At 38.2% G+C, this 53,376-nt stretch overlaps 1 protein-coding gene across 2 annotated transcripts; it reads right to left on the bottom strand.

Annotated features, from left to right (window-relative positions):
• Positions 1–5,673: 5,673 nt before the first annotated feature.
• Dsc3 (desmocollin 3) lies at positions 5,674–44,436 on the bottom strand (the record flags this gene model as incomplete). Of its 2 annotated transcripts, XM_013506510.1 has the most annotated exon segments (16): positions 8,479–8,571; positions 8,655–8,697; positions 10,766–11,023; positions 14,967–15,088; positions 17,167–17,391; positions 19,611–19,835; positions 20,899–21,041; positions 21,141–21,397; positions 28,260–28,445; positions 29,310–29,444; positions 31,965–32,131; positions 33,806–33,950; positions 34,745–34,900; positions 40,232–40,351; positions 41,674–41,873; positions 44,352–44,436. In XM_013506510.1, coding segments are annotated over 15 exon segments (2,451 nt in total), but the record flags the coding sequence as incomplete, so codon positions are not given.
• Positions 44,437–53,376: the final 8,940 nt, after the last annotated feature.

Consider the following 53,376-nt stretch of genomic DNA (forward strand, 5'->3'; position numbering starts at 1 on the left):
AATTCCCTACCACTTTGTTTGTAACTCTGTATTGTCTGTACTGTGCTTGTGATATGTTGTAAAATGTTGTATGTCTGTCAATGTTTCCCCCCTTTTATCTTTAAAATAAAAAAAAAATCTTTCCTCTTTAAAATTAAAGGTTTCTGACAATTTGTCTCAGCAGCAAAAAAGTAACTAAGACATTAAGCATTTATTGATTCACATTTGGTATAAGCAGAAATAGAAGGAATGTGTATATAAGTAGCTATTGACCACCTGTGAGTTACACTGAGGTTGTAGCGTGTGTGAAATATAGCATTTTACTTTAAATAGAGAAAGGAAAATGAAAAATAATATGTTAACTATAAATTAAGGTACAACTCAAGTAGTTAGCAATAAATAAAATGGATTATTAATGGCCATATCATAAACTACTCATGTTTGATGTATTCCAAAAGTATCTAGAATGTGCTACTGGAGACAGAAAGGAATCCAGAAGTAAAAAGGTCTGTATTAAAATAATTTGATGTGTCCTCAGCTTTCTTTATTATGTATGTCAATAAACACTCTTGTGGGGACTTTTAAAGTAAAAAATTACATAAATCACCAATTTTAATCTTCTTGAAAATTTTGTTATAATCTGCTTAATCATGAAGACTGTTCTGTAAGCTTGTTTGATAGGCTCTTGGAGCATAAATATTTATATCTTTTACCTTTCTTACTAACATGAAAAACTTTTGAACTGTTAGTTCAAAAATAAATAAAAACCATAGCACTTTTGCCTCTACATGGGCCAAGAAATGACAAAGATTAATAAGGACACATGGGCTTTGTGTAAGGGGGTATTTTCCAAGCATTATAAGTGCAATGGTTGACTTAGGGGCGGAGACAAAACATTCAAAGTTAATACAGCCTGCTGGAGAGCAAACATTAGATCCAAAATCAGATTAAACTCATGGCTGTAAAGACATGTTGAAAAACAAGTTAGAGTCCCACTGTTTGAGGAGGAGCGAGATGTCAAATGTTGACACTGGCAGCTTTGGTTCTCAAACACTGCCTGTTGATGCAGGCCTTCTCATGAATTCTCTGTGATACTCCAAAGTCACTCACACAGAAGCCTCTGGGTGCAAATAAGAGAATCTGGCCAGGTGCAAAGTGAAGATGCCAGCACAACTTTAGTGCTCAGGAAACACTAAGAATAAGACAAAAGGAGGAGAAGAAATGGAGGGAAAGGAGAAACTCAGCAAGAAAAGAACATTTAAAGAGAAAGAGATGGAGATGACAAGAAGAAAGAGAAAGAGGAGGAAGAGAGGAAGAGGAAGAAGGAGAAGAAAAGGAAAAAGAAGATGAAGAAGGTGAAGAGGAAGAAGAAGAAGGAGGAAACAGAGAAGGAGGAGGAAATTGACTTACAACTTCTTGAAATACTAGCAAATACAGTAATAATAGTAGTACAGTGGGTGGGGACTCCTGCAGCCAATGATCTCAGAAGGACAAACTCTTCACCAGTTATCTGAAGGAGCACAAACTTGAAATTCAAAGAACAACCTGGTGAAGAGTGAAGAGAATCTGAGTTTAACCTGGCTAATAAAACTATATTTTTATTTCATTTTTGCCTCCTATCTAAATGTGTGTGTCAAGTTATGAAAAAATAAAGGTATATTTTTTACAACTGAATTTGTGATTGGGGATATTAGTGGCAGCTTAACTTACCCTATAACTGACAATTTCTTCTGAATGAGATAGGACCTTTCTGGATCAAGAGAGTGGGATAAATGAGGTTCCCATTTGGAGACTATGACATTTCAAATCTGAGGAATGAACTCAGATTTACCTCTGATCCTCATATTGTCAATATTACTAAATTTGCTTAATTCTAATAAAGCTCATGTCACTTTTTTTTGTTTTTTCTCTTTCTATCTGTAATGCAGCTTAAGGCGGCTTTTTTTGGCATTTCCCTAACTAAATCTTATTATATGTCTGCTTTAATTTGTCTGTGGTGATGCATATAAAGGGGAAAAAAAGAAATTTCAGTGTAGTGGGAATATCTGTAAAACTGCCCTTTAGCTTGGAACTCATTACATTATGACAAAGAAACCTGCATGGGCCAAAAGCCAGAATTATAAAGTCAAAGCACAACTCTATAACCAGTAACGTAATTTAGCTACACAGAAAGTGAACTCATTAAGGTTAAAATTGAAATCTATCTTTTAGTAAAATAAATGTGTATACATTTATATCACAGACTGTACATTTACTGTAAGACATTTTGGAAAGAAAATAATAAAATCAATACAAGTAATGTGAGTATTCAGTAGAAAAAAATTCAGGTTCCCCTGGAATCACATCGAATTTGTTGGTTTAAGTTCATGACAATACTCGTTCGCGGAATCTACAGCATATTTTTCTCCCTCAGTGACTGCATTGTACGCAGGAGGCAGAGAAAGATTACAGAAGAGGGAGATTGCAAGTTCTTCTGCATTTTTCAATTTGGCTTCTGAAGATCCTACTTTTGAAGTTGTTTGTAATAACAACATGCTCCCATTGCTGGCGTTGTTGACGCCAGCTTGTTCCTGCTTGCTCTTAGTCCCAGACAGGTGTGAGTCACTGAAAGGTGTCCCCCCCCCCCGATCTCCCACAGAACTTGCAGAGAACCCAGCGACACCGGAGCCAGAGGCGAGGGAAGAACACAGAGCTACTCCTACCTCAAAACCTCACATGGAAACTTGCCTAAGCAGAAACAAATTAAAAATCAGTATAAACTAGTTTACCTCTTAGATTCATTTCTTCTTTGTTGGAAGAGTAGGCAAGAACTTTTGTGCGTACCTTGTATGTTCCAGAAATATAATCCTTTTATTTTTCTTTAATAAATTCTTATATCAAGGGGTGGAGGACAAACAAATGTCAGTCATTTGGGATTCCATCATCACCTCAACCCTTCTGAGGCTGGGTTTAGGGGTCATGCAAGATTATCTGACACTTGCTCATTGACTGCGACAGGTGCCACTGAGGCAGCTTTGCTCTCATCGCAGTCACCTGGGAACTTAGACCTAGACTCTATATCAATTCCACGGTGCCCCTACAGAGGGACAAACAGAGAAGGACTTTGCCTAAATAGGATGGGAGCTGGAAGGTGACTAAACTGTCAGAAAGAAATGAAAACATGTCACAGAATTTTTGTTCATCTACTGCAAGCTACTTTGGTGGGGATACTAACAACTTCTTTCCCACTCTCCTGACTCTCACCCGTCACCCAGAATTTAATCCTGCAGCTTCTCTGCTCCCTCAAAGCATAACACTGCAGTTCCCAGATGGGGTGGGGGTGCTCCTGGGGTCTGTTGAAACTCACTCAGCAAGACATATCTGGAAACAACAGCATAGTATATATTGGTAAGTCTGACAGTAGACTGATATATGAGGCTACTACCTTCTTCTGAATTTATTTCAAGTAGGGGCTCTTACTTTAACACGGGCCCTTCAATCATGGATATGCAAAGCCTAGACAAAGACTCCCTAAAGAGTTCAGGGGTGGTACTCAGGAAGTATTCTAGTGCAGCAATGTACAGTGATGTATGTCTGCAATAAATGCTAGGCTCCAGAGATGACTATTTTAGACAGCATGTTGACTGGCATGTAGGACAGACAGACAGAAAGACAGAGACATTTGGGTTATTTTGATCAGAAGAACAGAGAGGATAAAGAAAACAACGTGAGTTTTAAACTTTTAGAAGAGCTTACCTTCTGTGTATAGATATTATAGTTAGAATTATAGTCAGATTGGTAAATTTCTGTCCAGAAAATACTTTCCAGCCCAAATAAAATTGTCTTTTTGATTTTTCAAATCCTTGTACAACAAAGTTAAACTTTTTCTTTCCCATTTTCTATTTTTATTATATTAGTTATTTTTATAGGAATAAATCAACTTTGTTCATAATTTGTCATACAAAATGCACTTGCTCTATTATTTATATCAAATGTTACCAACTGTAGCATTTGCACTGTCAGTTTTCATTATCACTATTAACAATGATAATATTTGTAACTCTAAATTCTTATCGAGAAGATAAGGATGTTTGTACAAATAACAAATATCATGAGTCTTTTCAGATATTCTGGGATATTTTACGAAGTGAAAAGAGGCACAGATGGTTTTAATTTCAGTGAAAGAAGCTAGACACAGATCACATCTTATATACGATCCCATTTATATGAAATGTACAGAACAGACATGACCATAGAAACAGAAAATACGTAAGTTGCCAGGACCAGAAGAATTAAGGAGTGACTGCTTAAAATGTTTGTCTCTGCAGTAATAAAAATGTTTTGTAACTAGATAGCAATGACAGTTGCATAACATTCTGAATGCAGTAAACGCAACTGAATTGTACACTCACAGATGGTTAAAATGAGCAAATTGTCAGAAGAGTCAGACCTATAAATTGACTCTGGCCACCACTGAAGTTTTCCCATCCATATAACCACCTCTAATTCTAAATAATACAGAGCTGAAAAGGAGTTCAGGCTGATCACCATCTCTGTTTAAAAAAATTTAATATATTAATGTTGATTATAGAAAATGAACACAGAAAACATGAACCAATTATAATTCCATTGTCTAGAAAGAATCTTTTCAGGCCTTTTTTCCTGTATAAGTACGAACATTTTTGCCCTACAAAGAAACTATATGTTGTTTTATAGTATAACCAATTTCATAATTTTACTGACTATATATCTAATACAATTTTTAACTAGGTGCACACAAGCTTTTCTGTGCTTTAAATATATTAACTAATTTAATAATCCCAACAACACCATGAAGTTGATGTTGTTATTCTGATTTTAAAGATGAGAAAACTAAGGCGGGGAATAAACAGCCCTCTTAAGGTCACACAGCTCATAAGTGGCACAGAAAGGATTCATATCCAAGCATTCTGGCTCTGGGGCCTGTTCTCAACTCTTATGACCTCATAGTTAACCAGATCAATACTACTGGATGCTTGGAATCTACTCAATGTTTTGCTGCTACAAATAATATTCCAGTGAATGTCCTTGAAGCCAGATACATACAAAAATAATGGTCATAATAAAAGTCCCTGCAGTTGGAATTGTGGTTCAATTTAATTAAAATTTAAGGCATTCGATAGAACTAACCTTTTTCTTTAAGTAGAGAGCTTTACCTTTGGGAGGAAATACATTCACATATGGGGGCAAAGGTATGCGAAGCACATACCACCATATTTGATTAGATCACCTGATGATTAACACTCAGACATCATCGGTCTTGTAAATGGAAGGACCAGGATTGGACTATTGCTTGTTTGATGTTTCTTGTCTTTTATACTCAACAGTTTCCCTTAATCGGGACTGTTCCCCAGATAACACTCTGGTATTAGTACATTTCTTCTGGAACATTCTGAATTTATAACCACCTTGTAATATTTTTCACACCAAATTACAATCCAATATAAAGGTACACACAAATGCTCATTTTTAAATGTGCCTCAAAATAGCAATCTCTCCCCAATAGTACATGTTAATGATGTTGACACTTTGATAATAACCCATTCTCTAAAATAGCCCCTGCTGATAGAACAAAGGATCTCTTGGGGATTTCTATTTTCATGTTAGCTTAAAACACAATTGTGCAATGTGACCATTTTAGACCATTTAGTCTTTAAGCAGAAGAAAGACAAGAAACCAAGTTAAAATTGTTTTATTATATCCTATATGTGTATTACTTTACACACAGTTTTTGTTTATTTTGACTTGCAAAGTAACTTCTTTTAATGGCAAAATTAAAACATCGCAAAACAAACCCTACCAAACTTTAGACACTTACCTACTTCTTTATAAATGTAAGAAAAAAAACTGTACATTTAGATATAAAACCAAAGATCATTCACCAGATAAACAACTGAAAGCTTTAAAAAGACCTGTTCTTACACACTAAAATCATGTAATTTTCACCTTATGCATATGAGGAAAGAACAATACTATATGTTAAAATTATTATGTTAAAATTAGAAGAATTTCAAAAGGAAAATGAGTATAAGATTTCAGGAAAAATGAAAAACCAGAAAATGTAGGATCAAATCCGAATTTTACATACACATTTAATTGAAGACTTTCTTAGCGCCCAAAGGGCTAGAGAAGGAGTGACGCTTTCCTCATGAATGCCTTGTTTTTCTACAAGACCAGTTCAGACCCATCCTGAATGCCTTAGACTCATCGCCCAGCCAGCCCTTTTCTTGATTCCACACTCCAAATAAGGAAAGGCAGTGAGCAGGGGTTGGCTGGTACGTCACCCAAATCCAAGGACAGCTGCACTAGCTTACGAAAGGGAGGCCAAGGCAGGGCCAGACCTACAAAGTATGAAGCAGTGGCAACACTGCCCTCAGCGCTCCTCCCGTCCCCTCTTGGCTTCTCTCCTGGCCCTTCAACCCCCTGGGTCTGCGTGTTGCTCCCTGACTGTCCAAATAGCCCTCTTCCAAAATGACAGTTTGATCTCTTAGGCTCATCTTCTCCTCGTGTTCTAAAATGACAACTTGACCGCTTTCTTTCATGCATTTGAAATTCCTATTTCTTGCCTTAACTTTAAAAATCCTCATAACAAGGCAAATTGACAACAAGTGCATTCATACTGCATGGTTTGTGAACATCTGGCATATTTTCCTCCCCAGTGAATCACTGCTGGGGGTCTTGTGACAATGTTGACAGAGAGGTGAAGGGAGGAGGCCCACAAGGCTGGCTTTCCTTGAATCACGCAGTGCCACTTTAGAACAGGGCGTGAGTAGAGAGGAAGGACACTCTGCAGGTGCCAGCTCCTGAGTACAGCACAGTGCAAGCAGGCTCGGTCTGCGGACTTTAGTCTAGGAGCAGTCACCTCCCACCCAACAGCTTCAGTACAATTTGCCTTCCTGCCCCAGGTAGCCTCCATACTGCCCGGAAAGACACGGTTATTCGGCTCTAACAAAAAAGAAAGTTCACAGATAGGAGAGACAGAGAAAATGGCAATCAAGGATTTAATTTCAGCAGACATAAGGTTTGTTTTTTTCTTAAGTTTTTAGTATTAGCTCCTAAGAAAAACACTTCATCTCTGAAACTTAGCCCTCAGCAAGCAAAGAGCCTTAAGTGTGATTCTTATTCCCCAGTTTGTTTCTAATCTGTGGATACAGAAATATTTACATAGCAAAGCAAATCCAACCACTCAGCTGGTTCCCTAGTTCTTTCCCACTTACAACAAAAGAGTGTAATTTGTTTCCAAGTGTAAACAGTTTGCACAAGTGGACACCAACTACTTTCCGATAAGTTCAGTTATGACTCAGTACTCAGGAAGCTCTGCCTTTCCTAAACCCTGGATTTTTACTATAAAATAAACCACATCCAGGCTTATTTTAAATCACTGACGTTTTCCTCTTTGTTTTTGTTTCATTGCAAAGGTTGCGTTGATTACTAATTTTATACACTCGTAGAGTAATTTTACAACTATACAATAAGGTTACATACACATTCATTTCCAATACTGCTCCTATACAAACTTTGCTTTCAAAATTAAATGAAGAATTTGATAATGAAGTTGGTGGGTAGGGCTAGCACCAATTCTTCAGAGCTGCAAAAATCTTTATTTAATTTTGTCTCAATATTTTCTTGCATAAAACTGTCTTCAAATAGTGGTACTTAATTTCTTACCTGTATTATAACTGGCACACGATGTGAGTATATCATAAAGAGATATCAGCATAGCTAAGCCATTTTTGGACGAGTATTTACTTAACACATTAGGAAAATATCTGTAAAGAACAGCAGATCCTTTTTGGACTCTTATTCCACTACTATGGGATGCAATTTGCTAGCTGTATATTTTAACATTTTGATTTATTGCAAAAGATAAGCAAAAAAATTTTAAAACACAAATTCATAAGTGGCATAATTATAAATTTAGAAAAATATATTCTATATACAGATGCTTCTCTACTTATTATGTGGTTGTGTCCCACTAAAGCAATCATAAATGTAAAATGTTGGTAAATTGAAAACGCATTCAATAAAATTAACCTACTGAGCATCATAGCTCAGCCGCAGCACATTTCAGGGCATAATCTGTTTCCCCTCATGATCCTGTGGCTGGTGGAGAGCTGTAGCTCCAGCAGCAGCTTAACAAGAGAATATTAGACAGCACATCACTAGCCCAAGAAAAGTGCCAAATTCAGAATTCAAAGTAGTTTCTCCTGAATATGTATCAACTTCACCCATTTGTAAAAACAAAACATCCTAAGTCAACCCGTGGTTAAGTGAGGGACCATCTGTATGCAATCTATAACTGAATTTCACAATATCATTGTTTGGAAACTTCTAGAATGACTGGCAAGGACACGTCTAATGATAGCAGCTGTGACATTATCTCTTTGTGCATGTTTCCGCTAAGGTAAGAAACTTGGGTTCCAAATTATTTAAAAAGTCAAGTCCTTCTTCTTCCTGTTTTTCACTGCAGCAACCTACAGAGCCGGCTGGGGATCCCCGTCCTTCGTAGCTGTACGTGAGCACGTAGTCTTGTGATGGCACCTGCTCTTCATTGTGGTTACATACGTGCAACTTCTGCAAAGTCATTTTTGAGAGAGGATTGTATTATTGCTTTAAACAACTTCAACATATGAACATAAAATTTATTTTTTATTTACCTTTTATGTTTAATTTTTAACCAGTGTGTCCTCTAATGGATTCCTACACACAAAAAATGCACATGATTGGTCTCTATCACAGCCATATTGTAAAGTCAGTCTACGTTCAACTTCTAATAAGCTACACAAAGAAAATTTTATGTATACACACGTTATGTTTTTGACATACAATTAAGTTATGAACTATTTACTTTCAATTTTATAGCCAGAGCTCAGGCTCTTTCATTGCACGGTAGTTGGTATTTGAGCTTGGATGTCAAACACCTGTAGTTCTGAGCCAAAGTTCTGGCTCTACCAGCTAGATCTCTGAATCTGGGCAAGTTTCTAAGCATCGGTGTTTCATTCATCTCTGATCTAAAATGAGAATACTGACAGTAACTGTCTCATGGTGTTATTTCATTTTAGAAATTAATGATGAAATAATAATGCATGAAAAAATAAACCTACTAAATGTATAAAAATGTTAACTAAAATCATTATTATATACAATTATAAGGTAGGAAATAATCACTGTAAGGGCTTCAGAATTAAGTTTATAAGATAGCCAAAACCAACAAACAAAAAGATACATGCATGAGAAAAAGGAATCATGGAAAGAAAATCTAATCAAAATAATCCACACTGCAGAATCTGAGTTTGTGTAATGAAGAGCCCGAACAGTCTGTATATCTACCTTCCTTGTTATCTGTCTCTATCTTCTCTACCAGCCTGTCAAGCTACTGTGCCTCTGCCTTTTCCTGCTTTGTGAGTCCATTCCTCTAAGCCAGAGCTCACCAGGTTTGCTTCTCTTATCAAGAGCCTTTCTTTATGCCCTTACTAATCATTCACCAGTCCCAATCCCAGGATCAGAGGTGCACATTGCAGACCACTCCTAAGAACGTGTCTTAGGTTTAAGCTCCTTCACAACCTGATCTTACATGAATGGTGACTGCCTAAAAGCAGAAAAAGGGTTAACACTTGAAGGTGACCAAAAAAATGCTATGGACACATAATAACCTAGATCCTTATCACAGAGTGCTGCCAACTGGCCATCCATCCAAAGATTAAGGTTTTCTGGCCCAGTATTTGCTACACCTGCATTGCTATCTCTGATAAAGAGGTGAAAATTTTACCAGCAAGGATATTCAATCCAGTGGCTTTTCAATCCTCAATACACTTTTGAATCACCGAAGAAATTTGAGAAAAAAGCCAAATCAATTAAATTAAACACTTTCAAGGGGAAGACATTAGCATGTTTTAGAATCTTCCCAAAAAAATTTTATATGGACCATGAATTTCTTATTTAATTCTTCATTTCTTTCATGTTCTTGCTCTCCTCTAGATAAAAATACTTTATATTTGCATGGTGCTTTCAAAGTTAAAAATATTTTAAGTAGGGCTAGGGATATAGCCCAGTGGCACAAGTGTCTGCCTGGCAGGCACAAGGTCCTGAGTTCAGTTCCCAGTACCAAAAAAAAAAAAAAAGAAAGAAAAAAAATATTTTACATAATGGTGACTTTAACTAGTTTTTGTATATTCCAAAGTTGCTGAGTAAAGTTCAAATGTTCTACCCCCAAAAAGTTTTGAAGGTAAGTTAATAATTCTACATCACATACATATACCATAATATCACTAACCATTCCTCATGTGAGTAAATATATACAACTATAATTCATCAATTTGAATAAAAAATAAACCAATGAAAAATAAATATTTCACATAAGTCATGTTAATCTTTATCCTAAAATTGCATAGGGATGTTTGCATTTTCACAGAGAGAAATAGATTTGATTTGGGAAACTTCTGATAGGGATAAACTAGATTTTTTGCACATTCTTCTATATGAAAAGACTGTGCAGTAAATGTGCACCTAAAAATAAAACTACAGTGATGGATATTGGAAACCCCTAATTTTATGGAGTTTTAGAAACTAAAGAAATGTGACAAAGGGTGTTAAATTATTTTAAATTAAATAATGTAATAAAATCAAACAACTTAAAAATGACTGAGAAAGAGAGGAAACTTAGAATAATGTGGAAAAACAGGCTCTGAAGATAGACAGTAATTTCAATTTCCTATTCCTCTCAGTAGAACATTTAAATTGCAGAGTTAAAACACCTAGGGAATCTCACCTCACCGAGGCGGGGCTGGGTGAAATTGTGCCACTCAGAGTACGTGTACCGAGAGTTCTCCGTCTCCACGTGCCCTCCCCGGCAGGGGTCCAGGGTGTGGTGGTGCCCGGAACTGCGGCAGGAGTCCAAGGTGTGCTGTCCTCCTTTCACCATCTCTATGGTTTCCTGCCCTCCATTTCTCATTCCCGATCCCACCGTGCCACAAAACCGCTGGCTGCAGTTGTTGGCGGTCTGGGTTGTGAACCCATTGGCGGAACACTGCAACACAGCACAAAACAATACTGTTCATGTTGGGGAAAATGGATTTCAGATAGAGTCACAAGAAGTCAGCCAAGAGAGGTCATTTATTCAACGTTTTACTCATCCCCTCATTCATTCCACAGACATTTATCTGCTTGTAATTATATACCCAGATGCAAAAGCACAGGAATGCAAAGACAGATACCAGGGCTCTAAGAAGCTCTCATTCCAGTGAAGCAGAGAAACAGAATTCTTTTACAAGTGTAATTGCTCTGCTATATAGATGACCACTGAATGGGAGAGGGTACAGAAATAGAGGGATAAAATTCAAACCCAGAAAGGACAAGTGGAATAGACTAGAAAACTCTGAGCTAAGGGACTAAAGACCCAGAGGAGTGGGAGGAAAAAGTGCAGTGCTTCAGGAGGGTCAGTATGCAAAGGTAACCAGGTGGTCAAGCCTCCTGAACTTCGCTGACTTGAGAACGGCTCCTACACAGAGCTGCACACAGAGGCAGAGAAAGAGAGAAAAAAGAGAGGAGGAGGGAAGGAGGTGGGAGGGAAGAAAAGAGACAGGAAGAAGAAAGGGACAGAAAGGAAGAGAAAGCTGGAGAAGTTATAAAAGGTGAGAGGACAAAATACATACACATTTCATATGTATATATTTTATTCTAAAGGTTATGGAGACTCAGTGAATTTTAACTTATTATGGAGAGAAGCGTATTTTTAGAAAATTTCATTGTAGCCACTGATGAGGAAAATAAGCTAAATGGACATGAATTAATACAATAGAGATCAGATAGGCTCATTGAATCATTCCTGGTGGAAAATGAGCCTCGGTAGAAGTCATAACAACTGTGAGCAAGTGGACCCCCTGGAGAACCTACCAGTAGCAAAGCAAAGAGTCAGGGATTAGCCCTCCATGTTCTACCTGTGCAATTAGATAAATGGTACAATTCAGTAAAAAGAGAAAGAAAAATGTGCTTGTGGGTGAGAGGAGGTTGAGAAATTCAACTCTGGAGTGAGGGACTTGAGGCACACGTGTGATGTCCTGGATGAATACATGAATATGAGCATTTGGAGCACAGGTGAGAGATCTGAGCTAGAGACACAATTCTGCACGTCACTAACAAACAGGTGGCAGTTACAGCACCAGGAATAGATGAGCTATCCAGAGAAAACTGCAGCCCAAAAGAAAAAGAGCTAAGGATAGAAAAAGGATTTATGCTTCAAGGGGTGGATAAGAGAAATATAGGGGTGACATGATTGATCAGGAGCAGCCACTGAGCTGACAGCAGGAACTAAAGAGGCCGTGCAGAGAGGACTGTGCCGGGCAGAGTGGCCAGAGGTAGGGAAAAAAGAATCAAGTATGGTAAGCACTGGTTCAAATATAGTAAGTGCCCGTTGGATTCCGGTAAAAAGCATCCCTTGGTGAGTTGTCAAAAATAATTTCCAGGATGTGGAGAGTGAACAGGAAGTAATGTAGAAAAATCAAGTATAAACTTTTCTTCTCAAATGTTCAGTTTCAAAGAAAGAGAAATATGCAGAGGGAACTAGAGAGGGAGAAATTCAAGGAAATGTTTTAAAATGTACAGGACTTGATTAAATATTAACTCAACACTGGAAGCTCACTACAACCACCCGGCACCTGTAGGTCAAAGTCTAGTTACAGCGATAACCTCAGAAGGTCTGTTCTGAGGATAAACCACTGCACTACTTCATAACAAGAACCTCCCTTATCATCAGAATTTCACTGCACTGCCCATTTAATTCTTCTCCTACTTAAGAGTGAGAAGAGTTTCTAACTACTCTGGAAGATTTTCAAATTCAGATAATTTGCTGAACCCAAGATCTATCTACCAAAGTCATACATCCTAGCTCATTGCATAAGAAAAAAAAATCAGAAAAGAGAATTGAAAAGTAGCCATTTGGTGGCAGCGCCACCCTATATTTACTTAGGTTGCTGGTCCAGTGAAATTCTGCTACCAAAAAAAAATCACATTCCTGATATTCCTGATTATTGCATTTCTTTGATGGTAGTAGTTTATCATAACACATATATGTTCAGAGACATATTTCTAAACTAATGAAAGGGGAATTAAAAGAAACTAAAATTGATGATGCTGAGCTCACCAGTTTAACTGCATTCCCTACATTTTCACTGGGTTTCAACTATGCCTATTGGGTCAGCAATTTCCCCGGTGTGCTCTCCCAGGTCCTAACTCCATCTGAATGCCTTCTACTAAACTCTGATCAAAAATGAAAATCATCACCTTTCCTCGCTGTATTTTTGGTGAGTTTATATATTCAATATGCAACTTTGTCATAGTTTGTGAAAACTTACCTAGAGGTATTTTCCAAGCCCCTTGTGAAGCGCTCCTAACAGAACAAGTAAATGTGGCAGAGTGACCAGTACACTGCACCAGCTCTAGCTTCAAGTGGCAAAGAATTAGCATTAAGTAAAGTTCATTCACTTCTTTTTCAGATATAAAGTAAGAACTTCCGGTAGGTCAGGGTCTATCAAAGGTCTCAACTCTCTTTCTGACCTATTTTCTGATTACAGAGATAATCATAGCATTCCAGAGGATAACGTAACAAGCACAGATGGCTATCATTTTGCACAATGGTAGAAAAGAGTTGGAATAGATAAACTGTAAATAATAAAATCACCTTCACTCTAAGATACAGAAAAGGACAGATAAGTCATCCTTGCCCCTGGCCTCTAATACTTTGACCATACTTTTTCCTTTGTTCCTTAAATCCTGTCCACCACCTTATCATTTACACCTTTAAAATTATTTATTATTCATCCCTGTTTTTACATTGCACTTTCCATCCGGAAGGGTGAGCTCATGCTTAAACTACTGGAAGAGGCCAAGGCTTCACCTTTCTTCCTGTTCTCACTGACCCTCTTCTGACAGCATCACAGAAGGAGCCGGCATGATGCCACACAGAGAACTATGGGTGACTCTCCTTTGCCTAGAGAGTACATCCTCGACTCTCCTGGTTTGGGCATGAGGGATCCTCTCCCCCATTCTCTCAAATATCCTCTCCCCCAACACCTGACTTACCCTCAAAGCCTCTACTCAATCCAGTTTCTCCCACTCGAAAGCAATTTATTCACTATTTGCTGAATGGTCTCTAAACTTTGTCATCATCTCTCTTATCCTTCAGGCTACTTTCCTCCACTTCAGCTGTTCTCACCGACTCTTCACTCTCAGCCCCTTCTTATTTTGTGAGTTATAAACTGTGCCTCTTTCTTTTCCTACAGAGAAAGCTGTAGGTCTTTCCTGGCTTTATCCAAACCTTTTGAGTATGCTTATGAGTATCTTTGAACTTTGATCATGCTTTACTACACTGGTTTACCAAATGGCTATTTATCTTTTCCATAAAAGTAAATTGTATTTCCCATAAAGATACTGAAATATTTTTAAGGAGAGACACACTTGTCAGTACTTTTTCTATTCTTCCCACAAAACAAAGTACACAGCCAAGTACCTCAGAGATCCTGAAATAGTTAAGGAAAGAGCATGGCAGTAATCTTGCAAATGCCCACCCTTTTGTTACATGCATATCTTTGCTATTTTCCCAGCTGTCTTGAAAACTCTTAGGAAGCTTCATTTTTACTATTATGAATAGTCAAAGAGATAAACAAATATCTGGAAGCATACATTGCAGAGAACAGCCACAAATTATTGTTATAATAAGTTTGCAAGATCAAAAAACAAATTTTAAGTCAGTTTTTCCAAAGAGTAGAAAAACTATAATTATGCATTTGGTTTAAGTAGCTTAATGAAAGCTACTTTTTAAAAAATCTGAATATTGACATGTCAAGTATGTATTCTTACAAAATATGACTCAAACAAAACAAAAGTTATCACTCCCAATTTGTAAAATAACTTCAGAAGCATGAGTTTTTAAAAATCGCAAGCAGTAGAAACAGTCACCAAAAAAAGTTACTCACCACTCTATCATCTCCAGGTGCTTCTGTATTGGATATAATTAAGTTTTGCTGTGCTAAATCTTCAGGAAATTGTTTTCCTTTTCTGGTGCTAACAACTCCACATACTAAAGTTAGCAGTACAGCTGAATTTAGAGAAAAACTTACATTAGTATGCATAGAACAAAATAGTTTTCCTTTATTTCTTATAACCAAAGGGATATAGGAGAAAAATTAAGCCATTAAAGCATGGTTTCCCATGAATTATCTGGGCCTTTCTAAATTAGCAGGCTACAGTTCAGTTTCAATTTTAAAATGTGTATATGTATTTTTATATAATTTACCTGTTTCTTTAAGGGGTTGAATTCTGCCCATAATGCTAAAATACTTAGGATCAGAATTAATCACTACATTTAATAAATCACTGACATTTATTTAAGACAAAGATGTTGCAGAGATTTACTGAATCCATAAAGGATGGTTTACTTATAAGAAAACATGACACAATAAATTGTTTTCTCAAGTAGAGTTATCTCTAAGAGTGTTAACTAAACCTGATTTGTCTCTTGTCCATTGAGAATCTTCACAATTGTGATAGCTTAAAATATATAATAAAAGCAATAATAATGACAACAGTTCTTTACAATGTTCTACAAGGCACTAACACATGAGCAAACCATGGCCCTAAATCCAGCCCACCATGTTTTTATAAGGCCTGTGACCTAGCACTCTATATTTCCAAATGGATGGAGAAAATCAAAAGAACAACAGTAATAGTGGATGGCATAAAATTTACATGAAATTCAAATTTTAGCGTCTATCTCTAAAGTTCTACTGGAACATAGCTATGCCTTTCATTTTCCCATTTTCTAAGGCTGTTTGCTGCCAGGGCCAGAAACCACAGAAATCACATGGTCCACAAAGCTTAAAATACATACGGTGCTGTCCTTTACAGAAAACATGTGCTCACCCTCACCTGCTCAATGCGCTACCTTCCTGGCTCCATGGCTTAGTCCACTTCCCCCCACCACTACTGTCTAGCTACACTGGTCTTCCTGTTAGTCTTTGATTTCTTCGTGTAAGATCCCACCTTAGGGCCTCTACACTGACTCCTCGCTCCAACTGAAAGCTCTTCCTCTCGGGAATTCCACAAGGTGTCCTCTCTCACCTGTCACAAAACTCAGCAGAGATAGTTTTCTCCTTTGGGCCTGACCTGGCCATCTACTGAAAATTGCAAACATGAGCCCCAGATCCTCACACACACACACACTCTGTAGCTCAAAAAACGTAGTTGTTTTGCTCTATTTTTTCCATGAAAGTGTTTGAATTATTTATTCATTTAGTGTCAAAAGGCACATATATTTTGGTTTTCTCATTTTTCTTCTATGATAGATTCTAAGCATCTGGAATAGTTTCTGATAATTAGTAGATGTTTCATATGTATTTATTTTGTTGGGGGGCTGAAAAATAATAGACACTTCTATGAAATTTACCGTGCACTAATCAAAGCACTTCACACACACTAACTCAATGCTGAGTACCACCTCACAGAGTAAGCTACCGCAGCTGTCCCCTCTTACAGATGAAGAGAATGAAGCTCCGTTAAGTAACGTGCCCCAGTCCTATAGCTTACACATGATAAAGCAGGCTGGTTCCAGAGCCTTGCTTGTAATCACTGCTCCTATGACAGAACAAAGCAATTCCGAGCTCAAGGGCTGGAGGGAAGTAAAAAGAAAGGGAGAAACAGAGTGCCATGGGGAACCATACAAATGGCCAGAGGGAGGTTAATAATTCAGAATGAGCAATCCATACCCAAGATGGGACACTGCTGTGCTCTGAACATTTCCCACAAATCTGAGACTGAAAAAGTGAACAGATACAAAATAAAAGTTGCTTTTAGTGGACTCTGCTACTGCCGGAGTTTTAGGATGCTCTAGTTTGCCCTAACAGGAATAGCACTAAGATCAAAAAATAAAATCCATATGTTGGCAGCTCTGGTGCTGTCTAAGGATTTCTCATTAACTCTGTCCAGATAGGAAACTTCTGTCTCAAGAAGGACCACGTTCCCTTCCACAGAAAACAGTCCGGCATATCTCAGGTACCAAAGGAACTTGTAAAGGGGAGTCACACCTGACATACGCTTGAACAGGCCTCCTTTGTAAGGATCCTTTCCTGACTCAACTCTTATTTTGCATCTTAACTCCAAATAAGTGAGAGGACTTACAAAGCAGCAGTGCTATGCCCAGTAATATGGCAAGGATGGCCCACTTGCCCAGCTCTACTCTTGAGCTCCTTGCGGTGGAGACGCACTCACTCGGGTGACTACAGTCACACAGGTTGACTCTCAGCACTTTGGTTGCGGATTGGCCTCCACTGTCCTTCACAGTAATAGGAACTGTATATTCTCGAAGTTGGGCATTTTTCTGATATGACAGACGGGCAGCTGTATCTGTAAGAGAGTGAAATATTTTTAATTTTAAAAGATCCCTTATTCTTCCCTGGGGATCTATTTCATCTTGTCTAGTTCATCTTGTCTTTCAAAAGCATTAGTGTCAAGGAACTGCCTGCTACAGGAAAATAAATACAAATGGAGGACCATTGCCAACCCTTTCGATCACTCATGTTATGTTATACGTGTTGCTCTATATTGCTCTAGAAAAGAGCCTTAAAGAAATGCTTCGGCACTGCAGTGACGCAGTAGCATTCCTGCAGTATTTACTGTTCCTTTTCCTACAGAAACTAAGAAGATTAGACTGGCTCTTCGCATACAGATCAAGCATCTTTCCTTAGTACCAGCTCACACACATATAAAGATTTAACACCTACAGGTACACATAAAGGATGTCTTCCATTCAATTCTCTCATCCATTTACCTTCTGGTATCTGCCCATTATCCTTATGGATAAAGAAATTTTTCAAAGCACACAATAGATCCTTTATGATGAGTACCTTGCATCTGGAAGTAATCTCCAGACCAGAAAGCTTAATTATATCACACAGGCTACTTGTAAAGGTTACCAAAAAAGCAGAAACACTGACATCATAACAATTTGTTTTTATCAAGTGTGATAGTTAACTTTTCCCAATAGTCTCACTACTTTATTTTAATGACATTATCCTCAACTAACCAAAAGCTCCACAGACTTCCAGCGGCAATTACAACCTCCTTGACTTTTTATAACAGGCTGAATAAAATGACAAAGTAGCAACATGCACATACTGGAAATCATCTGGAATGTCTAAGCTTTGATTAAGTGCACTGTTAAGCTGGAAGAACTTCAGCAATTTTTGTAGCACCACATATCTGAAAGCCCCACAGAGGAATGCGAATTGTTGCTTGGATTCATCTGGGGGTCTTCAGGACCATAAATGTCTCAGGTAAGATTTTAAGTGTCTTTTCTTCGCCAAGATCACCAGCTGAGTCACAGCTGCATGATTTATTCCTAACAGTGCAGCAGCCTCTCCTTTTCCTTATCACACACCACTGCGCTCTTCAGATTTTCTCCTGTCACCAATGTTAACGTTACATGATATAAATCCACATATGCATGGCCTTCCTTGCATATTCTCAAACCATCACCTACAGGGCACATGTTGGTCTCCTTAGCCTGGCCCTTAAGGTTCTTTACCATGACATTCCACACACTTTCTCCACACAAACCCTCAATATTCCTACAGAAACTTTCTAACGTCTCATCTACCAGTTGACTTATTTCTCTAGTATGTCTCTTCTTTTATGCATATATTTTAAGAAAATATTGATTAAACACTTTTTAAGTAGTATCTACTAGGCACCAGGCTGGGTACCGAAAGTAGAAGAATGACAAATGTCCTGAGAAACTCATGCATTGGAGGCGGAAGTACACAGTGGGTAAAGCAGGACCAAGGGCGCTATGACACAGGCATCAAAAGGTCACTGCCTTCCTTGTACCACGACAAAACTTCACAGAGGCTGGGCAGCTGAGCCGGGGCTGTGTCTGTCTTATTCATCTCTCTGTGCACATCCTCAGGATCAGGAATGATGCCTGATAGATGACAGATGCTCGATAAACATTGTGAATGCATACCAAAACAAAATGAGAAAGGAGATACTCTAGGAAGAAGGGCCAGCATGCACAAAATTCCAATTGCGTGAAAAGTATGACATTGTAACAGCCAAAGAGCAGAGTGCAGATAAAATGGAGAATATTACATCTCCCCAAAATGGCTATCAGAGGAAACTACCCCAGAAAGCGCCAATGCCAGACCCCTTCCCACGTCCTGCCGTGGTCCTTTCCAGGACACAGAGCGTGTTTTTCCCAGGTTTCTCATTTCGAGAGCCTGTTTGCGATACACTTAAATGACACATCTGGCCTCTCTATACTTTACTGTTATTGTTATGACTTAAAAAAAAAAAACACAACAAAAAAGTTTATCTTAATAAGTTGCCCAATATTTAGCAAAAATTTTGCCTGCAGAAAAGTTATGATTTCCTTCATTTTATTTAGATTAAAATGTGGGTTACTTTTTTTGTTGCTGTTGGAGTACTGAGGATTGAACACAAATGCAATCACCACAGAATGCAAAGGATTAACCTTCTAAAAATCAATTTTGTGCATGTAAGCAAGTAAATCTATTCTCTGGTTTTTCTGTTATTTCAGAGCATGTTAATCATTTTTTATTGAATACCGTTAACTTTGCTGAGGGTCCATATTTTATTGACTTCCGAAGATGGGTTTGCCAAGCTGAAATGAAATGGAGCTCCATAGATCGGTTCGTCAGGGTCAAGAGCTGAAATGTCAGTATATGCCATCTTTTGTTTGCAAATGACGACATAATCTTGAAGTATTTCTGGTGCATTGTCATTCACATCTTCAATGGTCACTGCAAGTGTTCCAGTACAGGATCTACCATCTAAGAAAAGAAAGGAACAGGGTTAGTATTGTCAAATTTTTGTTTTATAGTTTCTTAAGGGGAACACAATTAAAATCTGAACGATATATGAGTTTTCTTAAAAATAAATTTGTTATTGGAGAAAGGTGAGGAAGAATATGGATGAATAACATCTACATGTAATAAAAAGTGAGTACTGCTGTTGATATATCAGATACACACTTCAACAAATCTCTTACCGGAATTACTACCAAATGATAAACACAAATATCTGGGCTGCAAACTCTTTATTCCCTTAGGAAGTGAAGTGGCCTTGAAAAAGTTATTCTAATCCCACTGCACATTCCAACCATCCAGGGAGAATTTTTAAATATATGATGCCCAGGTTTTACAACTAGAGATTCCAATTTAATTTGTCTAAAGTAACGTCCGTATATTGATACTCTTATTTTAGTATGAAGCCGAGGATGAGAAAATGTAGGTTACTTTTTTGTTGTGGTTAAAGTGCTAGGGATTGAGCTCAGGGCTACATCCCAGCTCTTTTTTAAAAACCACTAAGTTATTAAGCTGCCCATGCTGAACTCAAACTTGGGATCCTTCTGCCTCAGCCTCCCAGAGGGATGGGATTATAAGCCTATGCCAGCATGCCTGACTGAGTGACTTTCCAGAACAAAATTCAAGAAAAGAATCATTTTGACCTAAGAATTAGCTGAACTATTTAAAGGCTCACTTAAAGAGAGTCACAAAGAGACCTGGAAACGTCTAATGAGACCATTTCATCTGGTTCTACATTTCTATAGGGTCAAAATCCTAGAGAAATATATTTCTATATTTTATCTCTGTCCTTTACCAAAGAGTTATAGACACACTTGAGGCCCTCCATGCTGGGAAAATAAAGATAAACAAGAGATGGTTCCTTGCTGCCAATCCCAGGCACCTTGCGAGATGGTAAGAAAAGGAGGAACAGAGTCTCCATAGTTTCTAAGAGGTCCATACACTTACCACAAGAGTAATGCTGCACAAAACTAGTATCAATGTATTTTCCCCTCCCTTCATAAAATGCTACATTAAAACTTTTTTTTACCTTTGTCTATTGCCAGCACCGTGACATTGTATAAGTTATTCTGGGGAGCTGCAGCCTCTCTGTCCAAAATTTTGGAAACTGTGACTATCCCCGAAGTTTCATCAATTTTGATCCACTCTTTAGGATCATGCAATTTTTTGTACCTGTTAATAAAAAATAGCCTTTGGCATCATAATATACTTTAAAATAAGTAACTCCATTACGACAAATACATTATTATATGGTTATATCTTTCCTTGTACCTGAGACCATCGCTGCTTTTAGATTCAGGGTCATAGGCCTTGTAACCATTGATCTTTGAACCTACTGCTGAGTTTTCCTTAATCCGCAGATACTGAGCTGCAGGGTTGCATTCAGGCCCCTCGTCCTGATCCGTCACATGAACTGTGACCAAGGCTCGGTTCATGGATGTCACTCTGGTTACTTCTCTAGTAAATGGAGCTTCATTGTTTACTCCAATTTCTAGGACCACCTGACGGTTTTCTTCAAAGTTCAGTGGCTTTAAAATAAAGGACATGTAAAGTATCAGTATAAAACCCATTTGGTATTTCAAACAGCAATGAACTTTGGCAATATGAACCAGCTTGCATAAACATGTTCACATTTTGTCACTGATGATTTTATGCCTTAGTAAAAACAAAAGTGATCCTTCAATATCAAGCATTTAACAAGAGTTTCCCCAAAACCTTCTGCAGGTGGTTTTACAGAGTGGTAGAAAAGAAATTCCTGAGATGTTTTATATTTCATTCTTGCTAAGGAAAACTATCCTGAACACAAGAATACTGCAAAATGATAAAATGTGTAACAGGCTGGGCTCAGGCTCACCTGATTCTCTATGAGAAGACAGCTTTTACTATTTACTATGACTTATGGCCTAAGCATTTCACACCTTTTGTAAAGTTAGATATTAAGACTGCAAAATGGAATAAGTGCAATCTTAGTTTCTGTCCAATAAAGCAGACAGTCCAAATATCTGCTTTAGTTATCCCCTAACATTTATGTGAACCATCTCATTTTAGCTTTTCCTTTCATTAAAATCCAGCCAAGGTCTCATTTCTTCTTAGGAACCAACTTTGTCTTTTTTGCTGGTTCCTTCAGGAAGGAGTTAAGTAAAACTTTTAGCCATGCTTGCTCCTTATTGTTATGAAAATGACATTGTGACAATCTGCAAATAATACTTTGTCCAGCTTGTCCAAGAAAACTCACAGTGGAAACATGGAGGACATAGAGAAATATGATGTGCTTCTCGGTAATCATCTTTAGATAAACAGACTTGCTCTAAGCAGTGAGGATGAATTCACTGACTCTTCCTGCCTTTATGAGGTAAGTGTAACTATCATCACCCCCATCTTGCAGACCAGGATCAGTATACTTAAACATACTTGATTTTCGGCAGAACACCCAGCAAAGCCCATAAATACTACCTTTCTACATACTGTAAGGTCAAAGCACATTTTCTCAGATTCTCTTTCTGCTTCTTGAAACAATCACTGGGTAAATGTTAAATGAAATGAAAATGGATGAATAAAATTGCTTTAAACCTGTCCTTACATGTACATATAAGCAAAGCAAAATACAAATAATCATGAGTCCTCTAAGAAGTCAAGAAAATTTCTGAATTTCAGAATTCATAAAATGTATGTGGGCCTTTATATCTTTTTATGAATATCCCAGAAACTAGAGCATCAAGGAGAAACAGTTATTAATATCTATTTATTTGATGCTGATGAACATATCCTCACAAATCACATGTGTTGGTACAACCATGCAGAGAGGAAGGCCAAGTGTTCGCCAGATGGAAATACAGGTTCAGCTGTGGCACTGGAGCAGACACAGCTGTGAGATCCATGTCAACTTACTGCAGTCTTAGAGTTTCTTTGTACAGATTTTCAAGTTTAAAGTAGATATTATTTAAGTTGATTAAAACTCTGAAAGATCAGAAATCTGATAGAATAAAATACCAATGACTGAGGAATGGATATAAATTCTTTTTCACGCAAAATATATTTTTGTTTCACTCCCTTGAAAATATTGCTCAGAGTTCCCTGTACCCACACTGAGAGATTAACAGCTCCCTGGAGGATGGATGTCAGGGAGGTGGGACTGAGGGCCTCCGTGCTGAGAATGGCCAAGAACAGTGGTCTCTCTCAGGCCTGTGGGCACCAGTGCTGCTACCAAACACTGAGATGGAGAGAGTATCCAGGATTAAACTAAAGGCCTGATCATCTCACTCTACACTTACAGAAAACTTAATCTGTTACGGAAAAGTGTAACACTAGTCGCATGAACATGGTCCAACTTTTAAAAATAAAGTAATAGCTTACCGAGTACTTTCACTTTTATTTTAACCGAAGAGCTATTAAGGATTCCCATTTTACAGGAATACAGAGGCCAACTTTCCAAGGTCACATGGCTAAGCGTAGCAATTTAACATAGTACTTAAGAACATATCCTTGGAATCAAAGAGACTTAGGTTCAAGCACTTTCGGCACTCAATGGTCCCTGTGAAATCTGTAAATACCTCTTAATCTTGCTGAGGCTTTTCCGTACCATTTGTAACAATGAGACTCGACACTGCAACAGTACAGTTAAGTGTTTTACACTGTAGTTCTCAGCAGTCTCTCCAGTTGCCACCTAGGCAAATGAAGGGACTTGATGATATTAGTTAAAAACCAGTACAGCCCAATAATAAGAGACACCAACTAGCAAGACAATATTTACAAGCTTTACTCATCAGCTAAAAGAAATACACCTGGACAATTCTTGATTTAGCTCACTGATCATTTACTCCTTCAGGGAGTAAAAGAAGGAACAGGGGGAACTCTTCACCTGAACATGACTCTGACAGACAATGACTAAAGGACACCAGAAGGTGAGAGTTCCTTTAGTCAACACAATGCATCCTTCTCTTACCAGATAGGCACTTGGTCATCGTTCGTACACAGCCTATCTGCTAGAAAGATGAGTGTTGTGTTTGACTTTAAAAAGAAGAGACCTTATTAGGTTTCAAAGTACTTAACTACAAAATCAGAAATATTTTCCAAAGAAAAGAACAGGATACCTTCAAAGACCAGTGAAGGCAGCCACCAAAGAAGCTCTGTAATGACTTCAGATTTTCTAAGACTTGGATTAGAATATGGAAAGGAAGACATAACATGGCAAACATAAGTTGTATTGATCAAAATCTTTACAAATAATCTGAGTGACTCAGAAAAGGCAAGATTATCTTTGAAAAGAAATAAAGATCTAATAAGAAGATCCTCTTGTGCCAACAAAGTCATTGCTTTTTCCACCCTAATAAGCCAGTTACAGAAAAGAGGAGGAACGGGGGAACCACGGATATCAAGCAGGACGAACAGCGCAGGGATTTAGTAGATTCTGTGCCAGGCAGGCAGGGTTTGCCCGCTGGCGGGATGAACAGAGCTGTCTGTCATGAATACTTAGACAGTCAACTGCCTGAACATGTGTGTAGGGTGGAGGAGCGTGAGGCCCCATCTTAGTTATTTGAATTCTGCATAGTACATCGTTTTCACTCAGGTGTCTTTACCGGGAATGGGAAGAAATAACAGCAACAACCCTTAAGAGTTGTCGTAAAGATCAAACAAACCTTGTAATTCAGTGGTACTGGAGTATTTGCATACTATTTCAGAACAAGAACAGATGAAGCAAAATAAATTATTTTTATAAAGCAGCATAAAATTGATAGTAAAATTTGACAACAATGGTACAAAGGAAAAAATGATAGACAAATCTCATTTGTGGATATGGATGTAAATCTTAGACACAAATTAGAAAATACTCAACAGGAAATAACATTAAAATAAAAATCTACAGTCATGTCCTTGACTAAGCAATTCCCTTCTAGGAGTGTATCATACATTTAAGTTGTATATTGTAAAATGGTGTATACACATGGTTATTCATTTTAGCCTATTTTGAAGGTTAGAATTTTCATGAAAGTTTAGAATTTCTATTGATATGGCCTAAATTTCCATATATATAGAAATGATTAAAAATATTTGATATATACATCATGAATATTATACTCACAGCTATAGAAATGAGAAAAGTCTTTACATCTAATATGTAATGACCTCAGAGATAAGCTGTTGAGTGAGGTATAATGCTCTAACTACCTAATAACAGGGTCTAAACTTCCACAGATATTCACAGGTTAAAAAAATAAGTCCACACCATAAAATATTGTAGATGTAAATGTGATCATCTCAGAGATATGTTAAATGAAGAAATATATATTTGTTCAAAAAAAGAAACATGATAAAAATTAAACATATTTTTGAATACATGAAATTCTTTGGAAATGAGAAAATGATAACACTCATCGATTCTTCCCAGAAGAACTGCGTGTTTCAAAGACCAGGGTAAAAGTGAGACTTTTTACTACATAGCTTAGCTTTGAACTTGGACTTCTCTGAATAGGCAGCTACTTTCTCACCACTAGAACAAATACCTGATATCCACAATTTAAAGGAGAGATTTATCCTGGCTCATGATTTCGCTGATGGTTGCTAATTCCAAGTCAGAAATGGCACGGTAGAGGGCTTGGGGTGCAGGAAGAGTGCTCACCATGGGGGCCAGGAGGCAGAGCAGAGAAGGGAGGAGCTAGGGAGAGAGATGTAACACTGCATGTCACACTCCCAGTGACTCGCCTCTTCAAAACCCGTAGCCTAACAGTAAATCAGCTATAGCACCCACCTGTATGTTCCAGTCCAAAATTCCACTTTCAAAAATCCTGCCTCTGAGCGCATGAGAGTTTGGAGGGATATCCTAGATCTACACACTAACAGGGAGCTAATTCAAACTTTAAAATCAAAATAAGTAATATATCTATTAGTAAATAAGAAATAATCTATTGACATTTGGAACAAGTGAGATATATGTTAAGCACTTGACATGATATCTGCCATTTAATAAATATTAGCCATTATTGTTTTCGTTGCTCTCTTGTAGTACTTGGGATTACACCCTCAGCCTTTCAACTGAGCCACATCCCCAACCCTCTTTTATCTTATTTTGACATGGTATTTCACTAAATTGCTGGGATTATAGATGTGTGCCACCATGTCAGGCCCCATTAATGTTCATGCTGATTTAATATCCCAGGATGAACATGAAAGTATAATTGAATTCTATGATAAAAGGCAGCAAATAAACACTGTGAGATATTGAATATGAACTGCTATCTGGGATTAATGAGGTATGGGATGATGTAAGGGAAATGCAATTGACTATGACTACAAATTAGATTTGTCTTCCAGGGTGGATAATACAGTAATATGCTCTATTTTGGCGAACTGATGTACGTCCATCAGCCTTAGGTTGTATTATTAAGATGACTGTTGTTGTTACTGTCATTGTTATACACTGGGGGTATAACTGTTATACAGTGTTACTGTTATACACTGGGGATGATGCTTCATCCTAAAGGAGATGTGATAGGGGCTGGGGATTTAGCTCAGCGGCAAAGCGCCTGCCTGGCAAGCGCAAGGTTGTGAGTTCGGTTCCCAGTACTGGAGAAAAACCAAAAAAAAAAAAAAAAAAAAAAGGAGATGTGATCACTATGGCTGCAATTGTAGCTCAGTGGTAGAGCTCTCACCTGGCATGAATGAGGCACAGGGTTCAATACCTAGCACCATGAAAAAGAGGAGGGGCTGTGTGTGTGTGTGTGTGTGTGTGTGTGTGTGTGTGTGTGTAGGGGGGTATGGTATTAGGTAAGCTCTCTACCACTGAGCTATAATTCCAGGCTCAAATTTTTAATATAAGTGAAACTATATAATGTTTAAAAATAATGAAAATGAATGCATATAAGTTTTAATAGAGAGGAAAAGTTTTGTATTTTTATATCTTTATCTTTCACACATAACCAGACAGAAGGCAGGAAAGCATGTAATCTAATTGTTGTCCAAAGATTCAGCTCTTCAGATTCAGGGTTTTCTATGAAGCTACAAAGAGGACCCTTAACAGACAGCAGGCAATGCCAGCCCAGAAGTGCAAAGGAGTTAACCTCCAGGCAATGTAGAGCGGGTATCAAGAATGGAAGTTGACAGATAAACATCCTAGGTGCCCATCTTTGAGGAATAATGCTATGTGGTCCCTGCAGAGACTGAACAACCAATACTTCACACACGGTTAGCTTTTCCTCCTTCTGAATCTTATTTCCCCATTTTTACTCTGGCTTCTTGGATCCACTGTTCTGAATATCTACCTACACTGGAGTCCTTCCCTTGGGCTTGATTTTCTGGAAAGCTAGAAAGAAGATGGACCAATAAAGAGGGAAGATAATCAGTACTATTCTCTTCTTTCTAACTCTCAGTAATAAAGCTTCCCTTCCCCTCCCCATCGTCTTCCTCCTTCTTCTCCTTTCCTCTTCTTCCTTCTCCACCTCTTCCTCTCCCCCCTCCTCCTCCTCCAGTAGGTAGTATTTAATGTACAATTGGAGCAGGTCATATAGAATACTGAAATAGGTAGGAGTCTGACATAGAGATTCTATATTTGACTATGAACATCTGACTAGAATGTGAAAAGCCTTAGTATTTAATCCCTGAAAACTCTTACAGAAGGGACACTTACAAACAGAGAAGCTTATGTACCAAAGATGCCGCTATGTTATTATTAACAGGTAATTCTCTTTTATTCCATGAATGACCACTACACATGCCCATAGGACAAAATTTTTCTTGTTCTGGTCTAGAAAAGTAAAGTCAACTGTCCTTCTCAAACCCTATCCTTTCTTCATGGCCTGAAGCCTAGGGTGTAAATATTTAGTATATAGAATAAAGAATAAGTTTATTCACTGATGTCTGATGTGATACTGTTTCATCCTCAAAATTACCTTTAGAAGGGACAGATACAACCGAGTACATATGCTAGAGAGAGTGAGAACACTGTGGAGTCCTCAACTATATTATGCAAGGATTAAAGAGATTGGGAATACATCCTAGAAATGGTAGTCTCAAATGGACACAACCAAACTTCAAAAGAACTGTGCCTATTCTAAATAGCAGTACTGGTAGAATCAGGGCCAAAGCATGGAATCTAAGGAGAATAACCTGTACACAGTGGAAGCAAGAATTTCTAAGAATCAGAACTCTCCTTATGAAGTAAGCTGCCAATAGAGATACAGGGGTCCTTGTACATAGGAATGTTATGGGGAAAAAAGAATGTTCAAGCATCACTAGTAGAATAGGAACTCATAAATTACAGATGGGCATTAGATGGGATCAGAGCCAATTGGTTTTACTCTTTCAGCTTGTAGTGTGCACGACCTGAAATCAGTTCATTAAATCATTAGTTGATGAAAATATGTTAAGTTGTTAAATTATTAATGGATTCATTCTTACCTTCACAACACACAGAACACCTTCGTTAGTTGCTTGGTCTGTACTAATTTTGAAGTATCCATTTTCATTTCCCTTTAAAATGGTAAAATTGGCCCTCCAGTTGGCAGTGTTCACTAAATCCTTATCATCTATAGGAATTCGTAAGATTTCCATATTATATGTATTTTCCTCCACTGACGTTTCATACTGAATAAAAAGAAACTCATTAATAATTGTCTTTATATAGAAAATTTTTCTAAACAAAGTAAAATGCTTGTTTCACTCCAAAAATACTTGGTCTTACAGTTTTTAGGTGGATTATTTTAAAATCATGAATCATAAACAGTACTGTTTCATTAAATGTCATTTTGTTTAGTACTGGGGATTGAAGCCAGGTATTCAAGCTGAACTGCATCCCCTTTTTATTTTTTATTTTGAAGCAAGGTCTCACTAAGTTGTCCAGAGCTTGAAGTGTGAGATCTTTCTGCTGCAGCCCTCCAGAGTGTTGAAATTACAGGCATGCGCAAACTTGCCTGGCTCATTCATTGTTATATTTTAAATGAAAGAACTTCCCTATAAATGAAGTCTCTATTGTTATTGACCCTAAAAGAGACATAGATCATGGAAATCCTACTGTAAACAAATGAAAAAGATTTAGGCAGGCCAGGTGGAGCATGCCTATGAATCCCACACTCTGGGAGTCTGAGGCAGGAGGATCACAAGTTTGGGCTCTGCCTGGGCAACCTGGCCAGTTAACAACACCTTGTATCAAAATTAAAGGGAAAAAAGGGCTGGGGATGTAGCCCAGTGCAAGGCCCTGAGTTCAATCCCAGGTACTTCAGAAAGAGAGAGAGATGTGTATATTATTATTTTTTTTTTTTTTTGGCTCCGGGAATTGAACTCATGACCTTGCCGGACAGGCACTTGTGCCACTGAGCTATATCCCCGGCCCGAGATGTGTATATTATATAAACATAGATTTTTTAATTACAGTACATATTTCATTAATCCAGATTAAATAATGAATAAAAATAGATAAGACAGGGATAGATTCTGATATTGTATACTTACAGTATTTTGTCTAAATGTGGGTGCATTGTCATTTGAATCTTTTACTGTTATAATACAAGTGGATGTCGCCATCAAGCCAAAAAATTGACCATCCATGTCTTGAACTTTCATTATCAATGTATATCTATCTACAACCTGGAGACACAATAAATATTTAATTAACCTCAGATACTTGTTTAGATTCATAAATGAAACCCCAATTTCACACTGTTCTATTTGTGTGTACGCATGCTCTTATTTGCTTTCCCTGTGCTCATATACTCCAAGAACTTGGCAGAGAAGAACAGAGCTGAAAAGGTAGACGCAGGGTAAATCACAAAGAGATGTACTAAGAATTTAGACTGATGCCTTAATATCTAATAGGAATAAAATTATGGGAGTCATAGGGGAAGCACAAAACAATATTTGGATTTTAGAAAGAATATTCTTAAAGAGATTGAGAATAATTTGGAGTAAGCAAAAACAACCACTTACAGAGATCCTACATCTGTCTAAGACAGGTGGCTCGTACCTGAGGGAGTAGCAAAGAGGATACAGAGAAAGGTGACAGAAAAGTTACTTGGGAGTGAGAATGCAGTGGAACCTAATAGATTCCATGTTCAAGTTAAGAGAGAAAGAAGAGTTGAGTATGACCCTCAGCGGTCCTAGACGTATAGGTAGACAGGGATCTCCTCAACCAACCCAGGAAATGCAAAGCGAGAGGATCTCCCGAGGACAAGAACAATAAATAAGTTGCCAAGGAGGGGTGAAAACGTGAGTTTTGTTTTTCATATACTGAATTTCATGTATCTAACAGAAATGTAAGGAAAGAGACTGAGAGGTACCCGGACATACAGAAAGAGTAGATACACATAATGGGGAGACCGTGGCCAGAAATACCAGTCTGAGAGTCATCGATAGGTACATGGTGACTGTAATTATGGCAAGAATCAGACATGCGTGGTATGGTAAGAAAAGCTGAGGACACATGGAAGAGCAGCACTTGAAGCATAGGAAAAAAGATTAAGCAAAGCATATTTTAAAAGATCAGACAATCAAGAGGAGGACCAGAAATCCAAGAGAAAGAAGTATTCTCATAAGTGCAAATAATAGGCAAGAACATGAGGTAACTGCTGGATTTGGCAAGAGAAAGTCACCGCTGACTTCTGTTCATGGTGTGGTGATGGTAAATGTAGTCATTAGTCTGTGAAAACAATCACCATTGTAGCTTTTTGTTTTCTTTTTGATTTAGTCTTCTTCTGCCACCTTTTCTTCCTGCCCTGTCACCCTTTACACCTTCCTTCTGTCTACATTTTACTTGGTCTCCCTTTCATATTATATATGTTGTAACACTAACATTCCCAGCCATTCCCACAGACTTCAAGACCGACACTGTGGTGGTTTTCTTCACCTAAATTAACTACTGTTTTTCCTCTGTGTTCCTTTCTTTATTTTGGGTTGTTTTCTAACACTCGTTCCATGACTGTTCCATTAGGTATTTTTTTTCCACCAAGCAAACAGACCTGACTTTGGCCTCAGAACATGTAACATGCAAGTCTCGCAATCTCAAATTATTTATTTTTAATCTGTTACAAGTGGGGGAAATATCTGTTTTTACTTGAGTACCATGTCTTCTGTACATTCTCCAAAGATATGAAGACATTCATACAGTCCCCTTCAAACCTTCCCATTTGTTGGCTTTATTATGTGTTTTATCACATAAATACGCTGATCCTACAAAAGTTAAAACAATAATAACTAAAACCCCTGTACTAGTTTTGATTCCTTTTTTGGATATTTTCACCATCCTTTCCTTTTTCCCTTGACATCAAATTCCATTAATCTCTTTATATCTTTCCCAACAGGCTAACCTTTCTATTTATATTATGCTAATTGTAGGGGGCACTGCAGTGTTCTAATAAAGCTATTTTGCATGTATGAAATTGACTCATCTGCCTCAGTTAATAATGTAGAACCATGAGTTAAATGTAGACTGGTAAAATAGGCAGAGAAACAATGACAACAAAATATTAGAAGATTCTGTGGAATAATATCACTTGGGTGAATCAATCAGTCTTTCCAACCATAACATTTCTCCTCTCTAGATTGGCTATAGCACCTATAGGGTCAAAGAATAAAATTATAAAATTATAAAATTCAAAGAAAATGATGAATAAAAAATTTGAACACAAATTACTAGATATATGACAATCTGCTATTACTATCTTCCAAATAGTGTTACAGTTTTTTAATAATTCATCAATTGTAATGCAACTAATCATTTTCTAATAAAAAGTGTGTATATATAACTGAATAAAGATCAAGTATGATATACCCTTATGGAACAAGCAAAAGTTACTGTTCTACATGAGAACTGAAACCTTTACTGAGCTGAAGCCAACCAGCCTCACACAAGAACTGAAGTAAAATAATAATAATAATATTCATAAGAAATATTTTTCTAACCCTTCCTACACACTGATTGAGCTGCATTTCTAGTCTTTATGGCTCCACTGAGATAAGGAAATAGAAATAATGTAAAAAAAATTCCAGGAGCTCTTATTGTTTTATGCTTTATGTAAAATAGGAAATTTTTAATCCATAATATAGCAAATTATAGTACATTGGGCCATGGGAGCTCAACCCCCAAGCAATGTTTCACCGAGCGGAAGTTACCTCTCTGTCCAGATAATGAGAGACCGTGGTGATGACACCCGTGTTGGGATGCACGGAAAAGAGACCAGGGGATCTCGGTGTCTGCTCCAAAATGCTGTACTTCAAGCGTGTGTGCATCGTGTCTGGTTCATCTCGATCTGTGGCACAAACCACACCCACTGTAGTTCCTATCCATTAAAAAAAAAAAAAAAAAAAAAAAGATATTTCAATCTCCAGAATTGCAAGGCATATTTAGCTCTATCTGTACTTTGCAAATTTCAGCGACGATGGTAGAAAAATTGCATTTCTTACCGGAGAGATTGCATCTTTAGATAGGCTTGCTGAAGATGCCCTCAGATGTATAATACAAAACATTTTGACACTGAGAATCAAGGTACACTTGTATTTTGCTCACAGTTAAAATTTTAATAGTAAATCATTAAAAAATTAATTAATGACAATTGAGAATAATTTCAATATACGTTCCTACACATTGCAATGATAAATCTAGCGTAAGGGATAAGAAATTCAGAATTCTTTTTAAGTTGGATTTTCGATTAATAGCTAAGTCAAGAACACTTTGGGATACAGTTGTACAGATGGCCAAGTAGACCTTTAGTAGCTCAGTCTTTACCTCTCCTTTCTATGATCTTTTACTTTTCCTTTCTTTTCTTTCTACTTTTGCTGTGTTCTGATGTGATTTATTGTCCTTTAGCAGCTGAGTATTGCAGCCTTCACTGGTCCGAACCTAGGCATGTAATGTGCTGCAAGTCCCTAGAGACAATGGGGGCATCAATGATTTGCCCTTCACTCTTCCCTGGTAGTACCGAAGAACACAAAATCCTCAAGAAAAAACTCTGAGACAAGTTACCCCCTCTTTGAAAAAGAAAGAATGGGACAGTCAAAGAATTCTGAATCTAGAAATTGTATAGGTAGGTCATCATTGTAATTAACTCTTTCTACAAATAAGACAATGCAGTGACTTCTGTAAGATCCCACAGTGAAGCAATAAGAGAACCTGCATGAAAAGCAGGTTTTCTAAACTCCAAACCTATCATTTTTCTTTTTTTAGACCTGTAAAGAGGTTATTGTTGGAAACACCAAGTTGTCAAAGTGAAATGAAAACTGGAGAAGTGGATATAAAAACGCAGCGAAGATCTAAGTAACTCCTAAAAACCTTCATGGGAAAGTTAGCAACATCATCTTTTGTGATTGAGTCTACAGACTTTCCACTTTATTGCTGGTGCTTAATCTGCACATTGCCAAGTCTCAGAAAACATTGCGAATGCCATACTTCAGAGCCAAGTAAACTGAAATACTTCAGTTGTCCACATGGGAGAAGTGTTTAGGAGTTTCATGCATGTCTCTAAAGTTATTCTAGGATTTATTCTACACACATAGTGAAATAGTAGTTTTACAAAAAGAGGCAATATGAAAAAGAGGTTAAAAAACTATAACCTCAGTGGGCACCATTAAATACCTCTCCAAGTAAAACTTCACTAAAATTCTTGTACTGCTTCGTAGTTTCACTGTTCATTTGACACTGCATGTTATCTCCTGGAGGTGAGAAGCATGATAAACCCACATAATGAGAAAATGAAATGAACTACATAAACAGAAGAGGGTACGAAGCTTCAGTGACCATTAACTACCACCACAGATAATTAGTATCATACTGGCAATGCCAAAAATTCCTGCAATACTATAGATGGTACATGTTGATAAGAATTGATGGGAGTAAATGTTTTCTAATAAGTGGACACCAGGCCAGTATTATCTCAGGAGGACTTGGCCATGAGTATAAAAATATCAACGTCTCAAAGCAATGTATACAAATGTATTTAATCTATGAATAGCCTTACCAAGTCTACTACTTTCTGGAACCTCAAAGTTATAAATTGCTTCTGTGAAAACAGGATGGTTGTCATTTTCATCCTCTACTCTGATGGTCAGTGGAAGAGGTAAATCTGCTGAATACCCATCAGTAGTGGATGCATAGGCAATCAACTGCAAAACAGGCAAAAGCAACCTCAATTAATACCCAGTTACAGCAAAAAGAAGACAAGATGCTCTACTATTTCCCCACCGCTGATGAATCCAAGGCAGTATAAGGTCAAATGGAATGTATTTCTCTTCAGCATATAAGGACAATGCTGTTGAACATTTGCTAACCAAAATGAGAGACAACAGAAATATCAGTCCCATTTGCTTACCCTGCCTCTCTTCTCTGTCTTAGAAACAGAATCTTTCTCGACTATATAGAGACTCATTTCCCCGAACCACAGAGAAAGCACATGGTACCACCAAATTTGCTATATTACAGTGAAAGCTGTCAGAGTAATTCCCTACTGACTATAAACTCAAGCATAGCAAAATGCTGGCTTACTTGCCCCTTTGGGCTCAGTCTCCCACTTTTATTTACTTATCAGAAAATCACACATGTTGAAAGACCAGAAAACGTACAGCAGTAGAGAAAGAGGGTCCTGTCACTTAAGTCTGGACATACCCTGGAGTAGTAGTGAGTAGAGACAGAGAAAGTATCTCCTAAGCAAAGCCATTTTCTTAAAAATGTTCTGGAATTTACATTCAACACTAAACCACTTTGCTTCATTTTACACTTACCTAACAAAAGTTGAGCTAAGGAACTGAGCAAGCATTCCAAATTATCACAAGTCCATTTTCTTTTAACTTTAAGATATCCTCTAAGCATAGAGTGCAGGAAGATGGAAAATAGATGAAATGAGTATAAGAAGAAAGACGGTTTAATAATTCAAAGTCACGTTTATCCACAAAACTCTTACATCAAAAACATCATATTCCTCACGATCCACTGGCCGAGTACAATACAGATTCCCAGTGTCTCTTTCTATGAAAAACAAATTTAAAGGTTCTTGGTCAACACCACGTCCACTTATTGAGTAGAAGACGGTATAGTTCTGGGCTGCATCAGACTGAACCTAGAAAGAAAAATATACATGCAACAATGTTAAAATTCAATTCAGTGAAAATGCTCTTTTAAAAAAAATTCAGTTTTTTATTTAAAGAGGAAAATTTCAACAGAATAAAACAATAATATCCACTGTTAACAAAAATGAGGCAGAGGGGGCTGGGGATTTAGCTCAGTGGCACAGTGCCTGCCTGGCAAGTGCAAGGTTGTGAGTTCGATTCCTGGTACCAGAAAAAAAAACAAAAACCAAAAAAAAAAAAAAAATGAGACAGAAACTCTTACAATGGTGAGGGGAAGGCCAATTAGAGTGCAATTTGGGGAGGACTAACAAAAAATAGGTGATGGGAAAGGACAGGGAAAGCTCTTCCTGGGGAAGAGGAAACAGGAAGTGCAAGGAAACTTCCTAGAGAAACAGGAAAAACAAGGGAATCAGGTGAGAAGAGTGCTTGGGGTCTTCCAAGAGCCACAAGGAGACCACTGTTCTTGGAGCACAAAGAACCAGGAAGAAAGTGAGGGATGAAGGAGTAAAGAGGACATATGGGCCATGTCGTATACGTGATTCGAGGGCTGTGCTTTTCTGGGAAAAAAATGGAGATGGAAAGCCAGTAGAGAATTTAGACAAGGGTACCATCAGCCGAGGTTTTTCATTTCAAACTCTTTAAGTGAGTAGATGCAAATAAATATTGTATCTACTCAAAGTAATGATATGTATGTATATACATATACATGATCTGTGTACATATATATGCATCATTTAATGATTATCCTAATCAAGTCAATTAACACAAGCCATCATATGCTAGATTTCTGGAAATTGTTCATTTTATAGCTGAAAGTTTGATCATTTGGTTAACATCTCTTCTTTCCTCCATCTCCTAAGGACTGGTAACAACCATGTTATTGTTTCTATGCTTAAACTCTTAGATTCCACACATAAGTGATATTATACAGTATTTATCTTTCTGTGTATGATTTATTTCGCTGATTGTAAAGTTCTCCAGCTTCATCCATGTTGTTGAAAATGACAAGAATTCTGTTTTGTTAGTGTATGTATGCGTATACATGTATTCATGTGAGACAGAGAAGAGAGCGAGCGTGAGAGAAGAGAGAGGGAGACTGACTTTAAGCATTTATCTACCAACGGGCACCTCAGTAGTTTCCATATCTTAACTACTATGAACAGTACTACAATAAAATAGGCATCCAGATGTCTCCATGACAACTAATTTAATTTCCTTTGAATATACAGACATTCCTCACTTAAACACCTGTTTAAGGACTGTTCAGATTTAAGAACAAGGTGTGCTTCTCAAACTCAGGCTCCATCACTGAGACTTACAACCCACATTTGAACTTATGATGCAGGAATGTGAGCGGCAGGAATGTGAGCAGCAGCGCTGGGTCACGGTGACTTTTACTGCATGTTGGGTTATTTTTACCGATTATACTGTACAGTACATAGTTTTATATTCTGTTATACATTACAGTACTACATATAAGAGTCATCCAAATAAAAGCAAAGTCATCAAATTAGGAATTTCCTTTGACCATTGCTTTGCTCTGAATATTGTAATGTACATAAAATTCCTCAATTAGTGACCAGTTCAATTAACCTAGTTGCAAGACTAGTAACTTGGTCATTCAATGAGGAATGTCTGTACATCCAGCAGTAGAATTGCTGAATCATATGGTAGTTCTATCTTTAATATTTTTTAAGAACTCTGTACTGTTTTCCATAATGGAGTACCAATTGATATTCCTACCACCAGTATACAAGGACTCCATTTTCTTCACATGGTTGCCAACACTTATGTCTTGTCTTTTTTGATAGTAGCTGTAACAGTTGATACATTGTGTCAACTTGAGTTTACAAATTTAACCAAGTGACTCAGCAGAGGGCCCCGGTCCTTACTTTGGAAACATCCTGAGCTTGTGGAAGAGGAGGGCCCTGAGATGGTGTAGGTGGGTACCCAGCATACAGTATAAGGGAGGGAAAGAGGCTTGCTCTTCCCCTGTTTGCTCTTGCTGCTTTTGCTGTCTGCTGCTGCCTTGAAATGTTGCCCCTGTGTCAGGCTACCCTGCCTTAGAGCCAGCTGATGACCGACTGAAACCTCCACACACTGTGAGCTAAATAAACCTTTCCTTCCTTAATTTTAGGTGTCAGGTATTTTGCTTCAGCAACCAAAGAAAAGTAACCAAGATAATAGCCTTCCTAACAGGTATGAAGTGATATATCTCATTTGGTTTTTACTTGCAATGATTAGTGATAACACACATCTTTTCGTATACCTGTTGGCCATTTGCATGTTTTTTTTAGGAAAAAGTCCACTATTAAGTTCCCTTGTCCATTCATTCATCTGATTATTTATTTGTTGCTATTGAGTTAGGCAAGTTCTTTATTTTGAACATTAACCCCTTACCAGATATATGGTTTACAATTTTATTTTCATTATATAAGCTGACTTTTAAAAAATACTGTAGTTTGCATATATAGAGTCTTTTTATATTTTAAAAAAGCAATACTTGAAGTTTTAAAAGGGCAAGATTTCAATCCATTCTTAACAAAAATTTCCCTTGTGTAAGGAAAAGAACAGGGAGACTATTTAGAAAGTCACTGCACACACTGAGGGGAGGGACGGTAACTCATTAGACTAATCTGGTAGCAGGCAGAAGGGTGAGCGATGTTGATTCTGATACAATTTAAAGACTGAGCCAAAGGCTTTTCTAGTGGCTGGATGTGTGGTGAAAGATAGAAGTCAAGGATGATGCTATATTGGAGGGTCCTGGCATACACTCATACCTATTCTGTGCCTATCTTCTTTGGTATTAGAATGTGTAGCTGACTGCAAAGATGCCTGAAAGAAAAGTATGTTTGTGTCCCTTGCAATTAGGCATGATTTCACTAAAAATCCAGAAGGTGGGGAGTGAGCAAAAATGATGTAAATAATAATGATAAAATGAATAATATAAATAAAAATAAATAGCTGAACAGAATCCAGGTTGTGCTCTAGAAAGCAAAGGAGTATGTTCTCCCTTTTGAACACTGTGGTGAGTCACAACAGTAGGGGCCAAATTAAAATATAAAAAACCAGGGGCTGGGGATTTAGCTCAGCGGCAAAAGCGCCTGCCTGGCAAGTGCAAGGTCGTGAGTTCGGTTCCCGGTACCGGAGAAAAACCAAAAAAAATAAAAAAATAAAAAATAAAAATAAAAAACCTGATCCCTGGTGTTTTTTCATATTAAAACTTGTTACAGTACCTCACTTTCACAGAACAGCAATAAGGGAGGGTCTCACTTAAGCCAAAGTTATTTAGGATCTTAGTAAAACATAGATATACTAATATCCTGTAATAACCAGAAATTAAAAGCTCAACTGTGAGAATAACTGGACACAGCAAGTGGGACTCAACATGGATGTCTTATTCCTCTATGTCCTTCACAGTCTACATGCTAGAATGATTCAAACAAAACCAAGCCCAAAAGGCAAATGTTCTAGAATCTTCTTCTCTGACTTTTTATTAGTGTATATTTGCAATATATAATAAGTATATTCTCTATGGGGAGTATGCATATACATATCACATCTTAACCCTTTTTACCCCACTTCCTCCTTCCTCCCCTTTCACCCCATCCTTAGATCCCTTCCTGTCTCTAAAAGGTCTTCCTTCCTATTTCCTAGTATGTATCCAGGATCTCTTGAAACCAGAGTTCAGGATATATATATACAGACAGCCAAATGTGTTTGCACAAGATTTGGAAGTCGTAAGTGAGCAAATGTCTCACTTGGAGGGCTCTTCTGTCTGGCTGCCAACAATTTTGCTGGCATTTGTTCCTTTTCTCTTGTTCTGGGTTGGGCTGGGTGGGGTTGGGTTGGCTTGAGTTGGGTAGCAGCAAAAGTTCTAATAGTTACTCACCAGCCTTGTAGGTGATGAGAGACAGGGACTGGGTCAGTGTTTTTTCTGGCACTGGCTGGAACAATTGAGAGGCTGATGTAAAGTTGCAGGAGGAGGTGCAGCTCTTACTGTGGTGTTTTCCTGTCTGTGGCAGCGGTACCTTGGTTTGGCACCCCTGTTTACCATGGAGAAAGCACTATGTCCCCTGGCCATGGGTTCTGTGGTGCAGCTAGCTTGCAGTTTGTTCCTAAAAAGTTCATACTAAAGTTTGTTTCTTCAACCTCCCAACAAGTCTGTGAACTATTTGATAGGCTGTAATAAATCTGTATCAGTGAGCTACATGGAGAGAACTATTCTCTGCACTAACAGAACCTTAGGAAACATGCAAACGGCCAAATAACTAGAAGCAGTGAAGAGCTGCTGAGGTGGAAGGGCACTGTTTAGAAGAAAAGCACAGCATTTGATTTGTGTATATAAGTCTGAAATGCCTGTTAAACTTTCATGTGGAGATACCAACTAAGAAGTCTGGGTTGGAATTATGATGTCTCAAATATTCAATGGGAAAATGTTCTTAGACCAATCAGGTAGGATAAGATTGATGAACAGTACATATAAATAAGCAAGAAATGAGGTTCAAAGACTGAGCTCTGGACTTCTCCGAAGTTTAGAGACTGAGGGAGGAATGACCAAAAAAAAAAAAAAAATTGTGTGACTAGTGAAGAAAATGGAGAACTGAGTAAACAGTTTCCAAGGAACCAGGCAAGGAAGGTATTTAAGGAAGAGGGAAAAGCCAAACATGTCAGATGTACATAAGCCGAAGCAATGAATGCTGAGAGTCAGTAATTGATTTAGCAATGATAATGGCTAAGATTACACGTGACCAGTGCAAATTTGATAATCAGAAGTCATTTCTTAATGTACCTCTTTAGTAGTCAAGCTACAACATTTATGAAGCAATTATACGGGCCAAGTAGTACTGGACAGAATACCAAACAAGTAATAGAAAGCTTTCATCATCAATATTAAGCAGTATCCACTGTAACAAAAATTTAAGAAGAAAAAAGCAAACATAGGGATGTTTCTCTCGTAACACTCCTACTGAGGACCATCATTGCCTATTCCTACTTCCTTCGCAAAGCCAAGGACCCATACGCAAGGAAGGGCTGGGACTAAGTTTACTTCCATCTTTAGTACCCACAGCAATGTCGACCACAGAATACACTAGGTGCTCCACAACTGTGTGCAAAATGAAAGAATAACAAATAATAATCATTCAACGGCTGGAGAGTCATCTCGTGTCACTAGCATCTTAGCAGTTTTCTTTTTCACGTTTTAGTCTTTCATTGCACTTCATGACCATCCTCAGCCAGATCTGTTTGTCAGATACTTAACCTGAGAAAAGCAAACCCCTAGAAATAAAGCACTCCAATCAGAAGGAATGTCAACCTACCTGTTGAAGAAACAAAGGGAAGGGGCCCAAGGAATTCTCTTGCATTGAACAAGGAATGGGTGCCCATCTCCTCTTGGATCTCCTGAGGACAGTTTCTTTAGTGTGTCTTTTCTTCAATATCTAGGTTCAGAGAAAGAAAAAATGAATAGAAGCATCACAGCCTTCTTTGTTATAAAATAGTGGGCAACCAACATCTTTCCAGCAGCGCAGTCTTCCCATGCTGAGACTAAAAATGGTTCATAAAGTCTTTTGGGATTGGAGAGGCAGAAAGGATTTTAAACATCTCATAAGCTAGAGGATTTTCTTTTCTATACCTCCCAACACTGACCGTGTTCTCAGGTTAGGAAAATCATCACTGTACTCTTAGCTCGTCTTACTCTGCTCCAGATAGAGATAGAGAATGCTTTTCACTGAAACAATCTCTACAAGGCATTTACCTCTTCTTTCTGTGAGAACCTCACACTCTCAGGTGAACCAGAGGCAGGAAACGCACGTCTTTCCTGGCCTGCGTTACCTGCACTGTGCAATATGGCAGCTGCTGGCCACCACTGATCATATGATTATTTATGTTAACTATAATTAAATGAAATGAAAAGTTTTACCTTTCAGTTGTACTAGTCACTAGGCAAGTATTCAGTACACATTAGTATTGGGCCACCACACAAAACAGTGCAGGTTACAGAACATCTCTGTCATTACAAAAAGTTATGTCAGACTTTTTTAGTGACAGCCATTTTGTTTCATGATATAACAAGGAAGAAATGTGATTTGATAATTAATTAAGAGATAACTTTATTAAATACTTCATAAAATGCTACACAGTCATTTTAAATTAGTTTTATCATCAGTACAGTTAATATAGATTAGGTATAATCCAATGTAAACCTTTTTTCATTTTGTGACTTTTTCATAATGGCATTCCTCATGATCAACAGTTTACATTAACAAAAAATCCTAAACATTAAAGAATAGCTACCACATGACTCTGGCACACAAAAGCCATTAACTAGAATCAGAGACAGAAGAAACCTTCACGGAGGAGGTACCATTTGAATTTCACAAAGTAAAAACAAAGCAAATGTTTCACTAGAGTTTAAAAAGAGAGGAAGAGAGGAAGAAAGAGGGAGAAATGGGAAGAGAGAGAGAAGGAGGGGAAGGGAAAGTAATGAAGGAAGAGGAGGGGAAAGGGGGAGGGGAAGGGAGGAGAAAGGGAAGGGGAGGGGAGGAAAGGCAAGGGGAGGAAGGAGAGGGGAGGGGATGGAAGAGAAGGGAAGGGAAAGAGGAGAGGAAGGGAAGGGAAGGAGGAGAGCAAGGGAAGGGAAGGAGGAGAGCAAGGGAAGGGAAGGCCCATTCTCAAGGATCCTTTGATCCTCTTTGCAATTTTTATGAAGAGTATTTTAATGAAAGAAAATGCCTGAAAATATTCAGTACCCTCTGAATACCTTCTTCTGATGTTCCAGGACCACAGTTAGCTCCTTCTGTGTCTCTGTCTCCGTATCACAAAGCCATACGGAGAATGCGCGCTTCTCATCAGACAGCACAACAGCCCTGGCTGTGTACACTGACCCATCCTGCAGCACTCTGAAGTTGGGGTCACGTGACTGGATGAGGTTTGCAGACCCGAAGCACTCTTTCCAATTAACTGCAGGTAAAAGTTTCCCAGTTGTTAGGTGGAAACATGTAGAGAAAGGGGAAAAAAAGTCAAAATGATTTAAACAAACTTCTTCAAAACTGTGATGTGAAATAATATATACCAATAACTTCATTTACCAAATATCTTAACCAGTTCTTTCACATTATTTTTAAGAGATGATTTCCTTTCAGTTAAATAATGATAACTATTGATTGTATATTTTTATCCAAGAAGGTGTTTTATACTTTCATGTGCTTCTAGTAGGCTTAAGAAGGTGATCTTCCCATTACAGGCATTACAGTCATGACAAAGTTAGACTACACACCCCCACACACCTGAATAAACACACAGAGAAGTTTTCCTTAACAATACTCTCTGAGTTTGTCTTCCACCAGAAGTTACACAGGGGGACGCAAAGAACAATGAAGGGAATGAATCAGGCAAGCAGTGAAGAAAAGTTGATCTGTGAATTCTTCCCACTGGCCCTTTTCTGTACACTTTCTCCCCACAGATTTAAGATACTGTGTGCGTCCCTAGCCTTGCAGGACCCCCACTGAAGACCCCCACTGAAGACCTCTGTACGAGGTCTTCCCTCTTTAGGAAGTTTGTTCTCTAGTAAAAGGTAATTTTTTTAAGTATCAAAATATGCCATTTGCTAGCAAGGCGCACCTATCTGAATCTCATAAGAAGAACCCGCAATGCAAACGCAGTGACTATGCCAGAGCTGCCAACAAACTCAGGGCGAAGCCAGCCTTTGGGGAAGCTCAAAAGACGTCTGAGAGCTCAGAATCGGAACTTAGAGAGGAAACTATGACCCCGCGCTGGCAAGGCCCAGGGTGCAGGCTGAGCTGCTGCGTCTGCCCGGGACCAGTGGCTAGCATCACTTCCGGGACCAGTGGCTAGCATCACTTCCGGGACCAGTGGCTAGCATCACTTCCGGGACCAGTGGCTAGCATCACTTCCCACCGCCGATAAGGTCAAAAGCCCCAGCAACTCTTGCGAGCTGGAGGCAGTAGGGACTTCAGACACAAGGCAGGGAAGCAAAACTTTTAAGTATATTGGATCTTACAAATATCTTAAAATAATGGCTTTGGGAAAGCAGGCTGGATCCCTGGGTCGAGCCAGTGCTGAGATCTGCAATTGCCCAGAGCCCCCTACAGGCCTGTCTCTGTGTTGGAAAGAGATGACTCTAGGAGGTTTTCATTTCTCACCATCTATCTCTCCACAACCAAAGGTTGCTTCTGTAGATGTCCAAAGGCAGATTCGGAAAGCAGGGAAGCCGGGGAGAAAGTGGCTGGGCCTTGGGAGCCCATAGGCTTATCAGGGAGGCAGAGAGGATGAGGAGCCAAGAGGAAAGATCTGAAAACTGCATGGAAAACAGGAGCAGGAAACACAGAGGAATCAGAGAGGAGAGGCCTCTGGAGGGAGGTTCACCAGGAAAGATGTTCCCGGTTTCCCTGTATGCCTTTTAATACAATCGCACCCTTACCAATGACCTTACAATACCCAAACTGCTCGTTATTAAATTCTTTTCGCCAGAAAATAAACTAACAGAAGATGTTTTCCACCCTATTCTTCACCTATGTACTTTGTCAGAAAACACACTGATAATACTCAAATAATCATCTCTCCAAGGATTCATATGTTACACGTGGATGGCGCTATCGTTTTAATCCAGATCTGTCATATGTGGAGCTGTTTAGCCAAAAAGACGTGAACATTTTTAGGATAATGATATATTTCCTTCATCTGCATAGTGAATTTTGCAAATCATAATTTCTAGTCTAACCCCTACAAAAGCACTTGTGATCTCTCTTTACATCCCTTCATTTTAATTCTCCACAGGAATTACAGTGTCTTTGTTTAGTAAAAGTAGCCAAGGCACTTTGACCGGAATGGGGCACTTTGTTGAGAAGGTAAATCTGGTATCTTTGGGATAAACTCTACTCCTTGGTGGAAAAAATGATGATGCTTTCCCCCAATATTCTCTGCACCTCCACGGAAAGCCCACCTGGGCAGAGCGCTCCCGCTGTCGGGAAGGTCTAAGTTTCCACACAGTGCCCAGAGTGCTGAGTGAGTTCAGAGTTTGAATGCAATGCCTCACCTTCCTGTGGTCCTTCATGCAGCTCCAGCACTGATACAAGTACTGCTCTGACTTGCTCAGCTCTCTGTCTATTCTTCCCTAATGACTGCAGCACTACAGTAATAAGAGTGCTACACGTTATAGGTAATGATTTGTATAATTTTTAAACTGTTAAAATGTAAATGACTATGAAAATGCCATGTTTTAGAACATTTGCACTAGAATCAACTACAAAATTCAACAGAGGTATAAAGAGCAAAAAGCACATATTCAAAATAATCCTGCATTGTTTCTACTTCTAAGTAGATTCAAGCCAGCTCTAGAAGGCACACATTGTAGATCATACCAGGCAAGCTAAATTTATGCTAAACTAAACGGAAAAGGGCTATGATGAAATTTCTCACCTCTGCCAATCAGTTTGTCTGCCTCTAGTTTAGAAGGCACATTTAACATCACATTCTTACAGGCTTCACCAGCAAAACTGAAGACCTAGAATTTAAAGAAAGATCACATTGATACAATAAAAAATAAAGAACAAAAACTATGTGATCATCTTAATAGATGCAGACAAATAATTAACAAATTCTAACCCCATTTATGACTAAGTCCAGATTTGAAAGGAAGAAGTAAAAATGTCTCTATTCACATATAACATAATCTTTTATGTAGAAAATCCTAAGGAATCCACTAAAAGAACTACCCAAACAAATCAGTCCAGCAAAACTACAAGAAATAAGACAAACATACAAAAAAAAAAAAAAAAAAAAGATTGTATCCCTGTACATCTGCAATAAAAATCTGGAAAAAAAAAAAAAAAACTAAGTAAACAACCCCTTTTGCAGTAGTATAAAGAGCAAATATTTTGGAATAAATTTAGTCACAGAAGTACATGATCATACACTAAAAACCATAAAACACTGGTGAATAAAACTTAAAAAGAACCAAATAAATGGAGAAATAGCCCACCTGCATGGATCAGAAGACATATTACCTAAATTCATCTACAAATTCAATACAATAACTATCAAAATTCTCACTGCCATTTCTAAAGAATTAACACTTAATACAGAAATGCAAAGAGCCCAAGCAAACCTGAGAATGAACAAAGTTAGAGAATGTATATTTCCCAATTTCAAAACATACTAAAAGCTACAACACATAGCAATACTGGAATAAGGATAAATATATTATTTAAATGGAATAGAATTAAAATCATAGAAGTGAGTCTTTACTTACTTAACTTCAGGAAGCTCAGCTAGCTTCCAAAATATTCAAGAGAAAGAATCCTGTTCAACTGGTAGTAAGACAAGTAAATAACCTAACATAGAAAAGTTATAAACTCCTAAATCACACGAACAGCAAAAATCAACTCAAAATGGAACTCCAACATAAATGTTAGGACTAAAACTATTTAAAGGAAAACCTATGAATAAACCTTAATGATCTTGAGGTAGTCAATGAGCTTCTGAAATATAACACCAAAAACACAAAAGGATAAAATTGGATAAATAGGATTTAATTAAGATTTAAAATTTTTTTCCTCTTCAAACTATGTGATAAAGAAAGTGAAAACCCACAGAATGGGAGAAAATATCCCCAAATCATGAATTCCCAAATTATATCCATAACATATTAAAATATCTTAAAACTCAGTAACAAAAAAGAGGCAAAGAATTTGAATAGACATTATCCAAGGAAGATGGGCAGATGGCCAGTAAGCAGACGGAAAGATGCTCAACATCATTAGGAGTCAGGAAGGTGCAAGTCTAAACCACAGGGAGACACCTGCTAGGAGGGCTCAGGAGACAGAAAACAAGTCGCTGAGAAGAATGTGGAAAAACTGGAACCCTTGTATGTTGCTGATGGAAATGTAAAGAGATAGAGTCACTTGGGAAACAGTTCAGTTTCTCTAGGCATTAAATGTAAACTCAACATAAGATCCAGTATTCCCAGTGTGTCTAAACAAAATGAAAATCTATCTCCACACAGAAAATTATACCTGACTATGAAGAGCAACATTACTCAGAATAACCACGAAATGTACACAACCTACATCTGGTGATTGGATCAACAAAATGTGATATATCTGCAAAATGGATTATTCTAAAGCATAAACCTGAAAAATATGCCCAGTGAAAAAACAAAAACTAAGGGGCTCATATTTATTTTATGATTATATTTATGATAGCTCCCCAAAGGCAATAGAGACACAGTAGATTAGTGATTGCCTAGCACTCGAAATAAAATGGGAAATGACTGTGAATGGGTATTAAGTTAAAGCCATGGAAATGGTCTATATTAAATTGTAGTGGTAATTATACATTTGTGAATTTGCTAAAATTTATTGAACTGTGTCACTTTATACAGGTAAATCTTATAGAATACAAATTACACCTCAGTAAAGCTGATTGTAACACAATAGAACATTCATTGATAGAAAAATTATTCTTTCCATGTCTGCTTCTATAAAACTGGTAGTGAGAAGCTCTTTCAAATTTACAAAAGCAATTTCAGAAAATAGAATAACAACGAAGAAGCAATTCAGTTCTAATATAATTACATATAAAATATTTTTACACAAAATTAGAAGATTAACTAAAGGTAATATATATTATATATCATATATGTGGCATGATCAAAAATATAGTGAATGTTTACTTTTTTAAAAATATATTATGTTAGCATTAATTCCCCTCAAAATAGTTCACTTCACTTTAGATACATTCATCCCATCATTCTTGCCAACTTCTGAAGCAGTTCTGGAAGTCCTCTTTCATGAATGTCACTAGTTCACTGCTCTGACTAGTTCACTGCTGTGGCTGCCTCAATGTCGTGAATCCATTCAAAACATTAACCTTTAAAAGTCATTTTGACTTTGGAAAAGGGTCAGAAGTTGCACTATTCCAGATCGGATGGATAAGGTCAATGTTGGATGGCACTTAGCTGCAAGCAGCATTCACCATATTTTTGATGACAACTTGTAAAGACACTCACAAAACAGGACTTACAGAACTGCTTCACAAAGTGGTCAGAATCATAGGATGTGCTCAGAGTGAGAAACAGTATTTTGTGGGATATTAATGCCAAGGTGCCTTTCACTGAATAAATATTTTTAAATTTAAACATTCACCACATGTACACATACATAATAAAAATTCTTGTACTAATATGTTTATTTTGGTCATTCACCTCTAGTGACCATTATTTTTATATTGCTTTCCTTCATTACAACTGATACTGCACTGAGCAGGCCTGCAGGTGCAAGATGATAGAACATATATTCCAACAGAAATCAATGTACTATGAGCATTTTCAGTTTCACTAGCTATTGCTAACTTGCTCTCCAAAATACTAATGTTAGCCTAATGTCCTTAGAGTATTAAATCTCTCCATTTCTCATATCCTTGCCTACAATTAATTTTATGACTTTTAAAACTTTTGTCGGTCTAGCCAGGCAAGGTGGCACAGGCCTGTAATCCCAGCACTTGGGAGGCTGTGGCAGGAGAATTGCTGTGAATTTGAGGCCAACCTGGGCTCCATAGTTAGTGTAAAGCCATCCTGGACTACAGAGCAAGACCTTGTCTCAAAAAACTAAAAAATAAATAAATACATACATACATACATACATAATAAAAATTTTGTCAACCTAACAACTGTTTTCATTTCGTTAATTTCTGGGGAGATTAAGCATCTTGTGCTACTTACCACTCATCTCTAAATTTGCTATTCAGATCCTTTGATCATCTCTCCACTAATTTTGTCCTTTTGAAATTTATTTTTACCTCAGCTATATTAATGATTTATAGCTGTACTGAGTGAGACTCTTCTTAACCTGTAATTTCTAATTGTTGATAGCCTGTGGCAATAATTTCTAAAGATTGACCCTATACTCAGGAAATCTGAGAAATTTTATTGGTTCCAGTATGTTTCCAGAGAGTATTGAATGTTTCATGGAGCTAATCCTTCAGCTGGCAAAATGACAATTACTTTTCTTTCCTTTAAGTCTTATATCTCCTTCATTGTTGCTATTATATTTTTTATCTTCTGTACTTGCTTGACCCTCCAGTAGAAGACTGGGTAAAACACCCCTCATAGCCCTAATGGCCGCTGCAGAGAATGTTTTTACTACTTCATCACAGAGTCTTTTTCTTTTCTTCTTCACTACATTCATTTAACTCTGTTAGGGGTGCCTGTCAGGTGAAGGATGCTCATTTCTTACATTCTTAGTTTGCCAACAATTCTTCAAACACTAATTAAAATGTTTCCACTGTTTCTTTTGTAATAGTGGGGATTGAAACTAGGGCTTTGGTACTGAGCTAAATTCCAGCACTTTTTATCTTTTTACTTTGAGATACAGTCTGTCAGCCACTAAATTGCCCACATTGGGCTTGAATTTGTGATCCTCCTGCCTCAACCTCCCTGAGTGCTGGGATGACAGGAATATGCCACCACATCCAGCTGACATGATTTTTTTTACAATATACTATAGATTTGGTTTGCTCCTATTTCCTTAGTATTTCATATCCATTATTTCCATCGGTGAAGTTGTTACTATTTTTCAAATTTATATGATCTTCATAAAGTTAATTCAGAAAAGTTCCACTCTTCTAGTTCTCTGAAGCAATCTATATAAGATAGAGATTATCTGTTTCATGTAATTATGGAATAATTCATTTATTATAGGTCCAGACCTGATGGATGTGAAGAAATATGCATGTGAAGATATGTGACTTTTACTTCAATCTCTTTAATGGCTATAAATCTATTTAGATTGTGAATATTTCCTCTAGTGAAACGCTTGTTTTGTGTGTTTTCAAATTATCTGTAACAACCTCTTAATAACATTTTAATACGTGTCTTCTCCACAAATGTGCCTCGTTTTTATTCTAATATTGTCTTATCTGTACCTTCTCTGTTTTTCCTGCTCAATCACAGCAGGCTTTGCCTATACTGTCAAAGAGGGCTTTGCTCTATTTGGTTCCTCTATTGCTTGTTTCTTTTTTTAAATGTCCTCTGAAATATTTACTGTAAATGTGAAACATGACATATAGCATGTGTTTTAATTAATAAAATCAGCTCACTCTGAAGGTAAGAAAAAAACATTACTACTATCTGAAGTCCCTATATATTGAAGTCCCACTTTCCATTTCTATTTCCTTCTTTCTGTAAACTCCCAAAACCTAGATAACCACTAATATCTGAATTTTGTCTCATGCATTTACTTCTCTGCCTCTGCTTAAATTTATCCCATGTGTCTGTTTCCCTAAAGAAGATACTGTTATATTGTGCCAAAGCTTATCTTTTAAATCTATGCAGTCATATGCTATTTGCAAACAATGTGCTTTCTTTGCTTAAAATTATATCGACGAAATACTCATGATGAGTATGCAGTAATTTATTCATTTAGTTACTATGTAGTACATTATTGGAAAGAATATACAGAGAATTGAGTAGTATAATTTCAGTTATGCTTCTTGAAATTAAAGTGCTCTTAAAATTATGTTAGAAATTGGATACTATATTTTGTGTAGGTTGTATAAATTATTGAAAATAAAATGTAAAGGCACCATTATATTAACAAAATGAACTAATATTTTTAATGGCATCTTAAAAATCACTTCTTGCCAGGAATAGTCGCTCACCCCTATAATTCCAGCACTCAGGAGACTGACGCAGGAGGATCCCTGTGAGTTCAAGGCCAGCCTGGGCTACAAAGTGAGTTCAAGGCCAGCCTGAACTGTATAATGAAAGCCTGTCTCAAAAACATTACTAATAATAATAATTATAATAACTTCTTTATAGAAGACTGCCAAATGGAAAAATACAACACACAAGAGACTTGATTTTCAAACTATTTCCAATTTGAATTATAAAGGAATCCCTTTTGATCCCTGCATACTAGCACACAGCTATAATTCCAGCTACCCAGGAGGCTGAGGCAGGAGAATCACAAGTTTAAGGCCAACCTGAGCAACATATTGAAAACATGTCTCAAAATTAAAATTCTTTTTTTTTATTTTATTTTATTTTTTAGTTTTGGTTTTTTTCTGGTACCGGGAACCGAACTCACGACCTTGCGCTTGCCAGGCAGGCGCTTTGCCGCTGAGCTAAATCCCCAGCCCCTCAAAATTAAAATTCTTAAAGGGCCTTCCATGCTCTAAAACTTGGGTTTAACCCCCAGCACTGAAAGAAAAAACAAGGAGGAGGAGGAGGAGAAAGAGAAGAAGAGGAGGAGAAAAAAATCCCTTTTAATGAAGCACTCTGATTTATAAAACCTAAATAGTACCTGATTTGTAAAACCTACAGTTACAAGTAATTTTAAGTTAAATTAGTTTTAAAAACTGATTACAAAGTGTTAGTACTGCACCTTGGGAAAAATGAATTCTGTTTTATTTTGCGGTATTACACAAGTTTAATGAATAACGTGGTTGCAATGTTAGAGAAATTATTAAGTCCTGATAGAAAGATCTAACATCAAAAGGACAATGAAAATTATCCGCAATTGTCTCGCTTTTTGTTGCTCAATCTTATGAACTAAGCATGCCACAAAGACATCCTAATTGACACCTTCCTTCAAATAGAAGGTAAAGAGCAGCGAGGGGTGGGGCTCGGCGGTAGAGTGTTTGCCTAGCACTCAGGAGCTCCTCAGTCCAGTCCAGGCACTGCAAAGGAAGAAGGAAGAGAGAAACCGGTAGACCCGCGCTCTCCCCTCTTCACTGAGAGCAGGGATTAGGGAATTTTATTCTTCTCCCATGGACATTCGTCTTTTACAAAATGGAAATACTTACCTTTCCAATTCTTAGCACCTCAGAGATAGACAGTAAGATTTACCTCTCTACATGCTCAGTACCAGATGACGGTAGTCATTTTTTTTCTAACCAAGCTCACTGTTACATGGGAAATTTGGTTAAGTGGGAAGTATGGTTAACCACAGGTCACCACAGGTGATGTACAGATTCCAACAGGAATGAAAATGTGAATAAGCTTACATTCCTTGCTTCTTCAGAAGTCGTTCCTGAATCCAGCTGTCTCTCAGTATGAACATCAACACCCTTCTTTTTGAAAGGTACAATGCCTAAATCTAAATATGTACCCAGACTGACTTTCTTGAGGTTCTGGCTTCACAGTCAACTACTTCTCACTTCCTTGCTTTCTTTGTTTTAATCTTTGTTTCACTAACATAAAAGTTAATATAAATGGTTATATTCTCTTCTATTTTAAAAAACAAATATGTCCAATGTTACCAAGAACCAAAAAAGAAAAAAAAAAGTCTTTCAGGTAAAGCAGTCACATTCTCATTAATTAATGTTATAAAAGCTGAAAAGATGACAAGCACACTTGTCAACTTAGGTGGAGGTAGAGTTCAAACACTCCAAGAGGCAAAAGTCAGAATGCAGGTGAGGGGATCTGGCAGACATGCTGCTCTAGTTCCCTCAGAAGAAAAAAGCCTCTTTAGCCCGATAGACTATGTTCATGTACATATCCTTTATAATACGTAGCAGGTAACACAGACCTCAAGGCAGATTGGGTTTGGAGAACAGTGTTTATCATATATTGAACAGGATCTCATGTAACGTGCAGAAGCAAACTGATCAATGCAAATGAATTTTCACCATCCCCTAACAATTTTTATATTCAAGGGAAAAAACACTGAAATGTACTTAAAACCTTTCAACAATCGTGAAACGGTTTTATGTATTCCATCTCTGTTTTCTTTTCTTCGTGCGTTTAGTAGAAAAAGTATTTGGTGGCAGTTTAGAGTGCGGTTGAGGGAAAGGCAGCGGGAAGGAAGCCGGAGAAGCGGAGAAGCGCGAACTGGGGAGATTCCTCACCCTCCCCGACAGCTCAGGGAGAGGCCAACAAGGCCAGTCACAAGTTCGAACTAAAGACTTGCTTCAAAAAGCTCTGTCCTTAGAAGGAGCGGTTACTTCTGAAAAGAGTCATTACTCTCTACAAAATAAAGGGTTTCTACAACACTACGTCATTAAAAAACTGAAAAGTTGACAGCTGGGTGAGTCAGAAAGACAGACAGACATGAGAGAATCAATAGAGATCTTAATTTACCCATCCACGCCAAAAGTCAAAGCGTTTGTAAACTGGGGATGACAGATGAGCGAAATTACCATTCTTTGTGCATTCCCCAGATTCTATTCTCGCACAATAGTATTCAATCTAAAAGCTATGAAATTCTTTAAAAAAAAAAAAAAATCCTCCAAGGGAATGCAACAGACCAGAGCTGCCATGTTCTTTTCACTTACACAGATCTCCCCTTGACCTACAGCACCGCACCCTAACTCCCAGGCAGGACGGCTCAGGGTCTGCTATTCTTTACCTTCCCGGCCTGCCCCTCCGGCAAAGGCTAGAAATCTGGGGAACATGGCACCCGAAAAGTCTTTTTCTCATCCCCTAATCTTTTCTGGAGGAAAACATCAAGCGCTAAATTCATATGTTTAAGTAGAAACGCTGGAAATGTTTTCCAGCATACCGTAGAACACACTTGGGATGCAGTTTCCAGTTTTCCAGAGTCATTTCATCGACTCAGATGTTTTGTTGGCACAAGTTTTTGTCCATAAATATATTTTAGACCACAGCTGCCGACCCAATATTCCTAAGTGCTGATTTAAAGACAGCGCAAAGCCTGGCCCTACTTGGGGGCTGAGGAACCCGAAGAGTCCGCTTAGACAGGGCGGGCCAACTGGGGCCCATCTTTGGAGGAGACCAAGTCCCGGTTCCTCGCTCCTTCCCCTAGATCCGAGGACAACCCTGTTTGGATCCTAAGCTTTGCGCGGTAATTTTGCCATCAGAATTCCCAATTTTCTGGTTCAAATCGCCTGGCTTCTCAGGCAACTGCCCGTAACGTCCTTTCCAAGCTGACCACTGGCTCAGCCTCAGGGCTTTGGAGTACCACTTGCTCCGTGCTCTCACAGTGCTCCCCGGAGTAGCACGAAATGAGACCCAGCCGCACCCTGACCTGTGCGGCCCACCCAGGCCGGCTCCCTGATCACCCCGTGGGCCCCAGCTGGCCCTTGGCTAGCCTGCCCACCCCTAGTTCCCGGGCCCGCGCCGCGGCGGCTGGGGGCGCAGGAAGGCGGTTCCGCCAGGCTCCTGCATCCGCGTTTCTGCGAGGCATCCCCAGGCGGGCACCCCGGGCCACCCCTGCGACCTCACCTCTCACGCACGTCCCCATCCGAGGTCAACCGAGACTCGCTCGAGCCGTCTCAAGTCTGTGACGCGCTCTCTCCAGGATGCTAGTACCTGACCCGAAATAACCGAACCGGCTCTGCACCCGAAGTCGCCCCAGGGACCACGCGGGCCCAGCCCGGGGCCAGGAGCGGACCGCGGACCCAGCCCTCGCCCACGCGACGGCTCGGGCCCGCGCGCAGCACAGCCGAGCTCCACGCTTCGTTCGGACGCCGGGGCAGGGTCCGC

This window comes from Chinchilla lanigera, unplaced genomic scaffold, assembly GCF_000276665.1.
Source record: "Chinchilla lanigera isolate Chin_1 unplaced genomic scaffold, ChiLan1.0 scaffold00001, whole genome shotgun sequence".
Lineage (NCBI taxonomy): Eukaryota > Metazoa > Chordata > Mammalia > Rodentia > Chinchillidae > Chinchilla > Chinchilla lanigera.